The 72,089-nt window shown below is 43.3% G+C and overlaps 1 long non-coding RNA gene across 3 annotated transcripts; it reads left to right on the top strand.

Moving 5' to 3' along the window:
• Positions 1-15,973: 15,973 nt before the first annotated feature.
• LOC125456768 (uncharacterized) lies at positions 15,974-35,421 on the top strand. 3 transcript variants are annotated; one of them, XR_007248509.2, is made up of 6 exons: positions 15,974-16,110; positions 16,229-16,337; positions 19,378-19,581; positions 24,386-24,563; positions 25,535-25,674; positions 34,513-35,421. It is a non-coding gene; the product is annotated as an uncharacterized LOC125456768 (long non-coding RNA). The 3 variants fall into 3 exon arrangements; XR_007248510.2 differs by lacking the exon at positions 25,535-25,674; XR_007248508.2 differs by lacking the exon at positions 34,513-35,421 and having other exon boundaries at positions 25,535-29,619.
• Positions 35,422-72,089: the final 36,668 nt, after the last annotated feature.

The raw sequence follows: 72,089 nt of genomic DNA, 5'->3' as shown, positions 1-72,089 counted from the left end.
AGACCTGGTGAAAAAGGCAGATTTCCTTTTCTGAATAGCATCAATAAACCAGACTGAATTTTTTTTTGGGCAATGCCTACATGGTTATACTCAGCTCGCTTTTAATTCCAGATTTTTATTTTTAAATTGAATTCAAATTTCACCATTTGCCATTGTGGGATTTGAACCCATGTCTCCTGGACATTAGCCTAAGGCACAAGATTACTAGCTCAGGGTCATTCCCAAGAAACCACTGCCATCCACTAGCTTGGCATTTAAGAAAGTTACATCCCAAATGCAGCCAGGATGAGCATTAGTCTGAAATTTTGAATTGCTGTCTGCATCTCCAGACTGTAACACATGTTACCAGTACAGTCTGTGAGGTGGAGCTTGGAAGTTTAAACAATGTTTTCCATCCTCAACTCTCACATTACACCACAGAACCCTGTGCTGCACCTAAATGTTGAGACTGCAAACACTTAGCCACAATATTCAGCTGTAATTTCTGTGGGTCCACCTGGTAATGAGGAAAAACGAACAAACGAAGAGCCACAAAATAATCCCGAATCCAATAAGAGTGAAAAATTCTGGAAAATTGCCCTCTGAACGCCCTCGGATAATTGACACCAGTCCAAGGGATCACACAGATCATGTACCCATTAACTGTTCTTCCTCTGCCTTGTATACATTGCTGAGTCTGCACCACTGAAATGCTTATGGTCTGTTACTTACGATGTGAGGATACACAGGTGAAGGGTGTTTTTAATTCAACGCCCAGAGCAAATCAAAAGAGAGAGTGCAAGGAACCTAGATAGTTGTCAGCAAGCAGACATCTGCAGCGTTATACCTCAATAAACCAACTCTCTCTCGGTGTCAACTTTCCTGCCTCACTACCTTGCTTGGGATCGAATCAACAAAGAATCTGTCCAGTTGTCTCTTGCAGGCAATGCTGAACAGTCAATGTTACAGAGATGGGTCAGTGAAGCTTACTACATTGCTGCTTCTAAAATGATTGTGTGAACATCCTCTAGAGTTATCAAATCCATTTATCGCAAAGTTTCCCTTGTGTGTTTTCAGATTCTCTCCTTTTGTTGTTATTTATTCATCAAAGGGGTGAGGGCATCACTGTCTAGGCTGACATTTATTACCCAGCCCCAGTTGCCCAGAGGGTAGTTAAGAATTGACCACATTGCTGTGGGTCTGGAGTCACATGTGGTAAGGTGTGGACCAGGTAAGGATGGCAGTTTCCTTCCCTAAAGGATGGTAGTGAACCAGATGGTTTCTTCCCAACAATCAACAATGGTCATCATTAGATTCTTAATTGCAAGTTTCTTTTTATTAAATTCAAATTCTACCATGTGCCGTGGTGAGATTTGAACCTGGCTCTCTAGGTTAACAGCTCAGTGATAATACCACTAGGCCAGCACCTCCCCAGAGTGTGAAGATGACAAGGTGAATGCACAAATTCACTGCAGTGTCAGGGCTGGTGCAATAAAATCATTGAAACAGACAAACTCGGAACGGGATGTCCTATTTGTCCCAGTGAATTGCTTCAACGTGACCATGGGCTGAACCTGGATCCCATTGCCATGCTTCTGCTCGCTCCCCATTGCACTTGACCACTTTAGTCTCTAGATATCCTTCTGTTTCTTTCGTAGATCATTGAAGGTCATAGACCTTGGAATCCTGACATTGTGGAGACTGGCCCTGCAGCCCAACAAGTCCACTCTGACCTTCAGAGCATCCCACCCAGACCAATCCCCCTGTAACCCACCTATTCTACACATCGCTGAGAACGGGGCTATTTAGCATGGCTAATCCACCTAAACTGCACATGTTTGGACTGTAGGAAGAAACTGGAGCACCCAAAGGAAAACCATGCAGACACAGGGAGAACGTGTAAATTCCACACAGACAGTAGCCCAAGAATGGAATCAAACCCTGGGTCCCTGGAGCTGCGAGGCTGCAGTGCTAACCCCTGACTCACCGTGCTGCCCCACCCCCCCCCAACTGAGCCACCGTGCCTTTCTTCATTATATTCCATGGCTATAACACCACTGCTTTCTGCAGGGAATGGCACAGGCTCACCATGTACTGAAAGAAGAGATTTCTCCTCATCTCAGTCCCAAATGGGTTTGAGTTAGGATTATGGTTAACTCTAACCCTCGTCAGGAACTTGAAATCTTAACATGCTTTCTCCGCATGGACGCTGCCTGACCTTCCGTGATTTCCAGCATTTTTTGTTTTCAGTTCAGATTCCAGTTTATGCAGTAATTGGCTCCCAGAATCAGCATATAGCTGACAAATTAACTGCGTCGGCCAAAAAGCCTGTCAGATATATGCAAACCAATTTCAGTTTATAACCTCACAGCCACTCACTGTGTAAATGTTGACAAGATAAAACATTATTACTGGGATTAAACATTCCCCCAAGGCACTGACAAAAGATTCATTGAGAGGAAACAGCGTACTCTAGTTTGAGATAACAAGGTGTAGAGCTGGATGAACACAGCAGGCCAAGCAGCATCAGAGGAGCAGGAAAGCTGACGTTTCAGGTCCAGACCCTTCTTCAGAAAAGCCCATTCCTGAAGAAAGCCAAGGTTTGAAACATCAGCTTTCCTGCTCCTCTGATGCTGCTTGGCCTGCTGTGTTCATCCAGCTCTACACCTTGTTATCTCAGATTCTCCAGCATCTGCAGTTCCTACTATCTCTAGTTTGGTTGCGTTGGCATCACAGGTTAACATCTCAAATCCACCAATGTTCCTTTCCACATGAGGAATTGTGGCTAACAACGTGACACTAACCAGATAATTTCTTTTTGTGTTATTAGCGGGGGATAGATGTCAACTCAGGTCACCCAGATGGACCTCTCCTGCTCTTCTTTGAGACAGCGTATTGGGAACTTTTTCAACAGGTAGATGGAGCTCCTCGTGGTTTATCTTGGATTTTTACATACAAGGAGTCCATTTGACCCATTGTGTATGTGCTGTCACTCCAAAGAGAGGTAGTCTCATTCTCTGGTACTATTTCTATAATTCCCTAATTTGTAACCTTGTTTATTCGCGGGACGTGGGTGTCATTGGCTGGGCCAGCATTTATTGCCTGTCCTAGTTGCCCTTGAGAAAGTGATGGTGAGCTGCCTTCTCGAAGTCTACCTGTGTGGGTTGATCCACAATGCCCCGAGGGATGGGCATTCCAGGTTTTTGACCCAGCTCTGTTTAAAACCTCCCATGAAATTTGCCTCCACCACTCTCCCAGGCAGCACATTCCAAATCCTGATGACTCTCTAAGAAGTTTCTCCTCATCTCACTTCTTGCTCACTTACAAGCAGCCTTGAAACTGTGACCCTCTAGTTATTGACGTATCAACTAGTGAAAAAAGAACATCCTTCCTTGCCCGGTCAAAATGCCAGCTTGATCAATAGCGGTACTGCTGAGCCATTATCAGTGATGGACATTGAAATCTCTTAAACAATGCTCCCTCAGTATCACACTGGATAGCCTGTGTTGGCTTTATTTGTTTAAGAGCTGCAGTGGGACTTGAACCAAAGACTTCAGGGTATCAGCAGTTAAATTCTGTTTTACTCATTCAATAAGTTCGACACACACCCCGCCCCTGCCACAACCGCCCAAAGAGGATCCCCCTCGTTCTCACACACCACCCTACCAACCTCCGGATACAATGCATCATCCTCCGACACTTCCGCCATTTACAATCCGACCTCACCACCCAAGACATTTTTCCATCCCCACCCCTGTCTGCTTTCCGGAGAGACCACTCTCTCCGTGACTCCCTTGTTTGCTCCACACTGCCCTCCAACCCCACCACACCCGGCACCTTCCCCTGCAACCGCAGGGAATACTACACTTGCCCCCACACCTCCTCCCTCACCCCTATCCCAGGCCCCAAGATGACATTCCACATTAAGCAGAGGTTCACCTGCACATCTGCCAATGTGGTATACTGCATCCATTTTACCTGGTGTGGCTTCCTCTACATTGGGGAAACCAAGCGGAGGCTTGGAGACCGCTTTGCAGAACACCTCCGCTCAGTTCGCAACAAACAACTGCACCTCCCAGTCGCAAACCATTTCCGCTCCCCCTCCCATTCTTTAGGTGACATGTCCATCATGGGCCTCCTGCATGCCACAGTGGTGCCACCCGAAGGTTGCAGGAACAGCAACTCATATTCCGCCTGGGAACCCTGCAGCCATATGGTATCAATGTGGACTTCACCAGTTTCAAAATCTCCCCTTCCCCAACTGCATCCCTAAACCAGCCCAGTTCGTCCCCTCCCCCCACTGCACCACACAACCAGCCCAGCTCTTCCCCCCCACCCACTGCATCCCAAAACCAGTCCAACCTGTCTCTGCCTCCCTAACCGGTTCTTCCTCTCACCCATCCCTTCCTCCCACCCCAAGCCGCACCCCCATCTACCTACTAACCTCATCCCACCTCCTTGACCTGTCCGTCTTCCCTGGACTGACCTATCCCCTCCCTACCTCCCCACCTATACTCTCTCCACCTATCTTCTTTACTCTCCATCCTCGGTCCGCCTCCTCCCCTCCTTATTTATTCCAGTTCCCTCACCCCATCCCCCTCTCTGATGAAGGGTCTAGGCCCGAAACGTCAGCTTTTGTGCTCCTGAGATGCTGCTTGGCCTGCTGTGTTCATCCAGCCTCACATTTTATTATCTTGGAATTCTCCAGCATCTGCAGTTCCTATTATCTTCTCAATAAGAAAGAGGTTTGACACAAATTTGTGGCTTGTCATTATTAGGTTAGACCACAGGGTGGCAGTGATGCTACATGTAAAATATTTGCTGAGCAACGACTTCATCCCTATTTTGATGAAGAGAATAATACAGACAAGGAACAACAAACACATTTGTGCGTTCTCAGTATGGGAGAGGTTTTGATTTAATAACTTCTGGATTAAAGTCAGGGCTTGTAATAACAAACACGGCAGCAGCTCGATAGAATCATAGGGTGGTGTAGCACAGAAGGAGATTCTTTTGTGCCAATTTTAATTGAGTCCAGGGTCTCAAAACATCAAAGGTGGCAGGGTCATGGGCATGGTGTTTAGGCTGGAGGGGGAGGACCCTCTGTTGTGGGAACCAAGTGCGACCAACGCACCCCATCCGTCAGTAACTTGAAATGGATCATGTATGTACTTTATACCCCACTCCCACAGAATTAACCCTATCGCAGGCTCTCACTATTCCAATTATATCCATTCAACTAATTGTGAGCTTTATTTAATCCACCTGACAGGGCAGGAGTGCTGGAACTCTACAGCGACCTTGGGCCCGAAATGTTTACTCTATTTTCTCTCGCCGCGCATGCTGCCAGGCCTGCGGAGTTTCTTCAACAATTTCGGTCTCTGTCACAGAATTTTGAACACTTTAACCAGGAGTGAGTGTGGGTCAGGGCGAGGATTGAGGGTTGAGGTTGATGCAATTTAAGGTGGAAACAGTCGAATTCTGAATGATCTTCGGTAAATTGGACAGCGGAGTTGAGGGAGTCCGAAATGTGGTGATAACAAAGGTTTGAAGAAAGGGCATTTCTGCAGCCAATGGGGTTGGAGCCGGGCAATGTTGTGAAAGGTGGATATAGACAGTGATGGTGATAGACGGAATCTTAGCTTGGGTTCGGGTTTGGCAATGAGGTTGTCATTCTCTGCATATCCTTACAGGTGATAGCTCCAGTGTGCAGTAACTCCAGGGTGCAGCTTGAGGGGAGCAGTAAAGGTGACATCCAGGTCCTGAGGACGAGTACGTAGATTAATAAAAAACTAGTGGCTCCTAAATTCATGAGCCCTGTCAACAAGTCACTCTTGCCTCCAGGCTACAAGTCCCCAAAACGTCAGCTTTTGTGCTTCTGGGATGCTGCTCGGCCTGCTGTGTTCATCCAGCTCCACACCTTGTTACCTCCCATTCTGTGCTGGCCTGCTTCCTGGGTTCTTTGTGTGTGTACTTACACAGGTCTGCAGCGAGGGATATATGGAGAGGGAAACCAATAGACTGCCAACCACGGTTACACTAATAAGCCAACTGCAGCTCCCAACCAGTTAAAATCAAACTGTTGTTTTGTTTCCCACATTAACACCAAGTCTATATTTACACAGAGCAGTGCCTGAGATGTGTGAATAATGCACGCAATATCAGAAACACATTTTGCCAGTCTGGCATTTTCTCTTTAATGTGTGAGGTTTTATTAATAACAGAAAGACACTGGAGCCTGCGCGACGCTTTGGTCTGGGCCTGAATCCTTTCACCTCTTTGAATCAGGAAATTAGTGGGATCATCCTCTGCCCCAAGGGCCGAGTTACCAAGTGTCTGTTCCTGGGCGTAAATGTGGTCACTGTGACTGCACAGGGGCCTGTGTCAGCACCCAGTGGTTGTACTATATAAAGAAATAGCCTGCAGTCAGAAATTGAGGAAACAATGTCAAGATTTGCAGATGGCAGCAAACTAGTGGGCTGATTGCAAGTGACAAAAATCCCCAGCTAACTCCCAACTGGCAGCAAAGATGGAGAGGTTACAGGTGTAGCTTACTGCAGAAGGAATGCATTTTGGAAATAAACACAGTCAAGAAAAATCCTGTCAATCATCAGATTTTAAATTGAGTACACAAACAGATAGCCCTCGGTGTGCAGATGGGCACATTGCCAAAGATGCAGCTTTCAAATCCTTATCCAGATTAACTTACAGCTTTCGAACAAAATTTGCTAAGTACCTGGAAGGGTAGTGGGGAAGCAAGCAAGGAATGAGATCAGCTGAATTAGCCTCACAGTATATGAGAATATCCAGCGTTCAGGGGTTGCACAAGGGGACCAGCTTCAGATAGCACTAGGAATGACATAAAATTATCAAGGTTCCTTTGACATCACCTTCCAAACCAACGACCACTTCCACCCAGAAGGGCAAGGACAGCGGGTACATGGAAACACCTATTTACTCTGCAAGCCGCTCACCATCCTGACTTGGAAGCACGTTAGTGTTCCTTCAATGTTGCTGGCTCAAAAACCTGGAACAGGAATCCTTACCAGCACCGAGAGTCACCCTGTACCAAATGGAGCGGTCTCAGAAAGCACTTTGTCAAAGCCAACTAGGAATGGACCATAAATGCTAGTGAAACCCATATTTGTGAATGAATATAAGTAAAGATTTGAAGATCTCCTTTTGTGCTAAAATTTTCTTCTGTCGACTGAGCCGATCATTAAGCAGGGGAAATATTTACCACCTGAAGGTGGTTCGTGCCACCTGCCTCAACATTAGGAGGCTTTGCCAATGTCATGCCACCCAGCATTGTATGAAATGGTGTTCTTAAACGGCTGTATTTTATTGTTACATAAACAGGAATTACTGGTGAAGCTCTGCAGGTCTGGCAGCATCTGTGAACTAAAATCAGAGTTAAGTGACATTCTGAAGAAGGGTCACTAGACCCGAAATGCTAACTCTATTTTCTTCGTCACAGATGCTGCCAGATCTGCGGAGCTTTACCAGCAACTTCTGTTTCTGTTCCTGATTTACAGCATCCGCAGTTCTTCCGGTTTTTTGTACCGAAGATCCATGTGGAAATGCACAAGATGAGTAAATCTTGTTTCTCTTCCATGAAGACTGGTCACTCGACCTGAAACAAGAACTCTGATTTCTCTTTACAGATACTGCTGAGATTTTCAGGAATTTCTGTTTTTGCTTCTGATTTCCAGCATCCAGAGTTGTTTCGGTTTAAAAATTGACCTTCAATTTTAACACTGTCCACTGGAGGGCAGCAAACTACCCCATAGGCAATTGGGGCCACTGGGCTGACTGCGATGCATCTGTTTCAGCAGCAGCTCCTCACCATCCTACCTTAATTTAGGCTTAAAACATCCTGCTTGGACATGGGAAAACACACTGCTGGAACATGGAGGATTTGAACTTTGACTTGAACCTAAAGACAGGGACAATACCCTCTACCAGAGGAGCCGCTACTGCAGTAGGAATCAATGAGAATCCAATAAAATCCCAGCTGGTTAGGGACTTCAGGGATAAGACTGAGGCATTCAGCCTTTTGCTGGATTTGTATCTCAGGTTTTCTTTTAACCTGACTTTACTCCACGTCCTACATTTCAAGTAAGGAATGTAAAATGATCAATCTCAACCCCAAAGTTCCAATTGTCACTAGCTTCTTGTTGAAGAGCTTCCCTCGAAGCTATCAGGTGAAGTTTTGGCTTCCATTGGGAAGGAGCCATGCGGCTGTGAGAATGTCGTGAGGGTGGAAGAGGAGTGGACCAGGGTGTCCCAGAGGGAAATGCTCCCTTCAGAAGGCCGACAAGGGAGGGGAGGGGAATATGTGTTGGGTGGTGTCGTCTCACGAGAGGTGGTGGAAATGGCAGCTAATGACCCTTTGGGTGGTCAGTGCATTGAGTATAGGAGTTGGGATGTCATATTGCACCTGTACAGGACATTGGTTAGACTGCTTTCAGGAAACTGCGTTCAGTTCTGGTCTTCCTGCTTAGGGAAACATGTTGTTAAACTTGAGAGGGTGCAGAGAAGATTTACAAGGGTATTGTCAGGGTTGGAGGGATTGAGCTATTGTGAGAGGCTTAATAGCCTGGAACTACTTTCTCTGGCGAGTTGGAGGCCGAGGGGTGACCTTATAGAGGTTTATAAGATCATGAGGGGCATGGATAAGGTGAATAGCTAAGGTCTTTTCTTCCCCCCACTGTAGACGAGTCCAAAACTAGAGGGCATAGCTTTAAAGAGAGAGGGGAAAGTTTTAAAAGGGAAGTAAGGAGCAAACTTTTCACACAGAGTATATGGTGCGTGTATGGAATAAACTGTCAGAGGAAGTGGAGGCTGCACAATTACATTTAAAAGGCATCTGGATGGGTATATGCATAGGAAGGGTTTAGAGGGATATGGGCCAAATGGGGCGAGATCAGTTTGGGACATCTAGTCGGCATGGACAACTTGGACCAAAGGGTTTGTTTCTGTGTTATATAACTCCACGGCTCTACAATGGGATGGTAGGCGAGGTCAAGGGTTTCTCTTGTTGTTGAGGGGAGGTAAAGAGGGAGTGAGGGTCGAAGTGTGGAGGATAGGTTGGAATTAACCGACAGCCCTCTCACATGCAGTGTCGGGGAATCCTTGATTGAGGAAAATGATGAACATTTCTCACGTAGCTTCTATTTTTGTTTGCAATTCCCAGCATCAACAGTTTTTCTTTTCATGACTTACCCAAATTCAGCGTAACATCCTTACTGCTGTATGCTACGCTTCAGGCTAAGAATATGGTCCATTTTATTAACTGCTGTCTCTACCTGTCCTGCCACCTTTAATGGCTCATTGATGCATACAGCTAGGCCTCTGTTCCTGTAGTGCCACTTAGTTTGTACTATCTTTCCATGCGCTTTCTACCAAAATGTATCTATTCACACTTCTACTTGTTGAACTTCATCTGTGCACCCATTCCACCAACTTGTCAATGTTCTTTTGGACTCTGCCTTCCTCACAGTTTACAAAGCAACCAAGTTTTGCATCATCTGAAAACTTTGAAATAACCCCTTGCACACCGAGATCAAGATCATTAATATATGCCGGATAAAGTAAATGCCCCCAAATTGAGATAGCAGGAACTGCCGATGCTGGAGAAGCTGAGATAACACGATGTAGAGCCGGATGAACACACCAGGCCATGCAGCATCAGAGGAGCAAGAAAGCTGACGTTACCTCTGAAGAAGGATCCAGACCTGAAACATCAGCCTTCCTGCTCCTCTGATGCAGCCTGGCCTGCTGTGTTCATCCAGCTCTACAACTACATCCAGCCCCCAAACTGATGCTTGGTGACCTCCATCACAAACCTTCCTCCAGAACAATTACTCAATGATATGTTGGGGTTGGGGGGGTTGCAGGGCATGAAATCATTTAACTTTGTGCAGCACCCTCAGATTTTCCTTTTATTTCCTCCTCTCCACCAAGCTTTGCTCACAACAAAGTCCAGGAAACTGCTGTTCAATGCCCTGCCCATCCTGCATGGTTTTCAGAAGCCATCACGCTCAACGTGCTCATAATTCTAAAACTTCAGCAGGTTGCCTGCAAAGGTATACCCCGATGAGGGCTGGTCTTGTTCACAGTGTAGCTCAGATGTCACACAGAGGGCTCTCGATGTGAGCAGGAATTCTGTATCTGCCTGAGTCTCTGTGCAGTTCAATGCACAGCCAATAAAATCTAGGCTCGGGTGGGGATTAATTTACTGTGTTAGCCTCCCTGTGGAAGTGGAGTTCTGACAATGGGGTTTCTCTCACACTGGGCCCTGGTCTACCCTTTGCTCTGAGATATTAGCAGCTGGCTATTCCATATACCAGGAGCAAAAATGCCCAAAAAGTTGAAGAGACCTGTCAGCCTTCTGATCGGTATAGCTAAAGCCTAACTCTGATATTCTCTTCACTGATGCTGTCAGACCTACAGGCCTACTGAGCTTTTCTAGCAACTTTCCCAAAACGTCAGCCTTCCTGCTCCTGTGATGCTGCTTGGCCCGCTGTGTTCATCCAGCTCTACACCTCGTTATCTCTGTTTTTGTTCATGTTTTACAGCATCCGCAGTTTTTTCAGTTTTTATTCCATACACCGGTTTAATGCAGCCAAATCAATAAAATCAGGTTCGCCATTCCCAAAATCAATTGAATTTTGTGGATTTAATTTGCAGAATTATTGCATTTTCACCCTCAGGCAGGCTAGGTTATTGTGTACTTGTGTTTATCATGAATCAAACAATCATCAAACAACAATGGCAGAACAATACTTTGTGTTCTATATTTTAGGGGAGGTGATGGCCTCGTGGTATTACTGTTAATCCAGAGACCCAGCTAACATTCTGGGGACGACGGTTCGAATCGCACCATGGCAGATGGCAGAATAAGTAAATAATTCAATAAATATATCTGGAATTAAGAATCCAATGCTGACCATGAGACCATTGTTGATTGTTGGGAAAAACCCACCTGGTTCACTTATGTCCTCTCAGGAAGGAAACTGCCATCCTTACTTAGTCTGACCTGCATGTGACTCCAGACACACAGCAATGTGGTTGACTCTGAAACTGCCCTCGGGGATGGACAATAAATGCTGCCTAGCCAGCGCCATCCTCATCCTGCAAATGAACAAAGGAAGAAAAAATTGCAGACCATTTATAGATAATGGTATTTCTAAAGTTATGGAGATCAACCTGGTGCATAGGACTGCAGTTTGGTTTGGTCTGCTAATCTGATTGTGAACTCCTTTTCACTCATGCAAAATACGTGTGTCCTATTGCCAAGTGCGTGCCTAAAAAAATGTGTATATCTCCTGTGAGACTGGCACAAAAGTGCTGTGACAGCACCCAATTATCTCTGAACTACAGAAAGCTGTTTACATCAACTTTATATGACAATAAAAGCTTATTCAATTCAGTTCAATTTCATGCCAATGACTCCATTAAGGAGTGATGACGGGAACTGCAGATGCTGGAGAATCCAAGATAAAATGTGGAGCTGGATGAACACAGCAGGCCAAGCAGCATCGCAGGAGCACAAAAGCTGATGTTTTGGGCCTAGACCCTTCATGGATGAAGGGTCTAGGCCCGAAATGTCAGCTTTTGTGCTCCTGCGATGCTGCTTGGCCTGCTGTGTTCATCCAGCTCCACACTTTGTTATCTTGGACTCCATTAAGGGTTTCTATCTTGTCAATCTGACTTGAGTGACGGTCCCTTATCCTTAAAAGTAGAAAATCCTCAATTTGGGACCCATGCAGACCTTGCTCCACCCTTTCCAATGGGGACGCCTTTCCCGACAAGGGGAATATGCATCTCACAATACACACAGCTTCAGCATTATTTGGCCACCAATTAGCAGCCCTTTGCTGACTTTCTCTTGGTCACCCTGTCTCACTCTCAGGAGCCTCACGTGGGAGTGAGGGAAATGCTGGGAGCCCCTCTTCAGGACAGAATAGGTTACCCCATTTCCCAGATGCTATTGTGAGAATCATATCTTCCAAAAAAAAAGTGATGAGGGTATTAACCCAATCCTACCTCCACCTTCAGAATATTCAATAGTCCCCTCCTCTCTCACCTTCTGAGACAGAGAGTTTGCAAAGGCATCCAACCAACTGAGCACCAAACTGTTGTCAACTGACAAACAAATGCATCTCATGCTATTGCTCTTGAGGGAAGGAAATCTGACCGTCCGGTCTACATGTGATTCCACACCCTGAGGAAGGGCCACCAGGCCCGAAACGTTAACTCAGTTTTCTCCTTCATAGATGCTGCCAGACCTGCGGAGCTTTTCCAGCAACTTTGTATTGTTCCCAAAGCAATGTGGTTGGCTGAGCGCAATCACCTTCATTAGCAATTAGGGATGTTGGCTTATCCAGTGTCAGACATGTCCCATGCAAGGGAGAAAAAAAATTGCCTTTAATCCACATTCATTATTTTAACACCAGCATTTATTCAGTAATTTTAAATGGATGAATGTCTTCTGCAAGTGTCATATGAGCTCTCCAAGCCTTCATTGACTGGGAGAGCTGACAGGGGCTTTCCAGGATATACTGACTGACTGCTAACCAGTGGCTGCATCCATGCATGCGGGAAGCAATTTATATGTCAAAGGAATTGATTCCACAGTGTTCATGGCCAAGGCTATGAGGTAATTGCTTAAAGTAGCTCAGTGACATCAAAGAGACCCAAGGATGTGAAAGGCTGCATACATCATTCAAGTAATAAACTGTCGGCAGAATGCACTTTATATTCTGTCACGTGGAGTGGAAAATGACCTGAACTTAATCTGAACTCGGAGGAGGGTTTGTGTTGAATGCAAAGTGTGGGATATTACAATACACATGGTGTGTTTAAATTACTCGCCTGAATCTCAGCTCTTTCGTATTTCCATTGAGGCGTCAACCTGCTTTGAACAATTGAGCCGTCACCAGCCAAAAGAAAGATTTGCATTTGTATAGCGCCCTTTCTGCCCTCAGTCCATCCCAATGCGTTTCACAGGCCCGAGGCTGCTGGAGAAGAAGCTAGGAAGCCCTTCTTGCTTTGTTGGTGCTTTGTTCCAGTCCAGCACATCTGAAAATTAAACTGATTTAAGGCCATCTATCTGTTCAAACTGCTTCACTCATTGTCAAAATCTTTGAGGGTTGATTTCCCAAGATCCTCCAATTAATTCCAATTTTCCCATTGATACAGTTCTGGGAATAAAGGAACATCTGACCATGAGGGAAACATTTCCTTCCCTGCTATAGTCGGCACTCTTACTGTACAATGAGGTCACCTACACTCTGAATGACCTTCTCCAGTCATTATTCTCATTCTCACAGGCAGTGGCCATGCCATAGCTGTTGGGTATGATCATTATCTGCAGTTTCTCCTTCTCTACTTTGTCTGAATTCTCCATTCTCAGTACACTATCAGCTTCACAACTCCATTCTGACCCCATCTCTCCCTATGAGCTATGACCACTGTCTCGACAACACCATCCAGTTCCCCTTCCTTACAAATTGGAGTTGTTGCGCTCTGTCTCATCGTTAGCTTGAAAGGTAGCTGAAGAAATATACTCAAAGTTATCTTTGCTGTCTCACAGTGCGATTTGATTTGATTTATTATTGTCACATGTACTTAGGCACAGTGAAAAGTTTTATTTTGTGTGTAGCACAGGCAGGTTACAACATACAAAGTGTGTTAGGGCAGTGGAACATGAGAGGATATTAAAGTCTCAGATTCCATCTTAAGTGGGGCCTCTTGAAGCATGATATGCTGCTGAAAGCTTGCTACTGTTTATAACCAAATAACCTAGTCCAGACACTTAAGTGTCTGTCACTGAAGTCTATTGTTCTTCACCATAATGTGGGCTTTTACCTTCAGCACAGTGAATCATTACTTAAGTTAATTTCTGTAACATGGGGTTCTTCTAGTCATGGTTCTATTCCTGAAAGTGGCAGCTAACTGAACTCAGAATGTGTCTTTGGGTACAGCTGGTGACCTCCTCTGTCCCCATGAGGGGACAGAACCTTCCTCCTCCTTTCCCTCTTGGCTTCCAAAAGCACATTGCAAATTTTGAAGCTGAACTCAATGAATTTAAAGACACCCTTGTCCTAAGTGCTAGGCCTCTGATGACATCTCCCTTCCCCCTTGTGTAATGTCATGCTTTTCCACAGAGCAGGAATTTCTCCCTCTGGACAACCTGTAACCCCAGTGATGGCTGTCATGGCCTCGAGCTGTCTGATACTTCACCTGGCCAAAGATAAGGCAGGAGTAGAATTAGTCCATTTAGGACATTGAGTCTGCTTTGCCATATGATCATGGCTGATCTGTTTCTCAACCCCATTCTGCTAATAATCTAGAACCTATCAACAGTACACTGACAGGAAGCTGGAAGGACACACAGGCCAGGTGGCACCCAGGAAAGGGGCAGTTAACATTTTGGTATTACCCTTCTTCAGGGCATCTTTCTATCTCTGTCTTACGTACACTCAAGGGCATGGCCAACACAGCCTTCTGTGGCAATGAGTTCAACAAATTCACCAACCTCAGGCTGAAGAAGTTCCTCCTCATCTCAGTTCTAAAGGGTTGTATCTTCACTCTGAGGCTGTGCCCTCAGGTTCCCAGTCTGTCCTACTAGTGAAAACATCTTCTCCATGTCCACTCTATCCAGGCCTCTCAATATTCAGTCAGTTCCAAACAGATCCCCCACATCCTTCTAAGCTCCATCATGTACAGACCAAGAGTCCTCAAATGCTCATCATTTGACAGACCCATCATCCCTGGGGTGTCTCTTGTAAACCTCCTCTGGTCCACCTCCAAAGTCAGAACATCCTTTCTTCATTGTGGAGTCTAAAACTGCTCACAAAATTCCAATGCAGTCTGACCAAAACTTTATGCAGCCTCTGCTCTTGCATTTTAATCCTGTTGAAATGAATGCTGACATTGCATTTCCTTTTCTAACTGCCCATTGAACCTACAGGTTAACCTTAAAAGAGTCCTAAACTAAGACTCCTAAGTATCTCAGATTTTCATGGCCTTGCCCCATTTAGAAAATAGTCTATGCCTCTATTCTTCCTACCAGAGTGCATGCCCTCACACTTGCCAAGTTGTGTTCCATCTGCCACTTCTATGCCAACTCTCCTGCTGCCCATTGATCTATTCCATTCCTACCTGACTGGCTCTAATTGGAGAAGGAACCCACCTCCTTATCAAGGAAAGATTAACTGCTGTGGAAGTTGTAACCTGAACCAGTTTCCCACCAGATACTGGTTTCTAACCTGAAAACAAACAACAGCTCCTGTTTCCCACTTCGAATGACAGGAATTCATTCCCATTAATCAGAAAGTGAGAAAAATGAAATTGCTGGAATGCAAGAATGGCAGGAGATTTGTCATCCCTCACATGTTGGCAGGACAGGCAATGAAAAGGAGGGATTTTGATAGAATCAAATGCACCTCTTGTGTAAAGGGATTTCCCTTGGCTTGCTGCACTCTTGCTGTCTCCAGATCAAACTTAAGAACAAACACATACTTCTCTCACAGTTGGGGAAGGAGAAAGATTTGTAGATGTGTTTCTGGGATCAGAAGCCACTTTTGTCTTTGGCCTGCAAAGTCCACATTCTGCCAAGTCTCTGATCTACTGTGGAAGAGTAATGATCTTCAGGAAAGCTGGGTAGAGCTCCACACTGGAGCCTGACTGACTAATAGGTTTGGGCTGTTTTATAGACGTGATTGCAACGATAATACAGTGCAGTTTTTAATTTTTGTATTCAACTAAGTAGATATTATAATTAAATGCCTTTCTTCTATTTTTTTGTAGCAATAATTCATTGATAGGATTCTCAATGGGTAAGAATTCTCTGCAGTCCTCTGTGTTTGTCTGAGGTTATGTGTCCTTGGTAACTATGGAGACAATGGACGTTTTTGTACTCTCAATTAATTCAGCAGATTGTGACAGCCCTCTGTTTTCGTAATCACTGCATTTTGCACTTTAATAGTTTCCCTAATCTTAAATCCCTAGGCATGAGGTCCCTTCATATAGATGTTAAGTTGTATTGTGCCTTTACTGTGGATTCTGCACTGCTTTCGTTGCCCGTAGTTGTGGTTAGATTTTTACATGTTAGGACTGAAGGTATGTAACACCCTGAGGCTATGTTATGCACTCAGATTAATGTAAAGAATTGTTTCCTGTGGTTTGTGGTTTATGTACATTTCTGCTGCTGATAATCTGTAACTCATTTCTTTGTTAGAAGCCGTTCGTTTTCATTTTCTCACTCCAGGCCCTTTATCCTGTCATTGAAATGAGGCTTGCTGCTTGTCAACGAAATGGAGATGCGGCAGAACCAACAGGGGTTGACGGTAAATAGAGTACCTGCTATTAATATCTTCCAGCAGCATATTGTAAAAACTTAACTTACTAAGCAGAGCCTGTGGAGAAAGCTTTTAGCAAGCAGAGGTAATCACTGAAACCAATACAAGGTCTGCGCTTTACAAAAAAAGACCAGGTTATTTCTGCGACAGAATGCAGTGAATGGAGTAAAATTACACAATAAAATTTTTGGAGGGGAGAAAATGATCTGAGACACATCCAGCAGTGCAGTCTCTCGGTGACACTGAAGGGAGGAGTGACTAAATTATTTCCATTCTACCTGTCTCGTGATATCAGTATGTCACATAGCAATTTACAACCTCTTAATAATTTAAAGTCAACTATTGTAACCTAGGAAACATGGAAACAATTCACAGGTAGCAAAGTACCACACACAACAATGTAATGGTGACCTGGTAATCTGCTTCAAGTGGCATTGTTTAAGGGATAAATATTAGACAAAGCTAGGGTAAGATATAGTTGCTCTTCTTTAAATTTGCACTCTGGCGTCATTTACATTCTGTCAGACCTTTGAATGGACCTCTCAAATTTTAATGTGAATCTCTCTGAGCATCTTCTGTGCAGCTGTAACACTATGCTGTGTTCTGCACTCTGTTATATTATCATGTACGGTTTGAACTGCCGGTATAGCACATAAAACAATGCTTTTCACTGTACCTCAGTACATGTAGAGCAGCATGGTGGCTCAGGGCTTGGTGCTGCTGTCTCTGCGCCAGGGATCTGGGTTCGATTCTACCATTGGGCAACTGTCTGTGTGATGTTTGCACATTCTCCCCGTGGCTGCGTGGGTTTCCTCTGTGTGCTTCGGTTTCCTCCCACAGTCCAAAGATGTGCACATTAGGAGGTGTGATCATGCTAAATTGCCCATAGTGCCCAGGGGTGGGTAATTGAGGTGGGTTAGCCATGGAAAATGCAGGGTTACATGGATAGGGTTGGTCTGTGTGGGATACTCTTCAGAGGCTTGGTGTGGACTCAGTGGGCTAAATGGCCAGCTTCCACGTTGCAGATGTGACAATGATAAATCAAATAAATCCCCTGAGAGGGTGAAAGGGAGCCTTTGGCTGAAAATCTCATCTAAAAGACAGCACTTCCTCAGTGCCATACTGAGATGTCCACTCCGATTTACCTTTCAAGTCTCTGGATTGGGTCTGAAATCAAAATTCTCTGAGCTCAGTGCTGAGAATTATATGACAAGTTTGCCCCTAAGGTGTTCTTAGATTTGCTGGTGTTATCACGAAGATATCTAGGCTCCTATTGAAGATAGTTCCAATGTGCATAAGGTTCTTGGAAAGCATAAAGTAATAACATTTTTGTCCAACTGTTCCATTTTCTGAGAAGAAAATATTGCCCTCCAAATAGGATTTGTGCTCAACTCTGGCAAGATTCTGAGCGTTTTTAAATACATAGTTAGGCCGATCACTTCCATTTCTTTGCCAACTTTTTTTCTCAGTGCTCAAAAACCTTAAGTTTGGAAAGCATGGTATTCCTTCATTCTTCTGGGTGCAGTAGTAAGTTTTTTTGAGTTATTTGTTACTGATATATATTAAATTGAATATATTATGTAGCCAAGGTATAGTTTTGGGTTGAGGTGAGGGTGTGTTCTAAACAAACACACAGCGTAAAACCTGGCATTTTTCCAGCATTTTAATCAGGTTATAATGGTCAATGTTTAAAATTCTCTGAACCAAATGGGAATTTTTCTTGAGATAAGGCAATACATGAGTGGCAATAGTAGGAACTGCAGATGCTGGACAATCTGAGATAACAAGGCGTAGAGCTGGATGAACACAGCAGGCCAAGCAGCATCAAAACAGCAGGAGAACTGACGTTTTGGGAAGAGACCTCGGATTTCTGAAAAAAGGTCTAGGCCTAAAATGTCGGCTTTCCTGCTTCTCTGATGCTGCTTGGCCTGCTGTGTTCATCCAGCTCCACACCTTGTTATCTCGAATACATGAGTGGAGTTGGATGGGGCACCAACTCACTGGTTTAGGCTCAGCAAGGCCCATAATAAGATTCCCAATTCATGTCACTATTTTCATCACAAATTTACATCTTCATAAAATAGGCGCTTACAAATTTCCAGGACTTCCATTTCCCATTTTCTATCACATTTGGCTGCTAGCTGTGTATTTCTTCTCTTTCCTGAGTGTTGACACCAATATTTGTTTGCAGCGATACTGTAACTCATCCACCACAAGTACTACCGAATTGCTGAACTTCTCCCCAACTCAAATCTCTGCAATTAAAGGGAATTAATGACTATTCTGACCACCCGGTTACAGGAGGGATGTTATTGAGCTAGAATGGATTGAGAAAAGTCTACAAGGATGCTCCTGGGTATAAAAGGTTTAAGCTATAAAGAAAGGCCAATTATTTTTCCACTGGAGCGTAGGGGATTGCGAGGTGACCTTGTGCTGGTTTATAACATCAAGAGGGCTATAGTTAGGATTACCAGTAGGTATCTTTTCCCTAGAATGGGAGATGTCAAGACTAGTGGACATATAATCAAGGTGGGAGGAGAGAGATTTTAAAAAAGACATAAGGGGCATATCATTTTACACAGAGGGTGGTTTGCGTGTGGAATAAATTTCCTGAGGAAATGGTGGATGTAGGAAAGTTACAAATTTTCAAAGAAACTTAGTTAAGAACATGAGTATCAGAGATAATAGAAACTGCAGATGCTGGAGAATTTGAGATACAAAGGTGTCTAGCTGGATGAACGCAGCAGGCCAAGCAGCATCTCAGGAGCACAAAAGCTAACGTTTCAGGCCGAGACCCTTCATCAGAAAATTTTTGTGCTCCTAAGATGCTGCTTGGCCTGCTGTGTTCATTCAGCTCCACACTTTGTTATCTTTAAGTACATGAGTAGGAAAGGTTTGGAGGGATATAGGCCAGGAGCAAGCGGGTGGGACTTGTTTAGTTTGGGATTATGTTCGATGTGAACTTGTTGGACTGAAGGGTCTATTTTCGCATGACTCCATGATTTTCTGGCTTCTCTTTTTGACCTAGGTAATATCCTGCAGTGTGATATAAACTGCAACTGCTGAGAAAACTCAACAGGTCTGGCAGCATCTGTGCAGAAAAATCTGAGTTAATGTTTCAGGCCCAGTGACCCGTCTTCAGAACCCACTGCACCGCATTTCTGCGTTAATTTTTTGAAAAAAAACACAGTGGGTCATTCTTAGATACTTGGCAATGGACTGTTACTTTCAGGTGAGTTGGTAAGCCAATACCCAATCTGTCCAGTCAAAGGTATGCAAAAGGTCCTGTGATATGGCTCCATAGGAATGTAACAGTGGTCTCCCGGCTGGCCTGGTTAATTTTAATTCCTCTATTAGCTTTACTAAAATAATCTTGTCATCATTACATTGATATTTGCAGAGAGCAGTTGTGTGAAAGTAAGTGTGTTTTTCCTATACTAAAACAGTGAGCTCAGTTCAAAACCACATCGTTCATTGTAAAGTATTTTGGGACATCCTAATCTTATTAAATGAAAGGCTTTTTTAGTTTACATTTGTCTTGACAGCAGAGGGACCCTAAGTACTTCGTGACAAACTGAAATTTTAATTACAGTGCAGTCATTTTTAAAAAAGACACACAGCACCCCCAAAAAAAGACTAGTTGTAAATTCAGCAGCTATCTAAACAGAGAGAACCTGGAATATCACACCTGTTGAGGTGTCAAGGAAACTTCAAAGAGAAGTACTTAAAATGGGGAAATGGATGAGAAACTGAACAGTAATCCAATGGGAGTAATCTCGACTTTGAACATGAGTGAAAGAAAAGACAGTAGTCTGGGCAAGATGGATAGTACGAACTGCAAATGCTGGAGTCAGAGATGACACAGCATGGAACTGGGGGAACATAGAAGGCCAGGCAACATCAGAGGAGCTGATGTTTTGGGTCGGGGCCCTTCTTCAGAATTTCTGAAAATCAACTACCTAACTGTGCAGTGCAGTGGCTCAGTAGTTAGCATTGGTTCCTCAGAGCACCAGGGGCCTGGGTTTGACTCCATCCTTGGCTGACTGTTTGTATGGAGTTTGCTTGTCATTCCCGTGTCTGCGGGGGTTTCTTCCGGGTGCTCTGGTTTCCTCCCACATTCCAAAAGTGTGCAGGTTAGGTGGATTGGCCATGCTATGTTGCCCTATAGTGGTCATGGACATGCAGACTAGGAGGATTAGCCATTGGAAATGTGTGGTTACAGGGATAAGGTGGAGGTTGGATCAGGGTGGAATGCTCTTTGGAAGGTTGGTATGGACTCGATGGACCGAATCCTGCTCCCACACTATAGGGATTCTATGAACTGTTCTAATCCAATTTTCTGGCATTTGTCTCATAGCTTTGTATGTCTTGGCATCACAAGTGCACACCTAAATATTTCTTAAATGTTATGAGTGATCCCGCCTCTAACAGCCTTGCAGCTAATGAGTTCCAGATTTCTGATTGAAAATGTTTTTTCTCATATCTCCGCTCAAGTATCTGCCCCTTTGCGTAATTTTATGTCATTGATCATTGAACTCTCCAACAAGGGGAAACATTTCTCTCTGCCTACCTTATCTATGCCCCTCATCATTTTATACATCTCAAACATATTCCCTCAATCTCTTCTACCCTCAGGAGAATAACCTCAGTTGATCTATTCTCTCTTAATAACTGAAACTCTCCAGACTGGGCAAAATCCTGGTAAATCTCCTCTGCACTGTCTCCAGTGCTATCACATCGCTCCTATAAGGTGGATTACAGAACTGCATGCAAAACTCTAGCTGTGGCCCAACTAATGTTTTATACAGTTCTAGCATCACTTTCCTGCTCTTAAACTGTCTATCTTGACTAATAAAGGCAAGTATCCCACATGCTTTCTTCACCACTCTGTCCACCTGTCCTGTTACCTTAAGCACACCAAGATCCCTCTGATCCTTGATAATAAAATGTGAGGCTGGATGAACACAGCAGGCCAAGCAGCATCTCAGGAGCACAAAAGCTGATGTTTCGGGCTTAGACCCTTCATCAGCGAGGGGGATGGGGAGAGGGAACTGGAATAAATAGGGAGAGAGGGGGAGGCGGACCGAAGATGGAGAGTAAAGAAGATAGGTGGAGAGAGTATAGGTGGGGAGGTAGGGAGGGGATAGGTCAGTCCAGGGAAGACGGACAGGTCAAGGAGGTGGGATGAGGTTAGTAGGTAGCTGGGGGTGCGGCTTGGGGTGGGAGGAAGGGATGGGTGAGAGGAAGAACCAGTTAGGGAGGCAGAGACAGTTTGGACTGGTTTTGGGATGCAGTGGGTGGGGGGGAAGAGCTGGGCTGGTTGTGTGGTGCAGTGGGGGGAGGGGACGAACTGGACTGGTTTAGGGATGCAGTTGGGGAAGGGGAGATTTTGAAACTGGTGAAGTCCACATTGATACCATATGGCTGCAGGGTTCCCAGGCGGAATATGAGTTGCTGTTCCTGCAACCTTCGGGTGGCATCATTGTGGCACTGCAGGAGGCCCATGATGGACATGTCATCAAGAGAATGGGAGGGGGAGTGGAAATGGTTTGCGACTGGGAGGTGCAGTTGTTTGTTGCGAACTGAGCGGAGGTGTTCTGCAAAGCGGTCTCCAAGCCTCCGCTTGGTTTCCCCAATGTAGAGGAAGCCACACCGGGTACAGTGGATGCAGTATACCACATTGGCAGAAGTGCAGGTGAACCTCTGCTTAATGTGGAGTGTCATCTTGGGGCCTGGGATGGGGGTGAGGGAGGAGGTGTGGGGACAAGTGTGGCATTTCCTGCGGTTGCAGGGGAAGATGCCGGGTGTGGTGGGGTTGGAGGGCAGTGTGGAGCGAACAAGGGAGTCACGGAGAGAGTGATCTCTCCGGAAAGCAGACAGGGGTGGGGATGGAAAAATGTCTTGGGTGGTGGGGTCGGATTGTAAATGGCGGAAGTGTCGGAGGATGATGCGTTGTATCCGGAGGTTGGTAGGGTGGTGTTTGAGAACGAGGGGAATCCTCTTTAGGCGGTTGTGGCGGGGGCGGGGTGTGAGGGATGTGTTGCGGGAAATACGGGAGACGCGGTCAAGGGCGTTCTCGATCACTGTGGGGGGAAAGTTGCGATCCTTGAAGAACTTGGACATCTGGGATGTGCGGGAGTGGAATGTCTTATCGTGGGAGCAGATGCGGCGGAGGCGGAGGAATTGGGAATAGGGGATGGAATTTTTGCAGGAGGGTGGGTGGGAGGAGGTGTATTCTAGGTAGCTGTGGAAGTCGGTGGGCTTGAAATGGACATCAGTTACAAGCTGGTTGCCTGAGATGGAGACTGAGAGGTCCAGGAAGGTGAGGGATGTGCTGGAGATGGCCCAGGTGAACTGAAGGTTGGGGTGGAAGGTGTTGGTGAAGTGGATGAACTGTTCAAGCTCCTCTGGATGACTGTATCGGCGCCGCCTCTTGGTACCCAGAAGGTTGCAGGAACAGCAACTCATATTCCGCCTGGGCACCCTGCAGCCTAATGGTATCAATGTGGACTTCACCAGTTTCAAAATCTCCCCTTCCCCAACTGCTTCCCTAAACCAGCCCAGTTCGTCCCCTCCCCCCACTGCACCAAACAACCAGCCCAGCTCTTCCCCCCCCCCCCCCCCACTGCATCCCAAAACCAGTCCAACCTGTCTCTGCCTCCCTAACCGGTTCTTCCTCTCACCCATCCCTTCCTCCCACCCCAAGCCGCACCTCCATCTACCTACTAACCTCATCCCACCTCCTTGACCTGTCCGTCTTCCCTGGACTGACCTATCCCCTCCCTACCTCCCCACCTATACTCTCTCCACCTATCTTCTTTACTCTCCATCTTTGGTCCGCCTCCCCCTCTCTCCCTATTTATTCCAGAACCCTCAGCCCATCCCCCTCTCTGATGAAGGGTCTAGGCCCGAAACGTCAGCTTTTGTGCTCCTGAGATGCTGCTTGGCCTGCTGTGTTCATCCAGCCTCACATTTTATTATCTTGGAATTCTCCAGCATCTGCAGTTCCCATTATCTCTCCCTCTGATCTTTGTTGCTTTCCAGGCTCCTACTGTTTGCCATGTATTCTCGTCTTGTTTATTCTGCCCAAGTGCATCACCTCATGCCTTTCCAGAATGAATTCTGTTTACCACATCCATAAAACATACAATCTATCACATTATTTGCAATATTTCTGATGCAATATTGTTTGTGATACAAGTGTTATGTATGGCATAAGCAAAAATATTTTACCTCATGTTACTGCACTGCACATCTTGTTTTGCGTTTACCTTGGGATAACCTACTACACATCCATTTGGTTGCTTTCTGTAAGCTCACTTGACTGACCCTAATTACATTGGAAGTGAAATGTCACATTTCTTTGTGACTGACACTATGTGGAAATTGTTGCTGTGACATACAAAGTATCAAGTCACAAGTTTCCCTTCCTTTGTAGTGTTGGCATGAACACATTGAAAGCAGCAAAGCTTATTCATCAATTTCCCACATCGGTTTGGAAATCATCAGAATACTAGATCATGCACAAAAAGAGATGCCTCGTAAAATTTGACTGATTGCTGACCGGATTGACAGGACGTTTGTGTTTTCCTTTTATATGATGTGATAAAAGTTGTCAGCAGATAGCTTAGAATGACTCATGTTACACTCAACACATTAAGATGGCAACTGACATGGAATAAAAGGAAGACAGTGTAAAGTCAGTGTAAAGTTAGTCATGTGGATTCCTGAGCTTCCCCAATTACAAACAGCAGACAAACACAACCCGGATGTTCGATGTTAGGACAGAACATCCTGAATCAGCTTTGATTTGTAGTTCTCGGGAAGTGTTAGGATCAGAGAAACTCACTTGGTTTTTATTCAGATATTTAGTAGGGACATCTGGAGCTGATCATGTAGCAATGTATGAAAACAAGAGCAGGACTGCCTTACGTTAGCTTTGATGGCATCCTTTCAAATAATATCTAGCATTTTCAACCAGTTTTTATCTCATAAATGAATGCCTCAGACAATGCTCCCTTTCTGTTCTCTTACAGTTTCTCTTAGAGCAGGTCTAAGCACCTGAACTGTGTGCCATGACTCAATGGATGGCACTCAATTCTTGGTCTGATGTAGGCTCAACATCCATTCCAGTAAGTTAAGTACATAATATCGGCAGATATTCCTAATACAGCCCAAGGAAGGATGAGATTTTAAACCTGTCTACACTCTCAGGTGAGCACACACATTCATAAGCCACTATTGTGAAAAAAAAATTCTCCCCTTCCAATGCTGTGGCAGTTTTATCTTATGCATTAAGGAAATACTGCAATCTTCAGATTGAGATACTTGTTTGGAGTGTGAAAGTCTATACATGCACCATCACTAATGCCGTTTATTTCCTAACTCTGAATAAGATTCTTTGGCTCCCTATGCCCTGTAACATCCCGTTTTTGATATCTGTAAATAACAGGTACAGTTGCTCTAGCCCTACAGGACCACTGGCATGGTTTAACCTGAGGGTTACCTCACCTCAGGTGAGGGGAGAGGTTGAGAAGGAAAATACTTCACGTTAACATCAGCCAGGGCAGGAATTGAACCCATGCTGTTGGTGTTAGTCTGTATTGCAAACCAGCCAACTGAACTAGCCAAATCCAAGTTGCATGTGATATGTTATAGAATGCAGCTGTCTGGTGCAGTGTCTAAAACATCTCTTCACAGATTCATTCCAGAATGATATCTTCTCTTTTACCGAAGTTACAATCACAATTTCATGATTTACCTGAATCTCATTCTGTCATACTGACCAAAGTTAACCCCTTGAATAACATAATGACGCTTTTTGTATACAGTTTGGTTAAAGCCTTTCATGTGGTATAGAGCATCTGTATGTCAAAATTCCATAAATGAATGTTCAGTTGCTTGGGCCCAAAACTCTGGAATTCTTTCCCTACTCCCTTTGCCTCTCCATCTCACTTCCCCCGCTTTAAGATTTGATTTAAAACCTACCACCTAGACTAAGCTTTTGGACATTGGACCCACTCATCACATACATCTCTATGTGCCTCAGGATCATATCTTGATTTGTAATGCCCTTCCGAAGTGCCCAGGGATGATTTATTGTGCTTAAGCCATTATATAAATATATATTTCTGTTATTTTTATATATTTTGGAATGTCCTGTTGTTGCTTTTGTTTTCTTTCAGCTGGGCTACATTGCAAAAATCTTGAGCCTTGCAGTGCTCTACCTAAGTATGACCCTTCACAGATGAATACTTGGACAGGAAAAGCTGGCAATCTATTTCCTTACATAACACATATCAGCCCAATTGCATCCAGTATAAAGGTGCGAACCAGAAACTGGCATGGACCACTCGGCATCAAGAATAGAAATTTTTATTTTTGCTGTCTATCATTGCAGAAAATTGTTTACAATCTCAACCCCTGTCAACCACAACCCTAACCCAGCCCATCTGAGTGAGCCGAATACATCACAAACTAAGGAGCAAACGTGGTTGGGTTTCTCTTGTCATTTCGGTCTAATATTATTCCCTTGTATCCAACGTGCAGTGAATTGTTAGTGTCTGAAATGTACTGCCTCAGTGTGTGGCAGAGATGGGTTAGGTGCTGTGGCATTCCAAAGGGAGTGAGATTGTTATCTGAATGTGCTGGGTTATGGAGTTTGCTTGCAGTGGGAGGCTGGAGGATGACATAAAGTAAATTGCTCATTCAGAAAGCAAGTGGAGGGAAAAAATGGGCTTTCTCGGCACTATAATATTTCTATGATTCTGTGAACAGAGTCAAATTTCAAGATACAGATGATATTAGGTATCAAAGATTAAGAGGAAATGGAATTTACAAGTTGATTGAAAGAATTAACAGGGTCAATAGAGAGAAACAATTTCTTCTGCGGGGGGGGGGATGGTAGCTCAGAACAAAGGGACATAAACTGAAGTTAGAAGTTAGGGCTTTTTCGAGTGGTGTAAAACACTTCTTCACTTAGTTGGAATCTGGATAGGACCCACTAAGATCACAAGGGTAATCCCTGGTATAGAGAGATTGTCTCACAAACAAAGATTAAACAGGTTGGGACTCTACTCATTGGTGTTTAGAAGAATGTGAGGTGATGTCATTGAAATACATAGGATTCTTAAAACACTGGACAGGATAAATGCTGAGAGGATGTTCCCACTGATCGGAGAGTGTAGGAGCACAGTGCATAGTCTCAGAATAAAAGGTCTCCAATGTAAGACTGAGATACGGAAGAATTTCTTCTCTCAGAGGATTGTAAGTCTTTAGAAGTCCTTGCCACAGAGAGCTGTGGGGCAGAGTCCTTCCGTATATTTAAGGCTGCAGCAGATAGGCTACTGATCAGTAGGGAAACAAGGAATATGGGGAAGGGACAGGAAAGCGCCTGCGAAGGACACTGGGCCAGTCACAATCCGACTGAATGGCAGGCCAGGCTTTGGGATCAAACATCCTACTCCTGTTCCTATTTTTTCTGGTCCTACAATTCCACATGACGGAATGACCAGTTCGTATATTGTTGTTTAATTGGGTGAAGGAGATATATTGACCAGCGTATTTTCTACTCATCAAACAGAGGTTTTAATTGGAACTTCTGGAACTGGTACATGGGGTTTTTCTGTATTGGCTGAGCTGATGATAAACGCTTTTAAAATTTGAAAATACAGTCTCGATGCAAATTCAGTGCCATGTGGTACTTTCACTTCAATTTCTGAAACACTCATATGGCCTTGTTCCTCTTAAGCCCTCTTGTTCTTCAGACCCCAGCAGCTCTCTGTTCCTCCAGCTCTGGCCTCCTGTGCATCCTCTATGTCTCTTCGCCACAACATTGTAGCCTGTGCCGCCAACTGTAAAGTCTCATCCTTCTGAAAGTTTTCTTCACACCCTCTCCCTTGTGCTTTTGTTGAAAAGGTCCTTTTCAAAGCTCACCAATTTGACAAATATTTGGTCACCCCCATTGACATGTCCTGAAAGTGACCTCCAATCCTCTTTGGCAGCAAGTCAGCAAAAATCCCAGAGAAAAGGTGCAATCAATCACTTATGCCACTGCTTCGGGTTTTCCACTCATCTCCGGTCAGTGATCGAATCGAAGTTTGAGAGGTGCCTGTAAAAATCTCAAACTTAATAAAAACTGAAAGAACAGTGATGCTGCAAATCAGGAAAAACACAAAGTCTCTAGAAAAGCTCTGCAGGTTGGGCGGCATCTGTGAAGGTAAAAAACAGGGTTCATGTTTCAGGTCCGATGACGCTTCCTCAGAACTAAATCTCAAACTTGTTGTGTTCACACTGGTTGGGAAATCATGGTCTTCGAAGCTGAGAAAAGGTGAGTCTTAACTTAGTGTTTAAAAGCTTGTGGATAAGGGGAGACAAGCTGGGTGAGGTGTGTTGTTTGGAGACACTGCAGAAAAATGAACCAGAGTTGGCAAAAATGCCATGGATGATCTAACATTGTGTGCTTTCTAGAAGGGTCTTGAACTTGTTTTTGTTTTTAGTTCACTTCATTCTTGCTTTGTTCTTTTTTGTGTTTAGATTCAGGATCAATTTGTGCCTGGCAATTGAGTAAAATTGTTGAATGGAGAGCAATTTTCATTTCTGCATTATTTTCTACCATTCTTTTAGGCCAAAGTATAATAGAATCATTGTGCATAAATTGTCAGCATCATACACTGAATTTAGAATGCAGGGCTCTTCTATAATTGCATGCAATTCTCATTTAATGAATCCCTAGAGCTTCATAAATCACAGCAGTTATACTTGAGGCAGATTTATATATTAATCTGACAACGAAGGATGCATTAAACACTTAATTCAAATGTGCCTTATAGCGCATGTGTATTACTCTCACTTCACAAATAATATTTGGAAATGTGAGCTTACTTTAAGCCAGAACCACCTTTTTAGTTGATTGCAGATTCAAATACTATTCCATGATGTTGGCATATTCTAAAATGAGACACTGTGAGAGTACAGCATTGTTGGAGGTGCTAACTTATGAATGAACCTACATTTTTTTTATTCATTCATGGGATGAAGACATCGCTGGGTAAGCCTACATTTATTACCCATCCCAAGGACAATTCAGAATCAACCACACTGCTGTGGGTCTGGAGTTACATGTAGGCCAAAACCACCAGCCCCCGGACCCCGACAAAGGACATTAGTGAACCAAATTGGTCTTTCCAATAATCAATTCATAGTCATCATCAGACTCTTACTTCCAGATATTTATTGAATTCAAATTCTGCCATCTGCTGTGGTGGGATTCAAACTTGGGTCCCCAAAACTTTCTAGAGTCTCTGAATTAACAATCCATCGATAATACCACTAGGTCTTTGCCTCCTCTTAAACTCCCTCAATGACCAGATAGAACTTTGCCTTAACTACCCTTTAGGTAGTAGCAGGGAGTTTTCCTGATCTCTCAACGAATCTTTCAGTTTCAATTGATGCATCCAACAGAATTCACAGGTCATTTATTTCTTTGTTGATGTTGGATTTACTGTGTAAAAAATGACTGCCACATTCACCAATGAAATTCATTGTTTGTTATGTAGGCCTGTTATTGAGAGTGTCTTAAGATGTCAGTGGATAGCCTCAGTCAGGATCTAATTTTGATGATTCAGTGGTGTATTTCTCAGTCATATTGCAAGACAACAGTGCTGCCCATTTGAGTATGGGCAAACAATATGCTAGGATTCGATATGTTGGGAATTCCAAGCAACTATTTGATTTTATTCAGTCATGGATACAGGCATCTCTGACTATGCCAGCGTTTATTGCCCATCTCTAATTGTTCAGAGGGCAGTTAAGGGTCAAGCACATTGCTGTGGGTCTGAAGTCAAATGTGGGCCACACCAGGAAGGTTAGCAGTTTCTTTCCCTAAAGGACATTAGTGAACCAGGTGGTTTGTCCAACAATCATTAACAGTTTAATTGTCATCATTAAACTCTTAATTCCAGATTCTTTATTGAATTCAAATTCCACCATCTGCCATGATTTGAACCCAGGTCCCCAGAACGTTAGCGAGTTCCTGGATTGATTGTCTGGCAATAATACCACTAGGCCATCGCCTGCCAAAATTAGGAGCAGAATCTTAGAAAAGACCCTATCCACTTTGCCCAGATAATAAAATGTGAGGCTGGATGATCACAGCAGGCCAAGCAGCATCTCAGGAGCACAAAAGCTGACGTTTCGGGCCTAGACCCTTCATCAGAGAGGGGGATGGGGAGAGGGAACTGGAATAAATAGGGAGAGAGGGGGAGGCGGACCGAAGATGGAGAGAAAAGAAGATAGGTGGAGAGAGTATAGGTGGGGAGGTAGGGAGGGGATAGGTCAGTCCAGGGAAGATGGACAGGTCAAGGAGGTGGGATGAGGTTAGTAGGTAGATGGGGGTGCGGCTTGGGGTGGGAGGAAGGGATGGGTGAGAGGAAGAACCGGTTAGGGAGGCAGAGACAGGTTGGACTGGTTTTGGGATGCAGTGGGTGGGGGGTAAGAGCTGGGCTGGTTGTGTGGTGCAGTGGGGGGAGGGGACGAACTGGGCTGGTTTAGGGATGCAGTTGGGGAAGGGGAGATTTTGAAACTGGTGAAGTTCACATTGATACCATATGGCTGCAGGGTGCCCAGGCGGAATATGAGTTGCTGTTCCTGCAACCTTCGGGTGGCATCATTGTGGCACTGCAGGAGGCCCATGATGGACATGTCATCTAGCTTCCACTTTGCCCAGTTGGATCAATTCTACCAAATTATTGCTTGCTTGAAGCAGAAATTCTTTTCACTTATTGAAGCTAATTTGAATGGTCATTGTTAATGCTTGATCTTTGAAATGCTCACACGGATAGCTGGAGGCTCGTACATATCTGTAAATGAAACCAATTTGGAATAGAACAGCAATTTATTGTCACCTGTATTTATGAAAGTGAGATGTGTAGTGAGTCGCCACAATTCGGCGCCACTTAAATTACAGAAATTATAAAAAGAAGGAATTGAGACAAAGTTAGGACAAAGTTAACCTATTGTTCCCTCTACGGCTCCTGGGTTTCTGGAGCAGCTACGGGATGCTGCCCCTGAAGCTGTGCCTGAGGCCACCAAAGTGCGGATTTCTGGACTGGACCCACTATGCCGCCAGACTCCAATGACTCACGATGTGGAAAAAGCTTCTTCTCACGTCCAATTCGCTCCTTTTGCCAACACCTTTAATTCTTTGCCGTGCTGTTTTTAATCCTTTCAGAAGTGGAAGGATATTCTAGTCAGTCCAGATTCCTCACAACTTCAAATACCTCTATCAGATCACCTTTCAGCCTTAAATCTCTTAAATACACACCTAACTTTTCCACTCTATCCATTGCTCTTTAAGTTAATACTGAACAATTGAAATTATTCATTTTCCCATTGTATCTCAAGGGGTAGAATGAAGTCATAAAGACCTGCATGACCAGCCCACTGCCTGCACTGACTTGGCTGGACTAAGTGATAAAATTGGCCTGAATGGCTGCTTGGCGAAGAAGGTAAAAGAAAGCATATTTTGCAGTGCTCTTCCCTCGATTGCTATCGAGTGACCCCTTTCTGGCATGTGCTCGCTTAAGAAGGTCAGACGAGGACAGCTTCAGAATCAAAGTTAGTGTCTCCGATGGTGGAATGAAAGAAAGAATTTGCATTTGTGTAACGCCTTTTACAAAGCCCTGTGAGCCTTCAGAAATGAATCAGGTATTTTTCAGCAGTTGTTTGCTGTTGTATTGGAGGACGTGCAGTAGTCAGTTTGTACACAGGACTCTCTGACACGCGACAGCGACCAAAGAAGTGGTTTCAATGATGAGGAAAAGGGGGGAGGAATAGATTTTGCTCAGGATGCCTGAAAAAAGTGCCCTTGCTCAAAATTCCACCACAGGATCTTTAGTACCTGTAAGGCCAGATGTGATCTTTAACTGGTTTGACACCTCTGGAGGGGACATCCCCAATATTTGTCTGTCCTGCGAAAAGAAATAAAGGAACACTGCTATTTATAAAGTGCCTTTTGCAATCGCTGGATGTCCCAATGCGCTTTGTGGCTAATCAGTTTGTGGTCGCTGCAGAAAACTAACGAAATGTGGCAGCCAACTTACACCCTGCAAGACCCCACAAGCAGCAGTGAGCAAATCATTTTTCTCTCATGATTGACGGATAAATACAGGCTAAAACACTACTCATAACATTCCAGTTCGTCTAAATAATATCACAACATCTTTTAATTACATCTGAGAGAGCCAACGCATACCTGATTTAATAACTCAAGGTGACACATTTGACTGTGCAGCACTGTGTCAGGTCTGAGCCAAGGTATTAACACACATTATTCAGTCAAGTTTGAGGGTCTGTGCTTTTGTTTTCTCTATTTATGTTCTGCCATGGAGGCAGCAGCAGCTGGGGGCCCAGAGCAGGGTCTTTGGTGGGTGGGCATGATGTCACCTGGGTGGATCTCAGGCGTTTGGTGGCGTCACGCAAGTGGCTGGGAGCCCAGAGCAGGATACACACGGGCTGTCTTGAGGTGCCAGGTGTGCCTGGATGGTGGTTGGCAGAGAGACAGCAGGGCTGCAGCGTGGAGATCAAGAGAATGAGTCGAACATGGGGGAGAAGATTAAGTCCAGAGCAGGAGAGGGATCAAAGACATGGCAGGGGAGGGATCAAGCCCCATGCAGGCGGATGAGCTTGCGTTCAGCGTAGGGGAGAAATCGAGTACGGAGCAGGGGGAAGAGATCGAGCCCGGTGCAGGGGGAGAGATCGAGTACAGAGCAGGGGGAGAAATCGAGCCCCGGTGCAGGGGGAGAGATTGAGTACAGAGCAGGGGGAGAGATCGAGCCCCGATGCAGGGAGAGAGATCGAGCCCACTGCAGGGGAAGGGGTTGAGGCCCGGTGCAGGGGGACCGATTGAGCCCCATGCAGGGGGAGCTATCAAGACCCAGTGCAGGGGGAGACCTCAAGTCCGGTGCGGGGGGGAGATCGAGCCCCTTGCAGGGTGAGAGATCAAGGCCAACATGACAGACAGATAGAGCCCTTGAGGGGAAAGTCCAGAATACAGCGACTGCAGGCTCATGGCCAAAGAAGGACCGTAATTTGAAACTTTTGACTTTATTTCTTATATACTGTTTAAAACTGACAAGAACAGTAATGCTGAGCTTTTCACTTTTTTTTTATTTTTTGAATTTTTACTTAAGGTTTTGTACCTAGGTACCTTCTACAGGAGATTGCATTGGGAATGATGACATTGTAGATTTTCACTGTACTTCTGTATCCCTGTAATGAGTAAATGACTAATTCTAAATCTAATTTTAATTCCAATTCCAATTCTAATTCTAATTCTAATTCCAATTCCAATTCTCATTCTAAATTCCGTAAATGGCTGACTAACAGATGCATGATAAATTATGGAGTCAAGGCTAAAATCCTACAATGTTGTCAGCGGCCGCTTATTGCCTCTTGGATAAGTTTTAGGGAGGTTAGCCTGTGTCACAGAACTTGACCCAGAAATAGAGTCAAGGCCTATAGAAGACAAGGGGTGGAAAGCAAAAAGAGAAATGCTGGAAGCTTCAAGAATTGACCATTATAACACAGATTTGTCTAAATCCTTCATTTCCTGTTCATGTGACACTTCCTGTTGATGTGACACTGAACAGTCATTAAATGAACCTGTCTCTTCAAAGCAGCTGGATTTTACAAGCTATTTCATAGCCCTGTATAAATACACATAGCCATTAGCCATTTGGAGCTAGGCCCACTCATTAGCATGCCCCAATTTCAGATCTTTATTCACCTTGAGTTCCTTGCCCATTACACCACAGAAGACTATATCTTGAATTTCAGTTCTGGAATTATTCTTGTAGCTTTTACTAGTTTATGAATCCCTCAAACTGGGCTGTAACTGTGTCTTTCCCACAAGTCATATTTCAACATCTGACATACCCATTTGATTGTCTGCGCAGCTATTGCAATCTAACACCAAGGAGTCAAACAACAGCAAAACGCTTTCGTTGCCAGAATCTGGCCCAACACTTAAGCAAATTTTAAAGCAAAAAAAAGTTCAAAGCCTTTACCTTGGCAGTTTTGTTTCTCAACTAACATGCACTTTTTATTTCAGTGATTTTTTTTCTGGACGTTAGACCTCTTAGCAGAGCTCCTGACTGCCCCAGCATTGGATTACAGCCAGTTTTTCACTTGAAAGGCCACAACTCTCCCACTGCTTCACGTAACCACCTCCTCTTTTTGGTTTCAGTGTTTGTACCACATCGAGCAGACTATTCCTCAAACAGAGAAGGATGGCTTAGTTAGAGGTGGACAAAATGATGAGAACTTTCTTCATTTTTTTTGAGAGGCTGGTTACTGACGGGCAAGGATTCAAGGTGATTGATAGAGGTTTACAGTGACCATGAGGAAATGATGGGTGATGGGTGTCTGGAATTCACTGCACAGTTTGCTGGTTGAGGCAGAAACCCATCACTCAATAGAAAAGAACTAGAATCTACACGTCGATCAGGTGTTTGAAAGTGGGATTAGAAAGGCAGCAGGTTTCTTCAACTGGCATAGAAACTATGGGCTGCATGACCTTTTCTCTGTGCCATACATTTTCTATGGTTCTTCTCTCCTGCTAGTATCTCAATCTCAAAGAAGCCTCATTGACATAGAGAATGCACCCCTTTTTTTTGCAGCGACGGTGATGTTCAATTGTTGTGCATTTGATTATATGAGTCTCTCTGCTGTTGGTGCTCGCTGTGCTTAACTTGTTAGGCCCGGATGTAAACTGGGGGGAAATTGAACATAAATGCTGAAGCAGCTGGGAGGTTGAGCTGGAAGCATGAAGTTGACAATTTAAACCACATGGAATAAAACCTGGACCACACAAGGAAATCTGTATCATCTCCGAATCAAAGTGAGAAATAAAATGTTCCTCTGGTCACAAGGTTATGTTTTTCGGAAACATTGCAAATGGCAAATTTGCAAATGGTGAGCTTATTTTTTTAAAGGGAGTCAATTGGATAGATTCAAAACCATCTAAAGATTTAATATGGACAGTATATATCAGAAGGTAAAAGGCAATAAATACAACATTTTTAATAAATCTGAAGAGATTCTACAGGAGAAATTGTCTTAAAATATCATAAATGTACAAATAGATTATTTTCCCTTATTATAGGTTGGATTCTATGATTGAAACAGGAATGAACTCCCATGTGCTGACAATCAAGTGAGAAATACATGCCAGTGTGTACTTTATGGTGCAAGAAGCAGAGCGCAGTATATCCATCATATGCCTTCATACCTAAGCGTTTTTGCATTCATTTTTATTGATAATTTTATTTGATGTTTCTTCCATTCTTTTACTGAAAATTTCAGATAAACAAACACCTGATTTATTATTGGTGAAAAGGTTTACAGAATGCTTTGTGCAAATATACAAAAATCTCAAACGGCCAGGCTTTACTGTACAGCTACACCTACTTGTAGTCCCAGAATCCAGGAGACAGAAAGTGGTAAAGAGCAACAGCAAAGTGTTAATGTTCTGAAAGGTATCTGTTTAAACTGCATCATGCACCATTCCATACACAGTCTCTGGGGTAGATAATCAGGTAATCTAGCACAAAGTCGTCAGCACTGGAACTCTGGACCCAAAACATTAACTCCGATTTTTTCTTCACAAATGCTGCCAGACCTCCAGCAAAGTCTGTTTTTGTTCCTGATTTACAACAGTTGTGATTCTTTCGGTTTTTGTTTAGCATGCAGTCCTGATGGAAACAGAAATGTCATCTCTGACTTCTGGCAGTTTTAAGTAATTGTTATATTATTGCACAGATCTTAGCAAAGAACCAAACCTTTAAGACAGCTAGATGACATCACAACATGTGATACTCCTGTTTGAAAGTGGTCTTATTTTCAGTCATCAGCCAGGCTGGTCAGTTGGTACAATTCAGTTCACTTAGCCTGCCCTGTGTACAATATGTAGTAGCGTATGTAATATACAACCCTGACTACATATATAAATCTGAGATATCATATCACTGTACAGAGTTAATATTGTTAATAAATGACATCTGTCTTAACAAGAACACAGTTTCTATGGAATACATTAGATGGGCAAACATATGGAAAACCACATCACTTCAATTATGCTTAGCTCGTCAATGCAACTTGTACCTGTTGCTAAAATGCATTAAACTGCCTCTTGCAATGTGAGATAAGCACCTCTTCTTGTTAAGACTCACCAGTGGTCATTTTTTACCATTGATTAATTTCAAAGGACATAAGACTGAGCATTGAACGGAGGCTTGTCGGCAATATTCTAACCCCAAGCACATGTGCCCAGTAGTAGGCATCCTTCCTGAAATGTCTTTCTTCTTTGGTTGAAATGAGCACCCAGTTTCCCTCATCATAAGCCAAAACCTGCCTTGCAGAAAAAAAACTTCACCCATCAAAGATCTTTGCCCAGATTTGCAATCTTTGATGCCTTTTTTTTCAGGACGCTAATCGGTAAAGAGTGATCTGAACTAAAACCCCTTAAGGCTTTTTTTGTGGTTTGAACAACATTTGCAACCAATGGCCAGGCTTGATTTTAATTCAATTGCTGGGCTGCCCTCCTTCTAAGGTTTTTCACCTCTGGTTGACACATGCCAGGAGGTTACATCACATGATTTCACCTGTCCTGTCCAGAACCACTCAATGAGGTTGTGGCTAATCTGTTAATCATCAGCTCCACTTTCCTGACCTTTCATCGTAATCTGTGATTTGCTAATTGACTAAAAATCTATCTACTTCAGCCTTGAACATACTTAGTGACGCTCCCTTGATAGCACACTTCGAAAAGGAATTTCACAAGGTCCAAAACCCTCCGAGTGAAGAAATTCTTCCTTCTCTCTGTCTTAAAAGGGTGACTCCTCATTCAGAGATTATGATATCTTGTCCTAGACTCTCCCACAAAAGGAAACAACCATTTCTGCATCCAGTCTGCATGGACCTTTAAGAAGCTTGTGTGATTCAGTAAAGTCACCTCTCATTCTTCTAAACTCAATAGATCCATGCCCAAAATATTCAAACTCTCCTAATAAGGCAGCCCCTCCAAATCTAGGATCAGCCAAGTGAACCTTCTCAAGACCGTCCCTGTGTTGTCTGGCATATCAACCTTATGGGAACATGGGAGCAGGAGTAGGCACTTTGACCCCTTGAGCCTGTTCCCCATTTAATGAGATGACGACTGAACAAAAACAAAGTTGCTGGAAAAGCTCAGCAGGTCTGGCAGCATCTGTGAAGGAGAAAGCAGAGTTAATGTTTCAGATCTGGTGACCCTGCCACAGAGCAGTTCTGAGGAAGGGTCACCGGGCTCTAAACTTTAACTCTGTTTTCTCTTTCACAGATGCTGCCAGACCTGCTGAGCTTTTCCAGCAACTTTGCTTTTGTTCCTGATTTACAGCATCCACAGTTCGTTTGCTTTCTATTGAGATGATGACTGATCTGTGGCCTAACTCCAAATACTTGCCTTTGGCCCATATCCCTTCATACCTTTGCTGAATAAAAGTTTGGCTATCTTAGATTTAAAATTAACAATTGATCAAGCATTAGCCAATGGCTGTGGGAAAGAATTCCAAACTTCTACCACTCTTTGTGTGTAGAACTGCATCCGAACATCTCCCTTGATTCCTCTGGACCTATGATTATGGCCCTAGTTCTAGAAGCTCCAACTCATGGGAACAGTTATCTTTATCTACCCTGTCTTTTCCTGAAGACTTTGATTAGACCACCCTGTAATCTTGCCAATTCTAGAGAAAACAGAGGTGATCTGTATAATCTGCCCTCATAATTTAACCCCGGAAGTCCAGGTATTATTCTTGAACATCTATGTTGTACTCGCTCCAAGACCAAAATATCCTTCCAAAATTGTGATGCCCAGATCTCCTCACAATCTTCCAAGTGATATCTAACTAGGGCTTAGCATATCTATAGTGTATCTTCTGCACCCTTACACTCCAACCCTCTGGATATAAATACCAGCATTCCATTAGCTTTCATGATTTCTTTCCCTTACCTGTTTGTGGCATTTTAAAGATCTGTGCACCTGAGCTCTCAAGTCACTTTGGACATCCATCATATTTAACTGCATAGTATTTGGAAAGTACCCTGATCTATCCTTTTTGGTCCAAATGGAAAACAATACACTTGCTTACATTGAACTCCATCTGCCAAAGTTTTGCCCATTCACCTCGCCGATCAATACCTCTTCCAAGCATTCATGATATACCATGCACCTACAACTGTAGAGTGAGCAACACAATTATTTCTGATTATTTATTCTTATTGCACAAGATTTCTAACCTTCTCCATGTATTGTAACCAATTAACCTATTTCCTTAAGGCACCTTTGAGTTTTGCGGTATGAGAGTTGTATTTTCAATTGCTGGCAACTCAAGTCAAGTCCAAGGGGTTTGGAAACCTCTATGCCCCTATCACCTGTAGAACTCAGTAATGAAGAAGTAACAAAGGCTTTGCTTATGCTTGACAGCTTCTGGAGAGGTGTACTTACTCATAACTTCTGCAACAGGATGACAGCTCCCACGACAGAAGACTGGAAAAGAACTGCCTACAATTGCATTTGTTCTGAGACAGCCTAAACTCTTGGCATCTTGACCTTGTATATTACTAGATAATGAAATGTGAGGCTGGATGAACACAGCAGGCCCAGCAGCATCTCAGGAGCACAAAAGCTGACGTTTTGGGTCTAGACCCTTCATCAGATAGGGGGATGGGGTGAGGGTTCTGGAATAAATAGGGAGAGAGGGGGAGAGACGGACCGAAGATGAAGAGAAAAGAAGATAGGTAGAGAGGAGAGTATAGGTGGGGAGGTAGGGAGGGGATAGGTCAGTCCAGGGAAGACGGACAGGTCAAGGAGGTGGGATGAGGTTAGTAGGTAGGAGATGGAGGTGCAGCTTGGGGTGGGAGGAAGGGATGGGTGAGAGGAAGAACCGGTCAAGGAGGCAGAGACAGACGGGACTGGTTTTGGGATGCAGTGGGTGGAGGGGAAGAGCTGGGCTGGTTGGGTGGTGCCGTGGTGGGAGGGGACGAACTGGGCTGGTTTTGGGATGCGATGGGGGAAGGGGAGATTTTGAAGCAGGTGAAGTCCACATGGCTGCCATTGGGCGGCCCGTCTCTGCCTCCTTAACCTGTTCTTCCTCTCACCCATCCCTTCCTCCCACCCCAAGCCACACCTCCATCTCCTACCTACTAACCTCATCCCACCTCCTTGACCTGTCCGTCTTCCCTGGACTGACTTATCCCCTCCCTACCTCCCCACCTATACTCTCCTCTCTACCTATCCTCTTTTCTCTCCATCTTCGGTCCGCCTCCCCCTCTCTCCCTATTTATTCCAGAACCCTCACCCTATCCCCCTCTCTGATGAAGGGTCTAGACCTGAAACGTCAACTTTTGTGCTCCTGAGATGCTGCTTGGCCTGCTGTGTTCATCCAGCCTCACATTTTATTATCTTGGATTCTCCAGCATCTGCAGTTCCCATTATCACTTGTATATTACTAATTGTCTTTTGAACAATGTCCCCCACATGCTGGCTGGGTGTTGGGGCTTACTGAATTTGCTTCCACACTTCTTTTGTTGATTTTCACCTTTCCCCCCTTTGCACTTTGGGTAATTATGGAAGGACAAAACAGTGAAGGAGATGGCCCTCTTCAAGGCAAACCTCTTAGGTTTACTCACACTCATCCAGAGGTGACTTTGCCAGGCTCGGGCAGGTCTTCAGGATGGAAAACCATCTCGTAACTGAATATTCCTGGGTAGGCTGAGGCCGGTTGAATGTCCAAACCTTGTCTTCAAGTGTGCTTTGGGTGACATGCAGGCCCTAGACAGTGATTTTCACACCTGAGAGATGATAGCTGATGACAGTGGAAAATGGTGACCTCATGTATGGACTGATATGTGCCACCATGACCATCAATGGTTGCAGCGACCTCACAACAGGTAACACCAAAATAAACAGCAAACGACAACAGCACCTGATAAACATCTGCGCTCACAGCAGTTCCTAAGAACCAAAGCTCAATATTGTTAGTCCTTAGCAAACGTGAACCTTCGGATACTGTCCCATCCCCAAAAGATCAATACTGCATGTCTACTATCTACTGCAGATGCAAGAGGGTTCATGACCATTTTTCAATGGCCTTGCCTCATAGAAGCAGAGAAACACAGAAAATAATAACAGGACTAGGCTATTCAGCCGTTTGAGCCTGTGACATGATTCAATATGATTGTGATTGATCATTCAACTCGGTCCCTGTTCCTACGCTTTATCCTCATACACTTTAATCCCTTTAGCCCTCAAAATTACAACTAATTCCTTCTGGAAAAAATATTCAATATTTTGGTCTCAACCAACTTCTGTGGCAGGCAATTCCACAGGTTTACCACTCTGGGGGAAAAGAATTCTCCTCATCTCAGCCCTAATTGTGTACGCTATATTCTTAGGATATGCTCTGGGATAAAGAAAAACTAGATGTGACTACAACAAGGTCAGATAGCTCGCTGAGCATGGTAATGCAAAGAAACAAATGAAGAAGATTATCAGGCATCTGAATAACCAGGAGGCAGAAACAACTTGAATTTAGGGTTTTCAAACCTAGAGATGAAAGTGCTATATCTGTTTGACTGACCGCTGAAAAAAAAAACCCCACATATCTCCTGTATGTGACAATGGACATTTTTAATTAACCTGTTCAGGTGTGTTATGACACAACACTGGAGTAGGTGATACTCAAACCTAGGCCTCCTAGCTTAAAGGTGTGGACACCACCACTGTTTGATATGTAAGGCTTCATATGTAATGCTATCAGGGCAGGTAGAGGATTAAAAACATCCAGAGAAATATTAGCTTCTTGTTGCTGTTTGTGGAAACAAATTTAGTCAAAATTATAAAAGAAAGCTCATTCAAGCACCGCTTTGCAAAAAAATAAGATGTGCAAGTAAATGTTTCTTTTTGCCAGTGAATTTCCTTTCTTTTGTCCCCCAGTGAATTATATAATTCCTCTGACATTGCTCCTAGGATGCAGTGGTCATTTTTATTGGCCAAAAGATTTGTGTGCATCTGTGGAGGTGTAACACTGGAAGCTCCGAAAGCCCTGGGGTCCATGCTAAGGAAATCTGATTTACAGCACTAAGCTGTTGAACTTCCTCATTGAGGTGTCAGCCTACTGCTGTGACAGATATCCACAAATCCTTTGATAGCACTCCTCTCTGTGAGAGTGTGTGCATGTGCGTGTGGGTGTTCTGTTGAACACAGTCCATCACCGCATGTTAAAAGGCTGAGAAGGAAAAGTTACCGCATTTGCAGACAAAAGACATTCTGATTGAGGCCTAAATCAAGGATTTCAGAGAAGTTGTAACCCCTTCGTCGTACTCTGGATTAGAGTATTTTTATTTGTGTGTTTTTTTGAATTGTACAATGAAGGGCCCACTTGCTTGGAGTGCAGTGGGAGTGCATCATTACCACACTGTTACCTGACCATTGCACCTGCCTGAAATTGTTGGGTAAATCAGGGTCCTATCTACCTGCTTTTAGACAACTTTCACAGAGGAGTTTGACAAATCAAAACAGTACCAGCTGGAAACTGCCTTTCTCAGTTTGATTTGTAACTTTAAATATTGGAGCCCACAAGATTCAATTGTAACAACTGATGAATCAAATCTTGAGTGATAGAAGCCCTATAGTGCAGAAAGTGGCCATTTGGCCCACTGAGCCTACACCGACCATCTGGAGAGCATCCCACCTAGACTCAACCACGTCCCCATCCATTCCTGCAACCCCACACTACCCATGGCTAATCCACCCACCCTGTATGTCTTCGAACTATGGGAGAAAACCAGAACACCCGGAGAAAACCCACATGGGTGTGGGAAGAATGTGTATACTCCACATAGACAGTTGCCCAAGGTTAGCATTGAGCCTGAGTTTCCAGGAGCAGTGCTAACCACTGAGCCACCATGACACCCCAACATTTTATGCAATACAACATGTAAATGAGTTTTTATTCAGATCACAGTTCAACTCAAGTACCTCCCACTTTACCAATCAATATAATGGCAATATATAGTCATTTATTCAAAAACCCTTATACCAGTACTACCAGTGATCTCTGAATTTTACACAACTGATGACACCAACATACCCTCCACACCACCAAGAAATGCCTGAATAACTTTCACGTATCTCCAATTCCCAACATATTTCATACATTGATTACTTTTCTTTTTATTTAGGCATTGGATATGAACCATGCTGCTTGGGTCAGCATTTATTGCCCAATTTGTTTGGCCATTTCGGACAGTGGATCAGAGCCAGCTGCATTGCTCTGGGTCTGTATTCACTCTTGAGCCAGACCATGTAAGGATAGCAGAACTCCGTCTCCTAAAGTGAACTAAAAGGGTTTTTTTATTTCGGATGACCATTACGTGACCACTATAAAGCTGGCTGTTCATTCCAGGTTGCATGAAAATCAAATTTCATCATCTTCCATGGTGGGACTTGAAACCCTGTCCTCAGGACATTAAAACTGGGCTCTCGATCACTGGCCAAATGATGTAATCAATATGTACCAATATGTAATCAATTCCCCTTTACAGGCTTGCTCCTCCTGGCTCCACAGTAGAATTGGGTGCATTAACCTTCCCGATTGATCCCTCCACCCATCTGATACATCAGCTATCACTTCACTTCCCCTACCACCTCCGCTACCAGTGAGTAGCCTCTGAGACCTCCTCACCTTGGGCCTTACAGCTGATCCACAACTGAATACAGCTCACGGGTGAATACAACAGAAGTGGAATAATTTCCTCTCATCCTGACACTGTCCCTTTTGGGGCACAATTCGGTTTTGAGGCCTGTGGGGTCAAGACTTAACTAAGCCCTTATACAGTAGCATCTCAGTATCAATCAGGCGTTGAATCATTGGGATGAATTATTAAATGATTTCCTGCTGATAAAGTTATCATCACATGGCCACAGTGGAAGAATAGCATAAAGATAGTTTGATTAACACTGTTGCACCAATTAAGAGACACATAACTAAACTTATTGACACAACATCTCATCACTGTTTGGGGAATCTGTGCAGCAAAAGGCTTGAAATACATGTTCAACCTCACATGGGTGATAGGAACGCAGGAACTTTAATATGCTGTTCAAACCCTTCAGCTCTGCTCTTCCCATCAATTAGATAGTTTATGTGTAACTCCCTATTTTGGTTCTGTAACCCCCGTATCATGGCAGAATATCAATGCAATTTTCTGCACACAACATTTCACGAAATATTTCAGAGGGATTTGGGAGGGTGTGTTCCAGTTGCCCATCCTTTCCGTTTGAATATGGATCTCTCAGTGGTTTTCTGCAGATCAGTAACTATAAAGCAAAAGCTAAATGCGCAGAGTTTATATCACTGGAAAATACAGGTCCCTGCTTTGTAATCAAGGGAATGCAGTAACTGTTGAGTGCGAGTGGATGTCAATGGGCGGGCTGAAGGGTGGAGAGGCCACGTTGCTGTGGTGTTTCTGGTACAGTAATTTATACTGAGTAATATGACAAGGGAAAAATAAAGTTGACTTTAAATCCAAGAGGAAATCCTGCCAGACTGTGGCTGATCTAAACCTAGAAATAATAGTTAATACATGTTTCCTTCCTGCCCTGTGGTGAGGGTATTTTCACAATTTTCCTGAGTTTCATCAGTCACTTCCCCATGACAACGGGTGGATAGCTGCACAGCTATAACCTCACAGTGCAGATGGTTAATGTGTCCGAGTAGACACTCTGTGTTGGAGTGATCACAACTTGAGGGAAGGCAGGCAGGAAGTCACAGCTGTGAGCTCAGAGAGGGTGGCAAGTTTTATCCTGGATTACTAATTGCAAGTGTTAAGTATCTCACTGGGAATTCAAACTGGGAGTAGATTTTTATTTTAAAAAAGCAAGTACCGGAAATCCAGAAGAATTGGATTCACAATTTCCAAAGGACTTGCTCCCAGTTTGTGACATTTTATTTTCCGAACTATTAAATTTAATGGCTTTTTTCAAGCTGTTCATTCTGTATCGATTTGTAACTGCTAACTGCACTACTCATTCATACAAATACTTTAACAGACTGGCTTCATTACTGCCCAAATTTCTCTCACTTCATGCAAAAATGCCAATTCTCCCTTCCTTCATATTCAGGATTGTAAATGTGTTTGCATCTAATTAATTGATCAGTCGCTGTATAGATTATAAAAGCTGGGAGGTTGTGTAGGAGCTGTACAAAGCTTTGTTAGGCCCCAGCTGGAGCACTGTGTATAGTTACGGTCACCACACTATCGGAAGGATGTGACTGGACTCGAGAGAGAGTGCGGAGGAGATTGACCAGGATGTTGCCCAGGATGGAGTGGTTTAATCACGAAGAGAGGTTAGATTAGCTCAGGTTGTTTTCTTTGGAGCAAAGAAAGCTGAGGGGAGAACTGACTGAGATGTAAAGGATTATGAGGGGGCGTGGCCAGGTTGGATAGAAGGCAGTTGATCCCTCTAGCTGAAGGGTCAATAACAAGGAGGCATAATTTTAAGGTGGGCTGGGAAGGTTTAGAGGGATGTGAGGGAATACTTTATTACCCAGAGGGTAACAAAAATCAGCAAGCACAGCCTGGGAGCATGTTAGAAGCAGGAAACCTCACAACTTTAAAAAGTACATGGATAGTCATTTGATAAGTCATAATATTCAAGGCTTTGGGCCAAATGCTAGAAGGTATGATTGGTGTAGATAGGTTGTTGTAGACTTAATTGGTTGAATAGCCTCTTCTGTACTGTCTGACTCTGGAACAATGACCCTTGAGCAGTCCCTAAGCTGAATGCACCATCACAATGTTGTTAACCAGGGACTTTCAGGATCTTGACCTAACAGTGATGGTACTGGTAAGGGTTACAGTTTTCAGCACAATTATAACACTCCCACTTCCATGTCAAAGGTTGTGATTTCAAGCCCTCTCCCAACCACTTGTACTAGAACAGACTGGCCCTCCAAAACATGGTATGCTGTTGGATAGGCTGTCTTTCGCATGCGATGTTAAACCGAAATCTTGTTTATGCGAACATATTGACATATCCGCTAAAAGGTTTGAAAAACTGTAGTAGACCCATTATCAGTGAATGTGCCAATATTTATTCTTCAATTAACATCACTAAATTTGATTACCTTTGATCAGTGGATGTTTCTTAGACCAGATTGTATGTAAACTAGCTTCCACATTTCATAGATTACAACAATGACAACTTTCACAAGTGCTCAATTATGAATTAATTGTTAGAAAGCCTTTAGAAATAGAGAGAGAGCTAGTTTATTATTGAAGTAGGTCATCAGGAGTATGTAGTCATAGTGTATCTGCCATGGCAGTTGTTTATACTGATACTGGAACATATTTGTCCCAGTCCTAGTCCCTCCTGGAAACAGTTCCATCCCTTAAAAGAAGAAAAAGCACCAGAGAACATACATATAAAGGGATGTGCAAACAAAGCAAGGGCGATGTAGGAAAGCACTTTATTTACACAGCGAGTAGTTAGGGTATAGAATGCATTGTGTGGTAATGTAATGGAAGCAGGTTCAATTGAGGCATTCAAGAGGGCACTGGATGATTGTTTGGATGGAAATGGTGTGAAAGCGTTTGGAGAAAAGGCAGGAGATTAGCACAAGATATTAGAACCAGCACAGGCATTGTGGGCAGAATGGTCTCTTTCTGCACTGTAACAATGCTGTGATTCTGTCTGTTAATTTTACTGAAATATAGATATGGACATAGACCTGTCGTGTGTCATTAGAGTCGTTAGATGCTTAGATGGCCTACTCTTGTTCCCAAGGTGTGTGTTTCTATGACAGCACAAAAAGAGGCCATCTGGCCCATCAGGTCCTTGCCAGCTCTCTGTAGAGCAATTCAGTCCATTCCATTTCCCTTCCTTCCTCTCTCTTTTCAGCTCTTGAAATGCATGATTGTCCATGTATTTTTCTTTCAAACGTTTCATCACTTCTGCTTCCTCAACTCTTGCAGGCAGTGGAATAAATGGCCTTCCCCACAATTCTCCTGTATATCTTGCCCAGAGACTTAAAAGTACAGCCATCTTATTGCACATTGAGCAAACTGGAATGAATGTTCTGTGTCTAGTCTATCTAAACTTGACATAAACTTTTTCACCTCTGTCCGATCTCCCCTCACTTTTGTTGCTGCATGACGATCCCACATTATCAAACACGACCTTGTCGATAAAATATTGAATTCCTGGAACCAGTCTGGGAAGTCTTTGTAACATTTGAGTCCTTCCTAAATTGTGGTGAGCAGAACTATTTGAAATGCTCTAGTTTGACCCAAACCGGAGTTTTATAAAGATTCAGCTTTATAAATATTCGGCTTTCAATTTTATTGTCTCTTCATCTGTTTCCTTGGAGGCTTTCAGCATGTCCCTAGTAATGTGATCATATCTTTTTTACTTCTCTACTTTAAGTAAGTGCATTATTGTTATTATCAATGCAAGAACTCAGGAAGCATCGTTTATTGTTGAACACCAAAATAGAGTCACTGCTCGTGGCATACTCAGATTTGTCCTAGCCTGGGACAGATAGTTCTGCATGTTCATCCCTGAGCCTGCTTTATAAAAAAGGTTCAGGTGATGGGTTCCAGCTGGATAAGCTATTACCTGTTACCAAGAGAACTCAGGTTCAATGAGTTAGAAGACAAAATAGATAAAGTTTTGACATAATCCTTAACACAATATGCAAATTAGCCATGCATCTAGATGTTATCACATGATATAGGTCACAGCTTCTCTGCACTGCTGGAAAACAAGGCTGCGCATGAATGTTAGATAACAAAGTGTGGGGCTGGATGAACACAACAGGCCAAGCAGCATCTTAGGAGCACAAAAGCTGACGTTTCGGGCCTAGACCCTTCATCTGAAAAGGGGGATAGGGAGAGGATTCTGAAATAAATAGGGAGAGAGGGGGAAGCGGACTGAAGATGGATAGAGGAGAACATAGGTAGAGAGGAGAGTATAGGTGGGGAGGGAGGGAGGGGATAAGTCAGTCCGGGGAGGACGGACAGGCCAAGGGGGCGGGATAAGGTTAGTAGATAGGAAATTGAGGTGCGGCTTGAGGTGGGAGGAGGGGATAAGTGAGAGGAAGAGCAGGTTAGGCAGGCGGGGACGAGCTGGACTGGTTTTGGGATGACATGAGGGGTGGCGAGATTTTGAAGCTGGTGAAGTCCACATTGATACCATTAGGCTGCAGGGTTCCCAAGTGGGATATAGGGTGCTGTTCCCGCAACTTACGGGTGGCCTCATTATGGCACTGCAGGAGGCCGTGCTCCCCTCCAAGCCACTCACTATCCTAACTTGAAAGTATATTGCCATCCTTCACTGTCACTCGGTCAAGATCCTGGAATTCCCACCCCAATGGCATTTTGGGTCCATCTACAGCACTTGGGCTGCAGTGGCTCAAGAAGGCAGTTCACCACCAACTTCTCAGGGGCAACTAACAAAGCTTGAGAAGTCCATACCCTAAGAGTGAATAAAAATGAAGTTTTGTAAACAATAGCAACAAGAATCTATTGACTAACTTCTCAGCAGATACATCAACGGCAATGAATGGAATTTTCCAGCGTTGAATTGTTGGGGTGAATAAGTGGGATCACCTTAACACTTTTCAAAGCATTTGAAAAAGAACTCTTGAAGAAAATATTCCCAGCATTGAACTATCACTAGGACATGGCAGGAAAATGAAAGCAGTGCAGGGAGCCAACAGCAACTGCCAGTTCTATGAATCAAAAAGGTAGCAAGCTATATGGCACGTTTGGTCTGTCACAACCATTGTGAAGCTGTCCTACATTTCAAGGTCTGTGCAAGGCATGCAGTCAGAAAGGACACAGGGTCCACCTTTGCAGGAAATCTCATTTCAACATGGAGCAACTGAACAGAAGACGGGGGCAATTTTATAGCAACAGCAGCAAGGATAGTTCCAGAAGCCTGCATAATCATTGACCATATGAAGTTCAAAGCAAGACAGATCTGAGTCAAAACCCAGAATGGGACAACTTCCGAACAGAAGATAAATAGGCTTTCAATGTGCTGAATATAACACATTGTGTGGACAGAGTCAACAAACTAGAAGCATTTGCCGCCACTAACATTTTTTGTTTCAAGTCATGAATGAATAAAACAAACTGAAGGATACATATTGGGATCTTTGGAACTCAGTGGTACACCAACAATATTTACATCAACTGCGTGCAAACGCCTTGTATTGCTACCTTAATAATGCAACACCGCTATGACATTCCAGCATGGAACCATTTGTATTTTCCCTGCTAGACATGAGCAGACTAGCAGTGACAGGCTACCAGTGTGTGCAGTTCACAACAATGCGGCTATGCATAGGAACAGAAAACAGGAGCACTTGGTCCATCAAGCCTGGTGATAATGAATGACAATCATCCAACTCAACGGCCTGTTCCTGATTGTGCCCCATGTCCTTGGATCCCTTTAGATCCAAATGCTGCATCCAATCTCTTCTTGAAATCTTGCAATATTTTTGCCTTGACTTCTTTCTGTGGTTGTGAATTCTACAGGTGCACTGCTCTCTCAGTGATGACATTTCTCCTTATCTCAGTCCTAAATATTCAGTTTCCTTACGCTGTGAGCCCCGGTTCTAGACTCCCCCATCATGGGAATCATCCTTTCTGCGTCAACCTTGTTTAGTCCTTTTGGAGTTTTAGAGGTTTCTATCAGATTTCCACTCATTTCTCTGAACTCAAGCATAAATAGTCCTCATCAATTCAGCCTTTCCTCATACATGAGTCCTGCACCCTAGGAATTAGTCTGGTAAACCTTCGCTGCACTCTCTGGAAAGCAAGCGACCTTCCTCAGAATTATTCCATGAAATCAACAAGAAACCCATGGGGTCACAAAAGACCAAGAACATTTGCATTGAATCAGTCCAGCATTTATAACAATTCTCTCCATCAGGTTCAAGAGCATAGGAAGTTTCAAATTCGATGCTGTATGACACTTCAGTGCAATTCTGTTAGTTCACCCTCCAAAAAACAGTAACATTCATTTACAAGAGAAGCTTAAGCATGAGCTGGAAACCCGGCACACACTGTCTAGTGGACCACACAGATTGGAGTAGTTCAATTACATGCATCCAGAAGATAGGTGATACAGTCAGGGTAAGTCTAGATCCAAGACTTCTACCCTCTCCCTGAAGAAACACAAGGTTTCAAAACTAAAGGGATTAAATCACAAACTGAGCATGGATAATGGTTAGCACATTTAACGAGTCACTGCTTTCAGAATATCACAATGTGCCCTGATACATACGCATTACCAATGACATTGTGGCAATCAACAAAATCAAAGAACAGCATGATCAGCACATTAACACACTGATAGCTGTAACTTTTTGTAATGAATATGTTTTCAACATGAAGAAATGCACATTTTTTTGACTCCATATTTTTGCAATTGGCCTCGAAGCAAGCAAAGTCAAAAATGTGAGAAAAATACCTATACCTACGAGACAAAGAAGATCTGCATTAATGCCTTGGATTCTTCAACTTCTTAGTCTGTACTTTTCTGACAAAGCCTTGAGACTGATACATATGTTTGGTACTTATGTTTGGCATGAGGACTATCAATGTTAGCCTCAAACAAATATTGTCAGCAGGAAACTGCATCCTGCAGCACTATGATCCAAGGAAGAAGAAAATCCAACTCTTCACACGAAGGGCTTGGAACATGCATGATCCAAGATAGTAAATCAATTGGACTTACATTTAACAGTCAATCATGGACCCAATTCAATTGTTCCATTTTAGAGTGTGAAACACTTATTCCAATATTTGATGTCTCACGATTCCAAATATTCTAAAATATATTCCATGTGTATCTTTCCATAGGCAATTCAGTATGAAAACTGCTTTGGGGATGCATTAACTTATGGACATATGAAACATTTTAGTGCAACATGCGCTTTTTATCAATAGCATGTCAAAGATGATTGCATGCGTAAATTCTGTGATGTCAAAAGAGAGAGAGTGAGAGAGACAGAGAGAGAGAGAGAGAGAGAGAGGATAGACAGAGAGAGAGAGAGAGAGAGAGAGAAACTCTGGAAAGTCACACCCAATGAGGTTTCAAATAAGCTTCGAAGATGTAATCTTAAAAGGAAGAAATGGATTACAAACTGAACTTTGGCAGTCATCTGAAACTATGAACACAATGGGAGAAAAAAGCAGATTCTATACAAAAGATGTAACTTGTGTTTTCCCTTTTAAAATACACACGAACAGGCAGTGCAAACAAGTTTGACGCTGATCTAAGTTGGTGGAATAAGGTGTTCTCAAGAGCTGGGATGAAGTGCACATTGAACACAGATTTATTAGCATAGTAACAAATAATGGACCAACCCAAAGGGACAGTAGAAATCAAAAAGCCAATACACAAATTGCAAATAGTGAACATAAAATGAAACATTCGGTCAAAGCCAGTGAGTTGGAACACATTCATTAACGACATATTTACGGATCAAGAATAGCCAATGGTTAAACATTCCCTCTCAGAAGGTTACACCATAAGATGTGGAAGTTGTCAAACCATCAAAACAATACATGGCCTCTTACTCTTTATTTGTAGATTTCATAATCTCTGTCACAGTGTAACTAATTTTGCTATTACTTAATATTTATGTGTTTTTTTATTTGTAATGCACTGGAGCAATGTTTGGATATAAAAGGGCATGCTGTGTTATCAGCTTTGGAGTTTTTCCTTTCAGTGCTCACCATGTAAATGACCAAAGTACCCAGACATTGTCACATACTCACAGGGTCTCTGCACTGACCTCACTGGCCAAGCCTGAAGCTTGTCCTGAACTTTTATATTACTTTAGAGAGAAGCCTTGGCCTTGTGGCATTATTCCTGAATTGTAGCTCAGAGACCCAGGAAATATTTTGTGTTGGAAAACTCCATTTGATTCACCGATGTCCTTTTGGGAAGGAAACAGCTATTCTCATCTGATTTGATCTATCTATGAATCCAGACCCACCAAGGGCAGCACAGTGACTCAGTGTTTAGCACTGCTGCCTCACAATGCCAGGGACCCAGGTTCAATTTCAGCCTCGGGCTACTGTCTATGCGGAGTCTGCACATTCTCCACCTGTCTGAGTGGGTTTCCTCCGGGTGCTCCAGTCTCCTCCTACAGTCCAAAAGTATGCAAGGTTGGTGGATTGGTCTTGCTAAATTGCCCATCAGGTTAGATGGGTCAGACATAGGGAAATTAGAGTAATGGGTCTGGGTGAGATGCTGTTTGGAGGTCCAGTGTGGACTTTTTGGGCCAAATGACCTGTTTCCATACTGTAGGAATTCTATGAACATGGTTCACTCTTAACCTCCCTCTGGAAAGCCGAAGAAGCCATTCAGTTGCATCAATTGTTACAAAGCAAAATAACAATAAGACTACACAGGTCTCCTGGCATTGACAAAGGCGTCAGAAATGCCAATGGAAAACACAGCCCTGTCTGCAAAGTCCTTCTTACTAACATTGGGAGACGAGTGTCAAAATTGAGAGCGCTGTCTTGTGGACTAGTCAAGCAATTGCCTGGAATAGTCATACTCATGGAATCATACCTTACAGGCAATGTCCCAGATACGATCATCATCATCCTGGCAGGAGACACATAGCAGCACAGCGGTACACAGTCAGGAGCTAGTTGACTTCAACATTGATTCTGGATGCTGTGAAGTTTCACAGCAGTGGGACAAATATAAAAGGGCCAATTCTACCTCATCACGTTACTCTCAATAATCAGGAAAGTGATGGAGGTGTGATTACCCATGCCATCAAGCAGTACTTTTCTAGCAATGACCTGATTACTGCTGCCTAATTTGGGTTCTCTTCCATCAGCGCCACTCAGGTCCTCATCCTAACCTGGAAAAATGTCTTCCTTCACTGCCACTAGGTCAAACCCTGGGATTCCCTCCCTGACAGAATCGAGAGTCTACTTACAACACATGAACTTTGGTGGTTTGAGGAGGCAGCCCACCACCAACTTATCAAAGGCAGCTAGGAATGGGCAATAAATGTTGACCCAGCCAGCAATGCCCACACATGAGTGAATAAAAATCAAGCCAGAGATAATCAAGTCAATTGAAAACACACAGTTTGTTTGTTGTGTATTTGAACTTTTTTTATTCATTCACAAAATGTATGTGTCACTAGCTACGTCAGCATTTATTGCCCATCTCTAATTGCCCAGGGAGCAGTTAAGAGCCAACTGCATTGAAGTGGATCTGGAGTAACAAGTTGGCCAGACCAAGTAAAGATGGCAATTTCCTTGGCATTAGTGACCCAGGCATGTTGTCCTTCCCTGACAATTTATAATAGTTTAATTGGATCCTTAAATCCAGGCTTAAATTTTGTCAAATTCCATCAATTGCCACGGGGCAATTTGAACCCAAAGCCCCAGGACATTACCTGTGTTTCTGGACTAATTGTCTAGCAATAATAATCCCCTGTCCTTTAGTCACTGGTTCTCCATTACACAGGATTATTATTACAGTCCCTTCAAGGAGGCTTGCTGTTTTCAAATGACAGATGCTTCCTTAATCAGTACTTCTATCAATGTTTCTATTTTATCCTTAAGTCTCTTTTCTGAACAATTTGTATCTGTGAACATTAAGGGCCCAGTCCTCACCATTTTTAAACCATGTTTCTGCAGTTGTTATCACATCATATTCCCAAATTAGAGATAGCACAGCATGGAACTAGAGGAACACAGCAGGCCAGCCAGGATCCGAGGAGCTGGAAAGTTGACGCTTCAGATCGGGACGCTTCTTCAGAAACTGGGAGGAGAAAGGGATCAGGGAAATTACTTTTATTTTGAGGTCTCTTATTCACAATTATTTCTGTATTCACGTGTGCATTCTAAAACAGCATTTTTGCAGTTAGTCCCAATCTGTTCCTATTGAAAATAGTGCTCTATCCCTTTATACACAATCCAACAATATTTGTGATTATTCCTCCTTCCTGCTTGTTTATGCCGGTGCCTACCCCCGCTGCAAATGAGATTGAACCACGCTAAAGCACCTACTTGTGTTGAGAGTGAGGTGTAACTCTTATCCAGGCTGTGACCTGACCCAAGATTCGGTCCCAATGGATCCCTGAAATTGAACCCTCACGAATTGTATCTCAAACCACACATTGATACTTTTCTATCTTCAGTGGTACCTGCCACCAGGATTAGTCCAGAGGTTACTATCTTTTCAATCCAAAATTCAGCAGGAATTTAGTGTCCTCTCCACAGATGAGATTGGAAATGGGGAGAACCTGTAAATTAGACTAGAGATCATCCTTGCTTTGCCCTGATCACATCTGGGGTGGGACGTTTCATGGACAGCCTTCCCATTCTGATGCCAGTGGGCCATTAATACCTATTTAAGGACCTCATTCCCTTGCCAGTAGTATTCAATTGGCAGTGGGTAGGAATTGTCATCTGGGCAACATGTAAAGCATACTCTGTGGTCACTGTCAGTGGCCTGGTCAATGTTCATTATCAAGGGACCTGGCATTAGGAACTACGGAGGCTACTGAGAGCAGCTTCATTGCCAGCTCCAGCGCATTACCATTATCCTGTCCAGCAAGGAGCTCACATCTGCCTCCCACGTCAGTAAGACTAGCATTTCTTGATGCAGCGAAAAGAAAGATCACAAAATGTACATCTTAACTTGGAAGGAAAGTTTTCAACCTGAGGAGAAAGAACCAAAACCTTGTTAAGACAGTTCTTTCCGAACGTTTTACTGAGACAATTTCATTTTGACAGAATGTCAAAACTTCGTAGCTTCCCACTTAACTTTAATTCATATTTATCCTTTAAGATGGTTTTGGTTAGGAACAACAGATGGCATCCATTAGAAAATGGCTTGTGATGATTCCCAAGTCCAGCCACATTGCATAAAATACAGGAAGCGGGAACATCTCTTTCCTCTGCATATTTGCTGCTTTCGGAGTGATGACGTCCGATGTTTAACTGGGAACTTTTCCCACTCTGGTTTGGGCATTTTGCTTGATCTTTGCAATCCCAATGTTTTGGCTGAGTGAAGCAAATGAGAAAGCTCAATGAGCTTCAGATTGGCAATTAAGACAAGGCACATAGACTGCAGGCACAGACCAAGATAACCCAAGAATCACTCATCTTTAAACTGTGCGGTGTATCAATAATCATCCTTCTCCTTCATGGGAGGTATCATTGTTTAATATAAATTCTCACCGGGACAAATCCTCTGATTTGTGTGAACTGACTGTGGTATTAGTCACAATCTTAGGGCTTTCTGTGCTTTTGCCAAGAAACTCATCTTTTGACACTGCTAAACCTCCATTTGGTTCATCAGGTTGCCCTCTTTCAAATAACTCTAGGCCATAAAAAAAGTGATTCTTAATTAACCTGTTCTTCAGGTTGTGATAAGCCTCTGGAGCACATGGGACTTGAACACTGACCTCCTATCCCAGTGATAGTGACATTACCACTGCACGACAAAATGCTCTTCTCCAGGCCATGAGGAAAACAGTCTCCAACCAACGGATTTGGCCACATTATTAACCTGCTTCGAGGACAGGCAGGGTTTGAATCCATGTCTGCTGGCTTACAACCAGGGTCACTACTACTGTGCCACCATTCCAGGGGTGCAGTCACTCAATGAACGTCAGCTGAATTGTCAGGGAGAGGTTTCAGCCTGAGCACAAATAATAATACTAATGACAACTTGCAATAATATAGCACCTCAAACATCCCAAGGCAGTTCACACGAATTTAGCAAGTTTGAATTTGGCCCTCAGTTATATAAGATGAATGGATGAAATCTTGTTCAAGTAGGTCATTTTTTTACCTTTGCTGCCGAATTTAACTGGATGACCCTCAAGTGGCTGTGGATGCAGGAAATTTGGGACCCTGTAGAGTTAAGGATGGTGCAGAGATAAGGAGGGGCGAGGCTATAGCAGGATTTGAAAAAAGCTAAGATTGTTACAATTGAGACATTGGTGATCTGATGTCCCAACGTTGATCAGCAAACACAGAGGAAAAGGCAAAAGGTGTCACTTAAGGGCATCTGAGTTTTGAGAGAGAGCAGCATGTTCTGTACAGTGAACCACCCTCCAAACCATCCAGTGAACAACTCCTCCAAAAGTGCAAGCAAGTATCATGGGCATTTCCAGCATCTACCTGACAAAGGATAACACCTTTGATTGTCAACCGTGTGTCCTTTAAGCTTGTGTCTGGAGCATCAACGGCATCTGCCTGACTCTCTGTTATCTAAGAATAGAAGATGTCTGAACTTATTCGTATGGCTCAACGACCTTCCTTCACTAGTGCCCTAAGAATCTGTGATTGCTACCATCACCAAAGCCATGGGAACATCACCATCTACAGGTTCCCATCCAAGTCACACACTATCCTGAATTGGTACTATATTGCTGGCCTTTAGCTGTTACTGAGTCAAAATTCCGAAAGCCCATAACTGCATTGTGGGAGGACTGACACCACATGGTCTACTGCTGTTCAACAGGGCAGCTCACTACCAAATTCTCAGAGGGTTTTAGAGATGGCAACACATACTGACTTTATTAGTGATGCTCAAATCTCTCAAATGAACAGAAAAGAAAACAATGCATTCAAGTACCTGGTCTCTAAACAGGACCACATTAGGTCAATCAGAGTGTCAGCTGATGATTTCCATCTGAGAGTGACTCAGTGGCATATAGTGGTCTTGTGTCTGAGCCAGAAAATGACAGGATCAAGCCCTAATCCTAAGTCATGAGTTTGTACTTTCATCTATGATGGCTCAGTGGTTAGCATTGCTGCCTCACAGCACCAGGGCCCTGGGTTTGATTCCACCCTCAGGCAACTGTCTGTGCGGAGCTTGCACACTCCCCCTGTATCAGTAGGGGTTTTATCCAGGTGCTCTGATTTCCTCCCTCAGTATAAAGATGTGTTGATTAGGTGGATTGGCCATGGGAAATGCAGGGATAGGTTAGGGATGTGGGTCTGGGTGGGATGCTCTTTGCAGGGTCACAGTGCACTGTGTTTATTTATTCATTAATGGGCTGAGGGCGTTGCTGACCAGGCAGCATTTATTGCCCATTTCTAATTGCCCAGAGGCCAGTTTAGAGTCAACCACAGCATTGTGGATTTGGAGTCACATGTAGATCAGACCAGGTAAGGATGGCAGCTTCCTTCCCTAAAGGATATTAGTGAACCAGGTGGATTTTTATGACAATTGACAATGTATTCACAGTCATCATTAGATTCTTAATTTCAGATATTTTATTGAATTCAAAATTCAACCATCTGCCATGGCAGGATTTGAACCCAGGTCCCCAGAACATTATCTGGATTGACAGTCCAGTGATAATACCACCAGGCCATCGCTACCACTGGATGGGCTGAAAGGCCTCATTCCACACTGTAGGCATTCTATGATCTATCTGATACACCGGCACAATATAGATGGTGTGCTGCACTGTTGGAGACAAAGTAATAGAGTCATAGAGTAAAATAGCATGGAAACAGGCCCTTCGGCCCATGTTAACTATGGTCCCCACTCAGCGAGCTCTAATTTGGTTAATTTCCCTCTAAACACTTCCCATGTACCTATCCAAATTTTTTTTAAATGTTGCTATTGTACCTGTCTCAATCACATTGTCTGGCAGCCCATTCCAGATACGCATCACTCTCTGCTTGAAGAAGTTGTCCTTCAGATCCTTCTTAAAATTATCCATCTCACATTAAACCTATGCCCGCTATAGTTTTCAATTCCCCATCCCTGGGCAAAAAAGACGTTATGCATTTATGCTATCCATGCCTGTCATGAGTTTATACACCTCAGTAAGGTCACTCCTCATTCTCCTATGTTCAAAGGAATAAAGCCCTATCCTGGCCAACCTCCCCCTATAACTCAGGCCTACTAGTCCTGACAACGTCCTCGTAAATCTTCTTTGCACGCTTTCCAGTTTAACTATGTCTTAGTTAAACAGGGTGTACACAATAGTCCAAGTGCAACCAAACCAACGACTTATACAATTTTAACATAACATCCCAACTCCTACTCTTAATGCCTTGAAAAATGAAGGCCAGCATGCCAAATACCTTCTTCAGCACCCTGTTTACCTGTGACGTCACATTAAATTAACTATGTACTGGTATCCTGGGTCTCTCTGCTCCATGATACTCCTCAAGACCTTACCATTTACTGTGTAAGTCATACCTTGGTTTGATTGTCCAAAGTTCAACAACTCATACTTACTTGTATTCAATTGTATTTGCCAATCCTCAGCCCACTTCCCCATCTGATCAAGATCCCTCTGTAATTTTTGATAACCTTCGCAAGCAACAATGCGTCCTAATTTTACATCATCTGCAAACTTACTAATCATGCCTTGTACATTCACATCCAAATCATTTATGTAAGTAAGAAATAACAAAGGTCCTACCACTGACCCATGTGACACACCACTAGTCACAGGCCTCCAGTCTGAGAAGCAATCTTCAACCATCACCTGCTGCTTCCTCCTATCATGTCAACTTTGAATCCAATTAGCTAGCTCTCCCCGGATCCAATGAGACCTAATCTTCATGACTAGCCTGCTGTGTTGGACTTTGCCAAGAGTCTTACTGAAGTCCAGATAGATGTTGCGTTATGGGTGAAATGGTCAACTAAGGTCCTGTCTAGCCTTTCAGATGTGTGTCAAAAATTCTATGTCACTATTTTGAAAATATCTGAGGAAATTTGGCCTGTAACTTGGACAATAGCTAACTTTCAATCAACATGACGATAATGATGTTCGTTATTATATTGCGCTTTGTGAGAGGTGGTATAGACAAATTGGTTGCTGTGTTCTTTATATTACAACATTGACAGTACTTTTAAGGTTTTTTGTCAACTGGAGAATACTTTGGCACATTTTGGTCTTATGAGTGGCCTTATTTAAATACATTTCTTTTATCACAGAGCAGCTATTGTCTAAGTGTGGATAAAGGGGTGGTGTTATAATGGAGCAGAAAATAGGCAACGTGTTATAATACTAACCTGCAAGATTGCCTCCTGAGTTGGTTTCAGATTATTTTGTCCATTCTGTGATGAGACAGACATAGACATAGACACAGAAGATAGGAGCAGGAAGAGGCCATTCAGCCCATTAAGCCTGCTCTACCATTCTTAACGATCATGGCTGATTATCCAACTTGATTTTCCTTTCTCCCCATAACCTTTGATCCCATTTGTCCCAAGTGCTATATCTGGTCGCCTCTTGAATACATTCAATGTTTTGGCATCAACTACTTCCTGTGGTAATGAATTCCACAGGCTCACCACTTTTTGGATGAAGAAATGTCTCTTCACCTCCATTCTAAATGGCCTACCCTGAATCCTCACACAGTGACCCCTGGTTCTGGGCACACCCACCACTGGGAACATCCTCCCTGCATTTAACCTGTCCAGACCTGTTAGGATTTTATAAGCCTCCGTGCAATTTCCCCTCATTTGTCTGAACTCCAGTGAAAACAATCCTAACCTAGTTAACCTCTCCTCATACATCAGTCCCACCATCCCTGGAAGCAGCCTGGTAAACCTTCGCTGTACTCCCTTGAAAGTAAGAGCATCCTTCCTCAGAAAAGGAGACCAAAACTGCATGAAAATAAGGAAAGATTTGCATTTACAAAGTTCTTTTCATGATTTCTGAATGTCCCTGAACATCCAATGAAGTATTTTTGGAAGTATGGTCAATGGAGGAAGCTTTAGCAGCAAATTTAGGAACAGCAAAATGTCACAATCAACAACAAGCAGTTTTAATGACTTTGACTGAAGCATAAGTATTGGTTATTAATACAAGAACACAGCCTGCTCTTCAAAATAGTGCAACAGATCCTTTATCTGAGAAAGCGGGTAGACATTTGCTTCGGCATCATAACATGACCTCTCAGACTGTGCGGCACTACATCGGCATGACACCGAATTGTCAGCCAAGATTTTTGTGGTGGCTTGAGCTGAGGGGTAGACAGGGGAACAACTGAGGAGCTCCTAAGAGAAAATTGTCAGAGGCACTCAATTATCACAGAATTACAGTGAACCATAGAATTGTTACTGTGCAGAAGGAGGCTATTCGGCCCATTGTGCCAGTTCTTGTTCTATTTCATCGTGCCAATCTCAGGTTTTTTCCCCTATTCTTTGTGCCACCTAAACAACCATCCAATGCCCTCTTGAATGCCTCGATCGGACATGCCTCCACCACAACTGCAGGCAGTCACTAAGCACACATTTCATTCAAAGCCAGTGACAGAATGAAAGGAAAAAGAAGATCTGAAGCATTGAAAAACTCTGATGCTCCCTTGATGTTCTGACAAGTTAATCCCTGACTGACAGTGGGTGGATAAACAGAATGTGGTTTAGTTATGGTAAACGCTTAAGGTCTTCAACATGCTTGGCCTGCTCAAGGTTGCGAAATGTCCCAGATAACTTGTAATTCCTTAACCACACAGCTTCTGAAGAGCTAGCATTGATCAAAGGGGCTGAAATGCATTACAATAGAGCTATTTTCCCTCCCTCTTCTCACATACCAACTGTGCCAGGCATGTATTGCCAAACTCCCGGATATAATGATTTGGCCAGAAATCCAACATCTGTCTAAAATCAGATAGGAATTCTTGCCCAGATAAAAGACTTTCTGAACTTTGGAAACAGATCGATTGTGGATCACGATCAACGCTACACATGTGTGTCAATGCTGAGAAGTCATGTTATTTTGTTATTTCTTTGCTAGTGCATGTAAAATTTCTGTACCGTAATACATTCAAGACAAATGTGAGAAAACATTAGCATGACAATCAAAGCCTGCAAGCCATAACAGATCCTGGTTGCGTGAATTTGTCTCAATTACTAGGACGATTATTGTCACTGGTTACTAAGACAGTGAGTCATTGCTGATGAAAAAATGTTCTGGCAAGTGCACATTTAAATGACGCAGGCAGGAAAGAAAAATAGTTGTTTTCACTGTAACTTGAGGCCTTTTGAATGTGCAACATGGTCATAGTTATAGAATGTTCACAAGAGCAAATCTTCACTTCTTCAAAGTTAAAGGCTATGGCCGAGATCATTGATCTCTTGCAGCTACTGTATAGTTTCTTTGACAGTGGCATTGAAAAATATTGCAACTGATATTGCAGTGAAAAGTCTGGGTTTCTATGATTAACATTCGAATGTAAATGTCCAGTTAAATGGGTATCATCTGTCATGACACCCACATGTTAAGGAACATCAGATTCAAAAATACCCTTCAATTTTCTTTAGGATGCCAGCTCGTCTCTCCCCCCCGACTCCACAGTTTCACTGCTGTACAAGAATTTTCTTGTGTGTACACTGACAATCGGACCTGGAGGGCACCACTATGGTGTACACCAGGCTTAATAATACTTCTCTCCCCCCTGAATTAGAAGACTGTAGGTTCGTACCACATTCTGGTACAGGATCCCCATACCAGTGAAATGCAAATCCATCAGAAGCTGCCTTCAGTCAAGGGACACATAGAACATAGAACATAGAACATAGAACAGTACAGCACAGAACAGGCCATTCAGCCCACAATGTTGTGCCGACCATTGATCCTCATGGATGCACCCTCAAATTTCTGTGACCATATGCATGTCCAGCAGTCTCTTAAATGACCCCAATGACCTTGCTTCCACAACTGCTGCTGGCAACGCATTCCATGCTCTCACAACTCTCTGCGTAAAGAACCTGCCTCTGACATCCCCTCTATACTTTCCACCAACCAGCTTAAAACTATGACCCCTCGTGCTAGCCATTTCTGCCCTGGGAAATAGTCTCTGGCTATCGACTCTATCTATGCCTCTCATTATCTTGTATACCTCAATTAGGTCCCCTCTCCTCCTCCTTTTCTCCAATGAAAAGAGACCGAGCTCAGTCAACCTCTCTTCATAAGATAAGCCCTCCAGTCCAGGCAGCATCCTGGTAAACCTCCTCTGAACCCTCTCCAAAGCATCCACATCTTTCCTATAATAGGGCGCCCAGAACTGGACGCAGTATTCCAAGTGCGGTCTAACCAAAGTTTTATAGAGCTGCAACAAGATCTCACGACTCTTAAACTCAATCCCCCTGTTAATGAAAGCCAAAACACCATATGCTTTCTTAACAACCCTGTCCACTTGGGTGGCCATTTTAAGGGATCTATGTATCTGCACACCAAGATCCCTCTGTTCCTCCACGCTGCCAAGAATCCTATCCTTAATCCTGTACTCAGCTTTCAAATTCGACCTTCCAAAATGCATCACCTCGCATTTATCCAGGTTGAACTCCATCTGCCACCTCTCAGCCCATCTCTGCATCCTGTCAATGTCCCGCTGCAGCCTACAACAGCCCTCTACACTGTCAACGACACCTCCGACCTTTGTGTCGTCTGCAAACTTGCTGACCCATCCTTCAATTCCCTCGTCCAAGTCATTAATAATTAATAATTAATCAAACCCAGAACCCTGTTGCTGGGTCAGCTAGAATTTAAAGATCCCTTGGAAGAATGCAGGAGTTTTCTTGATGTCTCTTGATGTCAGTGGGATGTCAGGCAGAGGAACGCTAGCAATCAAAATTGACTAAACTGTAAGGATCAGGCACAGCTTAAGATGCTCAAGTGGAACTTCAATCTGTATCCACCATTGCTGGCCTAATTTCTTATCCCAGTAGGGAACTGATGAATTAATGTATGGAGTACATAAGAATGGCCACTGATTCTGAAAACCATCGCATTTAGGTGAATTATGTGACTTAGCAATTCTGAATCATTTCCATTCCAGTGTGCAACTAGCAATGTAGATTTCTGACTTCTGAACTGAGGCTAACTCTAGACATCATGAATGGTGCCCAGCGAAAAGCAGACGTAGCACTCTCCATCTGAGCACTGTAGCCTAGAAAAGAAATGAAACATGCTTGCTAATAGAGTCATCGAGCCAAAGAGTTGCACAGCACAGAAAGAGACTTTTCATTTATGCCAGCCAGATATCCTAAATTAATCGAGTCCCATTTGCCAGCATTAGGCCCATATCCATTTAAACTCTTCCTATTCATGTACCCATCCAGAAGCCTTTTAAATGTTGTAATTGTACCAGCTTCCACCACTTCCTCTGGCAGCTCATACCATGCACATTCTACTCTTGCCCCTTCAGTCCCTTTTATATCTTTTTCTTCTCACCTTAAACCTATGCCCCATAGTTTTGGGCTCCCCTACCCTGGAAAAAGACCTTCCCTATTCACCCTGCCATTTAAGTGCCTAATTTTCAGATCTGATTCAGAATCTTTACATTAACTTAGACTATGCTTTAAAATTAAAGTTCAGTTCTCCTGTTCACAGTTGGTTTACTCAGTTGGATATTATGTTTAATGCATTCTGAGCTTATCTCTCTCTTTTGGACTGTTATGATTACTACTTTACATAATTAACAATGAGATTAATGTAGTGCAAGTATAAAATCATAAAATCACAGAATCATTCCCGCACAGAAGGACACATAGTATCAGTGCCAGCTCTCTGCAAGAGCAACTCAGCTAGTCCTACGGCATTGCCTTTTCCTGATAGCCTTGCAAATTCCCTCTCTTCACATTCATAATCCAGTTCTCTTTGAAAGTTAATATTGAACCTACCTTCAAAATACTCTTGGGCAGCACATTGTGGATCTTAACCATTCGCTGTGTGAAACTGTTTTCTGTCTTGTTTTTATTGCTTAGATTGAAATTCATTTTAAATCTACATTCTCTGGTTCCTGGCCCTTCTTACAATATCCTCCCCAACTATTTTGCCTGGGCTGCTCATGAGTCTGAACACCTCTATAAAACCTCTTCTTTAAGAATTTTGACCACATCTTCTTCATCCATCAATGAAATTGTTGTCTCTCAGTCCTGAAACCATTCTTGCTTTTTTTTAAATTTCCCCTGCACCCTCTCAAAGGCTTCACCAACTTCCTTAGGAGTAATTCCCAGACTCAGATGCAATCCTCCTGTTCAGGCAGGTATAGTTTTGCACATTGCCTGATTCGAGATGATTGGGAAAGACAGTTAAGGCGGGGAGTAGCAGAAGTTGCTGATTTGAACTCTCACTTGTGTTGTTGCTGAAATTGCTTTTCATTCCCATTACCTTTTGTATCCAATCACTGCAACCCCATTCATTATATTTGACAGTAAGTATTAAGCCTTGATGTTAAAAAACAGAACCACTCTGTGAGATGAAGAAATTTTCAATTTAAATTGGATTGCAAAAACAATAACTCCTTCTTTAGAAAAGTCCACATGCTCCTCACAAAGCAGGGTCACTGATAGCATTTGGACTGGTAATTCAGGGGGTTAAAGATAGAAATTATGGAGCCTCATTATAGCAGCACAATCTGGGAGTACAGGTCCCCAGACACCTGACAGTGGCAACGCAGGTGGATAAGTTGTTCAAGAAGGCATACCAGCATGCTTGACTCCTTCAGCCAAGGGATCAAGATAAAAGTTGGCAAGTTATGTTACAGCTGTACAAAACTTTTGCCACATTTGGAATATTGAGTGCAGTTCTGATTACCACACTACCAGAAGGTCATGGATCTTTGGAGAGGGTGCAGCGAATGTTCACCAGGATGTTAAGAACGTAGAACATAGAACAGTGCAACACAGTACATGCCCTTCAGCTCACAATGTTGTGCCGACCTATTATCCTATTCTAAGATCAAACTACCCTGCATTGTCTGTCTGTTGTCTGGTCTGGAAGGTTTTAGTTATGAGGAGAGGTTGGATAAACTTGGATTGTTTTCGCGAGAAAGACACAGGCCGAGGGTCAACCTGATAGAGGCCTACAAAATTATGAGAAGCATAGATAGGGTGGATAGTCAGAAGGTTTTATCCAGGTTGGAAAGGTCAACTACAAGAGGGCACATGTTGAAGGTGAAATGGGGAGAGTTTAGGGAAGAAGTGCAAAGAAAATTTTTCACACAGAGGGTGGTGAATGCCTGGAAAGCTCTGCCAATGGACGTGGTGGAAATAATATATTAGCGATGTTTGCTTAATAGACACATAAATGGGAGATGAACAGACGGATAGAAACTGTTTATGGGCAATAAGTACTGGGTGTAGAAACGTATTAGATTTGGCGTAGGCTTGGTAGGCCAAAGGGCCTGCTACTCAACTGCATTGGATTGTGTTATATAACGACTTACTGTCTCTGAGCAAAAACTAAAGCTCAAAAATTATTCTGCTGTAAATTTTTCTGTTTGGTGACTGGGCAAAGTGCTGGCTGAACAAACTGATCTCTCAAGCGTGGGATCTGGGCACAAGTCCAATCTTGACCGACGAAAGCAACTCTCTCTCTCTGATGGCTGTCAAATTCTTATGGGAAACACAGTTGGTCATTCTTAGCCTGGTCCCTTGGGGTAGTTGACATTTGCAAAGTATGCAATGATGTGCCATTCAGGAGCGGCTACAAAGAATGAATCCATATACAAGCTGTGGAGGAGAGGTCAGGTTCAGAACACGTGGTACAAGGGGCTCTATTGCTGACACATGAGTGCTTTGCTTTGGATTTCTGGAAACCACAGTATTTGCTTTGGAGAGGCGTGCAGAAGAGATTCACCAGGATGCAACAACTCAGAAATTCCCATGTTCCTCTGGAACCTTCCTCTCTTCCCCTTCCCTCTGACTCCATCTCCTTTCCCAACTCCACCCCCAGTCCTGTATTCACCATCCCTCCTAAACTTCTGCTCTCCGATGCTGACCATTCTGGACTCAGCAAAGGCCTCAGCTTTATCCCTCTATTCCCACCCCGACAAATTTCAGATGTGACATGACGTCAAACTCTTCTTCCACCACCTTTGCCTCTGTGCCCATTTCTTTGGGAAAGAGCCCCCTCCTTCTCCCACAGACCCCTTCGCCGAGGTTCAAAAATTCCTTCAACCAGGATCTCTCCCTCTGGGCTTTTACCTGCATTTTGAACTGTTCATTGAGAACTGTCAACATGATACTGGTTGCCTCGATTTTTCTGCCTCCCTCACCAAATCCAACCCATCTCCTCTCCAAACTAACTGCAGTCAGTGTGCTTAGGTCTGCCCTGACTTTGTTATTAAGCCTGCCGATAAGGGTGGTGCTGTAGTAGACTGGCGTACTGACCTCTACCTTGCAGAGGCTGAGTGCCAGCTCTCAGATACCCCCTCCCTGGACTATGAGCACATCATGACACCTTGGCTATTGTATCAACTATGGTAACTGATCACATTACATCCGTTGATCTCCCCCCCCCCCCCCCCACCCCGCCACTGCTTCCAACCAGATAGTCCCCCAGCCCACTTTTACCTCCTTCGAAAACTCCATGAACTGGACTGCCTGGCCAGACCCATTGTTTGTGTGCAAACGCCACACAAACAGTCATCCAAGGGTGGAATCAAACCTGGTTTCCTGGCACTGTGAGGCAGCAGTGTTGACCACTGAGCCACTGTCCAATATCAAATCTTATTCTTTGATCATCATTGCTCAAAGATTACTTTGTGCCCTATTAGTGCTTTCATGATGGCCTTGATGGAAGGAAGTCTGCCATCTTTAACAGGTCAGGTCTATGCAACGGCTATAGATTCGCCAACTTTAGGTACATTTAAGTCATCATTGGATGAGCATATGGACGTACATGGAATAGTGTAGGTTAGATGGGCTACAGATCGGTACGACAGGTCGGCACAACATCGAGGGCCGAAGGGCCTTTACTGTGCTGTAATGTTCTATGTTCTATGTTGTCTGATTCTAGACCTGCAACACAGTGTTGAAATTTAACCTCCTCGTTAAGTGGTAATTAAGGATGGGCTTCAAATGTTGATCTTGGTAGCGATGCCAACATACCATTGATGAGTATAAAAACTGCATTGCTTCTAACCCCTACTTCAAATAACTCAATCTAGTTTAAGAACATCTTCTTAAGTTAATTCCATCCTTTCAGGGGTTTTGTTTCCACCTACCTATGGCTGTGCATTATCATATTGTACTCTAACTTCACTTCACAACAGAATGTTATACTTGGAAACTAGTTGGCTTCACTGCAGCTTTGTGTAAGAAAGTGTGTTTTTCGAACTTCCGATACTCTCCTTCTGAGATAACAGATCCACCCACAGCTGTATCAGTCATGAAAATAAGTGGCTGGTGTCGACTTTCATTTTCCCTGTTGCCTCTCGAATTTTCTTTTATTCATTGACGGGACGAGGGAGTCACTGGTTAGGCAGCATTTATTGCTTATCCCAGTTCAGAGTCAACCACATTGCTGTGGGTCTGGAGTCACATGTAGGCCAGAGCAGGTAAGGATAGTAGTTTCCTTCCCTAAAAGACATTAGTGAACCAGATGGAATTTTTCCAACAATAGACAATAGATTCATGGTCATCATTAGACCCTAATTCCAGGTATTTATTGAATTCAAGTTCCAACATCTGCAAGATGGAATTTGAACTTTGCACCCCAGAACATTATCTGGGTGCCTGGATTAACAGTCCAGTGATAATACCACTAGACCACTGCCTCCCCACTATACCTTTTGTTCTCAGCTTCCCTGTGCTGTATTCTTCCATTTGCTCTCTGGCTGTTCATCCACCTGATTTCCAGCATCCTGAACTAATTTTAGGTTGACCAAGGCCTTGATCTGGTAGCAGGCTGCAACATGGGGCTTTACTAGGATCACCTCTATCCCTCTACCTCATCCAATTCTGTCTTCGCTCTAGATGTGAATGCAATTCCCACAGCATTTTGACAGAAACTGCGCCACTTGATTGGTTAGTAGCTACCAATGTACCGTTAGAGTCATACAGATGTACAGCGCGGAAACAGACATTTCAGTCCAGCTTATCCATACTGGCCAGATATCCTAAATCAACCCTGTCCCATTTACCAGCATTTGGTCCTTACCCTTTTAAACTCTTCCTATTCATATAGTCATCCAGATGCCTTGTAAATGTTGTAATTGTACCAAAGTGCCTAAATTAGTAACTGAGACTGTGAACATGTCTGCCTAGACTTGAATCTCACCAGAATCTGATGGACATTTCCATCCAGCTTAGCAAAACATTTCTCTTGCATTTTAGCCCTTCTCTCTTTCTGCAAATTCCATGGCTGTGCCCTCACCACGGATATCCTTCCACATCACCTTACTATGTTTTCTCAAAAGCGTGGCCACTGTGCACCATGATGAAAAAGCTTCTTTAATTCGAGAATGTAATCTGCCACAATCACATTTAGCGGCTGTTTCCATTTGCAAATGTAAATCACAGTTCAATCTCATTTGTGGTTGTGAGGCCAGTTGCTCATAAATCTGAAGTCCATAATAACAATGTCTCATGGGCAACATAGTTTAAGAACTACCTCAAAAGCATTTGGCTCCATCATGGCTAGGAAACCATTTACTTTATCATAACGTTTTGTTTTTTTTTTAACTTTCAGTCAAATATGAAACCTTCACTTATAATTCTTCCTTGTTCGGGTTGAATTCCCCTATTGTCCCCAAATCTGTCTTAAGTACGATTTTATTTAATTACGTACTGTGCTGACTCAGTGCGTACCTGATCATGGTGTGCAGATACAGGAATTTTGCAAATTGTTCACGTTTCTCCAAAATCAACTTTAAGAGTTCCAAAAATGTGTCCCAATGTTCTGCAGCCATTTATTTCTCAAATGAAATGCAAAAGGGAAAAAAAAGGAATGCATCCTGGTCTTATTGTCATCTTTCTGTGGTGTTTTGCACTGACGAAAATTCTCACCAAGTGATTCATAACAGGAGGCAAACTTTGAATTAATTTTATTTGCACCTTGCCAACGTCAGCAGGAAGGGAAAACGTATTGCACCGAGGATGTCAACGGGCAGCAGATCATTACCGTTCTTACCCTTATAAATGGGAGTCCTCGCTTATGAAGCAAAAAATAAGCATCCATTGAGAAGGCATAAGGGATACTGGCCTTCATTTCAGAGGGAATAGAGTATAAAGTTCGGGATGTATTGTTAAAACTACACAAGGCATTATGCAGGCCACAGCTGGAATAGCATGAACAGTTTTTGGACTCCTTATCCAAGCAAAGATATGGGAAGGTTCACAAGATTGATCCTGGTTATGAACAGATGCTCTTCTGAGGAAAGGATGAGTAGGTTGGACCTATGCATATTTGAATTTAAACAATTCGACGAAACAACCTCATTGAATCATTAAAGCTTCTCAGGGAACTTGACAGGGAAGATGAGGGGATGTTGTTTGCCCTTTCAGTAGAGTCTGGGGTCAGAAGGCATAATTTCAGAATACAGGGCCATACATTTAAGACAGAGGTGATGAGGATTTTTTTTCTCTCAAGGGGTTGTGAATTTGTGGAAGACTTTAACACAGACGGCTGCAGAGGCTGAGTTGTTAAGTATATTCCTTTATTCATTCACAGGATGAGAATGTCACTGTCTAGGCCAGCATTTATTGCCCATCCTTAATTGCCCAGAAGGCAGTTTAGAGTCAACCACATTGCTCTGGGTCTGGAGTCCTTTGTAGGATGCCAGGCAACATGGCAGTTTCCTTCCCTAAAGGGCATTAGTGAACCAGATGAGTTTTTCCCAACAGATTCTCAGTCATCATTAGATTCTTCACTCTAGATATTTTATTGAATTCAAATGCTACCATCAGCTGCGGCAGGATTCGAACCTGGGTCCCCAGAACATTATCTGGGTCTCTGGGTTAACAGTTCAGTGATAATACCACTCGCCCATCGCCTCTCCCTAATTCAAGGCTGACATAGACAGAATATTAATCAGTCAGGGAATCAAGGGATGTGGGGAAAGGCAGAAAAGTTATGTCGTGGATTATCAGATCAGCTTCGAACTCATTGAATGGCAGAACAGACTCAATGGGCTGAAAAGCGCACTTTAGCTCCTACATTTGTGGCCTTCTATCGTATTAATTTTAGGCCTTTTGGCATTTTGGATGCTGATGGTAAGAAGACCCAAATATTCTCGATTAAAAGCAGGAAGAAACCTCTTCCGGTGAGAGAATAGTTTTGAAGATAGAAAGGCAGACCTAATCAGAATGCAAGACAAGTTAGTACAGAATCATGGATTTTTTTTCAGCATAGAAACCATAGATGTTTGTGTTGCTCTCCTAACACAGTTCGAAAGTACTATGTGGCTGGTCCCACGTCTCTACGGTCTGACCATATCCCTAAGAATTAGGTGATCTGAGCAAGATATCTGAGAGTCCCTTCTTACCATCCTGTTCTCTTACTGTGTAGGTATGGTTGGCAGAGAAATTTCTGATGCTTCTGCAAATCCAATGTGCTTTAGTTTGACAGTGCCTTCCTGACACCCAATACCAGGCTGGTGAGGGGAGAGCAGACTTGTGTTTTTAAGCACATTTCAAATACAGGCAAAACCAAATCAACATTGCTTGGGATGAAAACGCCAGTCTATTTTTCTCCCAAGATACAGGAAAACTCATTTAGTGGAGATATCCAAAGTATTATGAAGTGTTTTTGATTTTGACTTTGTCTGAACAACACTTAATTTCTTAATATGAGTTGCTTTTCAGTTTAGTGCAATTCTGGTGGGAAATATTTGGAAAGTAATATTTTGTGAGGGTGAAGTAATTGCACTGAGGTTGGTATCCTGTCACAAGTCACCCGTTATTTACTTGTACATAGTATATTGGCTGTTTCCAGCCAGCTCAGAGTTAGTTCTTGAAGTGAGGAGATTCTGAATCCCCTGCTTACATTTTTTTTCATTTTTAGGTTGTAACTGGGCATTCTGAAAAGCTCAAGGTAATTTGAGAGAAACAGCATGATGTTATCAAAGGAAAGTCCCTTTTAATATATTGGAAGTTTTTAAAAGAAGGAACATGCACTGTGGAGGAAGGGGAACCTGTAGACATATTACTTTGGGATCTTTACAAGGCATTTGACAACATTCCACATGAAAGATCATTGTGCAAAGTAAGTGCTCACAGGTAGGGAATCATATACTGGCATGATTAGAAGGTAGACAGTCTGACAGAAAACAGAGGGCGTGCTTAAATGGGTCTGAAGTAGCAGCACAGAGGTCAGTACCCTGTCACCAAGTCACCCTTTATTTACTTATGCACAGTATGCTGGTTGTTTCCAGCCAGCTCAGAGTCAACCCTTGAAATGAAGAGCTGCTATATTCCCTGTTTATATCTATCAGCCAGGGCTCCCTGATTGGCCCATGTTAACAACCCCAATCAATGATCCACCTAATTCTAATCACTACAGAAGGAAGTGGATTTGTCTGGGAACCAGTCTCAATAGGTCACATGAAGTATGTTTTACAACATACCCTCAGCTCTACAAACAAAGACACTGCCTTTGGAAAATCCGATACCAGGCGCGACAATGGCTCAGAGGGAACAGTAAACATTTCACAAAGTGATAAGACTACTTTCCATTGCCATCTTCCCCACTGGCCCAGAGATTTAGGAAACAAACTCAATGACCACATCACATGTACGGTATAATTGCTCCAATTCTGAGTGCTTGGATGACTCCATGCTGTATTGTTCCACTATTCATTTGCAATTGCATAACTTTGTGTAAGTGATGTACAGAAAAAAAAACAAGATTGAAATTCAACAAACTGTGTTCCAGCACAAAGTGAGCCCATTTTCATCGGCATGTTTTAATTAGCAAACAGTTTTATTGGTTGGTCTGTGGAAATAAAAATAAAAAGCAAGTGACAGAGTATAATATTGCAACAGGGAAAGATGCAGAGAAGTGTTACTGCACTTCATGACAGTTTGGCTCCTTAGTCTGCCTTAGTCATAAGCTTTCAAAGAGACAAGATGCTCAATTGTTTAGTACCCTTCACATCATCAATGAATGAAGTACTCCAGCAGTGTGGATGCTGTAAAATGTAGGACATTTAGCAACCCATTTGTGCACAGCAAGTTCCCAGAAATGACAATATAACGATCAGATATTTTAATATTGTGATGTCGATTGTAGGATGACATGGCTGGGATACCACAAGGAGAATTCTCCAGCCTGCCTTTGCTATGGATCTTTTACACCCAGATGAGAGTGAAAATGGTTTTTATGTTTTAATGTCTTATCCGAAATGTAGCATTTCTGACAGTGCACCTGTTCCTCACCACCCTGCTGGATTGTCAATGTGGTCACTATGAAGGTCCTACCTTCTCAACCTTGCCCCTCATCTGATGTGCGGTGACCCTGAGGTTAAACTTTTTCATGGATTTAAGGGATGAGGGTATTGCTGGCTAGGCAGCATTTATCACCCATCACTAATTACTGAGTGGGCAGTTAAGAGTCAACCACGTTGTTGTGGATCTGGAGTCACATGTAGGCAAGACCAGGTAATGAGAGAACCAGGTGGGTTTTTCCAACAATTGACAATAGATTCACAGTCATTATTAGATTCTAAATTCCAGACATTTTTACTTATTTTGAATTTCACCATCTTTCCCGTAGCAGGATTCAAACTTGGGTCCCCAGAACGTTATCTGGGTCTCTGGACTAACAGTGCAGCGATAATATCACTAGGCCATCATCTCCCTGTTAAACTAGCACCAGTCCTTGCTTTCTAATGAGCGAGCAGCCCAATGGGCCTCTGGGCTTATGGCAACCGTGCCAATTATGTCAATCTAGGTTGTATGTTCAATTCTTTGGATTTTGAAACAAAGAGCTTACAATTCAGAAGTAAGAATGCTATCCATTGAATTTCAGCTGGATCTATAGCTAGAACCTGTGCAGTTGAAACTAGCAGGGTAGATATTGACTCCATCATGCTAGTGGTTTTGACACATGGACCTCATTCTTGTTCACTCGGTGAAGAGTGGCCTGCCAATGAGTTGCTAGTAGTTTGAGATAATGAAATGTTAGTTGCCTGGTGGACCAGTGGAAACTATTGGAGTGCCTGTGGAGGAGGAGGAGGAGGCAACGTGCTGGTGGCAAACGTATGAGCAATTAGATCTGACAATTTACACACATCTCACTTGGAATTAGAGTGAAACTTCAGAAGAACTTCCTACTTTGTTGAATTCCAGGATTGGAATGTAACCTGTGACTTCACTGTCAAGTGACAATGTGCTGAATTATTGATGGAGCAATCTCTGTTATGTCTGCTCTATGGTTCACTTGGGACCTAAAATTCATTCAAGCAGAGTACAGGTCTGGCGTACATCCTTGCTTTAAGCAGCACCTAAAAGACACTGCTAGGTTCTTGTGTAACCCACATTAATTGCTCTGAGTATGTTCAAACATGATACAGATTTGTTTTACTCCGGAACTGCAAGAATCTCAGTGATAGTACTCTTTGTAGTTAAATTAAAGAACAGTTTTTTTTAAAAAAATGACATTTATCTGCTGTCCTTTTTGTCCTCAGGACATTGCAAAGCTCTTCACAGCCAACAGAGCCATTTTGAAGCATTCTGAAGTCCAGTCATGTTCTCATGCAGGTTAAAACAGCAACCAAATTGTTGTCACGCACCATCACACACATTGTACTCTCAAACAGTAAAAGATTAAATCACCAATGAATCTATTTTTTGTAATCTTTGTTGAGGCAGGACAGTTGAGACAGGAATAACAATGACTCATTTAACAGATTGTCTTTGTGGGTTCTTTGTTCAAGTGA

This window comes from Stegostoma tigrinum, chromosome 12, assembly GCF_030684315.1.
Source record: "Stegostoma tigrinum isolate sSteTig4 chromosome 12, sSteTig4.hap1, whole genome shotgun sequence".
NCBI lineage: Eukaryota > Metazoa > Chordata > Chondrichthyes > Orectolobiformes > Stegostomatidae > Stegostoma > Stegostoma tigrinum.
The sequence above is the reverse complement of the archived record's forward strand: the minus strand, read 5'-3'. Positions and strand labels throughout refer to the sequence as shown.